This window comes from Odocoileus virginianus, chromosome 9 (assembly GCF_023699985.2).
Source record: "Odocoileus virginianus isolate 20LAN1187 ecotype Illinois chromosome 9, Ovbor_1.2, whole genome shotgun sequence".
Taxonomy (NCBI): Eukaryota; Metazoa; Chordata; class Mammalia; order Artiodactyla; family Cervidae; genus Odocoileus; species Odocoileus virginianus.
The window spans coordinates 61,904,061-61,965,008 of NC_069682.1; the positions used below are offsets into that span (position 1 = coordinate 61,904,061).

Here is a 60,948-nt window from a genome sequence, read left to right on the forward strand (position 1 = left end):
AAATGTTAGGGTCCTGAAGACTCGATATTGTGAAGATGTCAATTTTCTCCAAATTAATGTACAAATTCAATGCCTTCCTAATCAAAATCCCACCAGGGTTTTCTAATGGAAACTTAATAAGCTGATTCGAAAGGTCGTAAGGGAGAGGAGATGGGCAAGAATAGCCAAGATAATTTTGAGAAAGAAAAACAAGTGGTGGGAACACAGTAGGAGGGAAAGGATTGAATTTGCCCTACTAGGTAGCATAGACTAAAGCAGCAGTGATTAAACAATGTGGCCAGGAACAGACACACTGATCTATAGAACTGAAGAGTTAGTTCCTACCATATACTAGGATGGGCATTTCAAATGATGGTCACTGGTCGCCAGGAGCACAAAGCTCTGCATTTCTCGGCTCTTTGAAAGGGGCCAACCCAAGCAGCCTCCCCGACATTAGACCATTTTCCTTCCTTTTCTGATCATCCCTACTTCCTACCTTCAAAACTTGCCTGATGCAGGTACCATTCTCTTAAGACCTGACCTTTTACGTGATGTCTGTTTTCTTTCTTTTTCTTGTTTTCCTATTATAAAAGTAATAAAAGATCTTAGAGGGTGATTACATTGCATACCGTGTTCATCACACTATTCTTGTTCTCATCTGTATTTTTGAAATCTATTATCATAAAAATAGTGATACCTGGTCATTGCAGAAAATGTGCACAAGGACTAAAGCATGGAGAACAGAAACATCTTGAAGCTCAGCACCCACAGTTGTGTTCTGGGAAAATGCATCTGAAAAGCACATCTTTTCTTAGTCTTTTTTATGCATTTGTTTTCAATAAATAGCTTTATTATATATATATATATATATATATATATATATGTAATTTGCACCATCCTCTTACACTGATTATATGCTAAGCATTTCTCTGTGTTAGTAAACATTCTTTGTAATTATTATGTTTAATGGCTGCCTGATAATCTATCTAATGAATGAAACATAATTTGGTTAACCATTCCCCTGGGGTGGGAGATTTTGATAACTTCCTTGTTTTTCTTCCCTTTCCCTTTTATAAATAAAGCCACAGTGCACATCTTTCTACACCCATCTTTCATTCTTTTAGATCGTTTTCCTGGGATGAGCTTCCTGTAAATCAAATTCCTGAGCCAAACAGTATGAAGCTTTGGAGGCTCTTCACACATCTTAAGCAAATTGCCTTCTAGAAAGGTTTTGCCACTTCACAGTCCTGCCAGCTGTGCACAAGAGGTCCCACGCCACCAGGATGGAGCCAGCGCTGCCAGCCTCTCATTTTGTAGTGCTCCTTCGATGGGCCCAAAGTGGTAACTCTCCATCCTAATTTACATTTATTTTATTATGACTAAGTTCAACATTTTCAACTGAGTTTGCCTTTTGAACTTCATTTTTCATAAAAGGACTCTTACTGCCTTTTATTGCCCCAACATTTCATTATGAAAATTCTTACTGCTCTGTGAATGTTTTATTTATGAGAACTTTCAGCACTCAAAACCTAACATGTCCTATAGTCAATTATATTTGTATTTTCCATTATAATTCTTTCCATGGCTGTGAAGTCTACAATGGCCTTCCTCAATCACAGTTGAGATAATGAATCATTTCTACTTCTTTTTCTAGTTAGTAGTATTTTTCTTTTCTTTTCTTTTCTTTTTTTTGCATTGAACTCTTTAAATAAATCACCTGGCATTGATTTTGATCATTAAGATAAAGGGAAGGGGAGGTAAAAATTGCTTTTGGTTTCCCAAATGGATAAATATCACTTGCCATCCCCCCTTAGTGAACAGTCCTTCCATTCTCTATTCATTTGTAATGTTTCTGTTCTTCTCAGAAACTACACTGATAATCTGGGGTTTTCATATGGGTTTTCTGTTCTATTCCATTGAGATGTCTTCCTATGTTTGAAAAAAATTATTTCATTTTATGTTATACTGTAATATCTGTTAGGGTTAGAACTCTTGAAGTCTCTATTTCTTTTTTTTTCTTCTTTGTTTAGAACTTACTAATGGGAGTATATTGTATGTGTGAACAGTGTCAGAGACAGAACAAAAAGATACAAACCTCTAGTTGGTGTGGCAGACATTGAAATTATAGAGTGGTGTTTTTTTTTTTTTTCTAATTAAGTTACAAGCAAGTAGTTAAACTCCATAACTAGATTCTGCACTGCATAGCCCAGAACACTGAGTTCACCCACTTACCTGGAGTAACCATACTAGATTAAAGAAATACAATTCTGTCCTCATAAAGACAATTTCCAGAAAGAGCCACCTATCCCAATGAGGTACTTGACACTAGGGTTAGCAGAGCTAATCACTATATCATTTTTTAGAAGACTGACTTTTCTCTGTTTCTTTCTCTTTGGTACTATATAAGAGGTCCACCAACTTGTTATGAACAAACATTAAATCTCTATTTCTTATCAGATTGGTTACCCAAGCATCCAACCTCCATGTCCAACTTCCTGTCTCATCTTGGGTTTCCCACAACACCATTTGTCCACACATGTACACATTTTTCAAGCTATTTCTTCTCTGTGGAAATAAAATCGCTATGCTGGGATCCATAGGGGCAGCCCAGGGGTGGGTACGACCCTGAAATCTGGAGGCAGGGTCAGGAGATCTGGATTTAGCGCTGCCGCAACCAGTCAGGCACTGTGTCTCTGGACATCTCAGTTCCCTTTTCTGTAAAATGGGGTTACTGTAACCAAATGAGTAGAGAGCATCAACACAGCTTCATTCTCCACTCAACAACTGTGTGTGAGGAGCAGGAATGCCAGAGTGGGCAAGGAAGGAATGATCTGAAGAAATGGCCATCAGGAAACTTTTAGGAGAAAAAGTAAGAATTAGGGCTCGTTCAGTGGAGCCTCGTGATTCAGACAGTAAAGAATCTGCCTACAATGCAGAAGAGCTGGGTTCGATCCCTGATTGGGAAGCTCCCTTGGAGAAGGGAATGGCAACCCACTCCAGTATTCTTGCCTGGAGAATTCCACAGACAGAGGAGTCTGGCAGGCTACAGTCCATGGGGTCACAAAGAGTTGGACATGACTGAGAGACTAACACTCTTCAAAACAGAGGGAAAAGGCAACTGCCAAAGAAATGACGACAAGGGCCATGAGGGAAGTGAATGGAATGTTGAGGAAAGAAGGGGGCAGGGGCCCTGCTCTGGAAATTTGAGAGGAGGAGGTGTGGGGAGAGCTTTCCTGGGATGAGGGACTAAGACAGGAACTGAGGGAATTCGCCGTGGGCTCAGGACAGAGAGCTGAACATCCAAGGGGATTGAAGAGATGAATGGGCAGAGCCGGTGAGCCCTGTTGGCTTTGAGAGACACAGCCTGGATTTTGTTCTAAGAGCGATGGGAAGTCACTGAGAGATGGTGTTAGGGAGAAAAATGATATGATCTTATTTACGTATTAAGGATCTGCTTTTACTGCTGTGTGATAAAGAGATAGGTGAGGAGGAGGAAGGACGGCTGTGAGGCTCCTGTGGCAAGGAGATGGGGGGTGGGGGGAGTGAAGCAGGTGGTAGTGGAGGGGGAAGGGTCAGACTGGGGAGGATTCTGGAGATGGAAATGGCAGGAATTCCTGGGATTCAATGGGAGGCGGGGAGGGCAGGGTAGACTCCAGGCTGACTCAAAGGGCTGGGTTTGGAAAACCGGATTGAAGGCTGGGCCTTTTGCAGAGAAGTGAAAGTGAAGTCGCTCAGCCATGTTTGATTCTTTGTGACCCCATGGACTGTAGCCTACCAGGCTCCTCTGTCCATGGGATTTTCCAGGCAAGAGTACTGGAGTGGGTTGCCATTTCCTTCTCCAGGAGATCTTCCCAACCCAGGGATCGAACCCAGGTCTCCCACATTGTAGGCCGATGCTTTACCATCTGAGCCACCAGGGAAGTCCAGGGCAAGGCAAGTTTGGGGAGAGGAAGTTAGCATCGTGATTGCTGTGGTAAGCTGGATGAAGGACATCCGTGTAGAGCTGTCAGCTGGGTAGCCCGGGCAGGCCAATCTTGAGAGGGTAGGGCTAGGGGACTGCAACAGGAGTCATGAATTCTACCGAGGGTGAGAACATAGAGGAAGATAGAAGAGCCCAGACTCTTCCAAGTGTTGAGGGAAATCAACACTTCGATGGTGGGTGGAGAAGACAGTGAGGGGGGAGGTTTTTTTTTGTTGTTGTTGTTGTTTTTAATTTTTGGCTGTACCCCACAGCATGTAGGACCTTAGTTCTGTGACCAGGAATCAAACCCATACCCCTGCAATGGAAGGCTGAGTCTTAACCAGTGGACTGCCAGGGAAGTCCCTAGTGGGGAGGTTAACTGGGAGCTCTTGGTGTCATGGAGGCCAAGGAAAGGTGTTTTCAGGAGGAAATGTCAGCTGGGTCAGAAGCTGCCACAAGCCTGAGTGAGGGAAGGAGGGAAAAGCTGGATGGGCCAATGGGAATTGAAAAGAACAGGTGGGGATGATGCCCGGCCAGTGGGCAGTGTCATCACCTGTGAGGAGCTGGGTTCATGTTGGGAGGAGAAGTTCCAGTCCTTCCTCCTGGGTACATCCTCTGAGCACATCTCCCGGGTCCCAGCCCCCAACCCTTCCATCCCCACCAACCCTCAGAGCTTCCTTTTGCCTCTAGTCTCACTCCCTTAGAAGTTCTCATAATGTCTTTTTGGTAAAAAGAAAAAAATTCTGAACCTCCATTTCAGACATTCGATTTCAAGCAGAAAATAATTATCCTGTCTCTACCTAGAGCTCGCTGCCTGTTGCTAGGTACCGAGAGGTACAAAAAAAAAAGAAAGAAAAAAACGAATAAAGACATGGCCCCAGACATGAGGCGGGATGAAACCACTGCTAATTAGAGCTGCAGTCACTATGCAGAGGGCGAGAAAAAGCCTCCAGAAAAACATGGAGATCAGGTTCCTTGGTAACAGGTACATGATTTAATTTGCCCCTTTCTGCAAACACAACTAATCCCTTCACCTATACACTTAATCCCACCATCTCTTTTACCTGTCCCTGCTTTTCAAACTCAGGCTCACACAGCCATCCTCTCCAAATGGCAGTCTGAAAGAAATAGCACCTTCTAGAAACTTCTGTCCCCTCCAACTCCCCTTTGCCCTCCTTTCTCAGTCCGTCTCTAGTTCATCCTCCATCCAGTTGGACTTTTCCCCCTTCCCCAAAGTTGCAGGGGCAGGGGTCCCCACAGTCCAGGTCCAGGGCATGACCTCATCTCCCCCAGTGTCTGTGGCTCTGACCCATCAGTGGCCACTCTGTCCTGGAAACTCCTCTTCCTGGGCTTTCGAGGCCTGTCTTTCCTTATCTTCTCTTTCTCGCACTCGACTTTCATGTCTACACTGGTCCCATCCAAGGTCAGTGTCATCCAGGGCTCGGTCTGCTCTTTCACTGAGTACCTTTCCTCTCAATTTCACACATCCCTAATGCTTTGCAGACCCCCTGGAGCTAATTCTCCAAACTGACTGTCCAGTCCAAGCCTCCTCTGAGCTCTAGACCAACACATTATTCCTTCTCTTTAACTATCACCCTCCCACATGCAGTCCAGAGCTCCAGAACCTAAAAGCCAATCACGCCTCAACACTGTGACCAAAATGAAACTTCTGGTCTTTTTAAAAAATTTTATTTATTTGGCTCTCTTAGCTACAGCACTCAGGATCTTTGCAGCGTGGAGGATATTCATTTGCAGCTTGCAAACTCTTAGTTGGGCCATGTGGGATCTAGTTCCCTGACCAGGGATCGAATCCAGCCCCCCTGCATTGGAAGCATGGAGTCCTAGCCACTGGACCACCAGGGAAGTCCTCCTGGTCTGTTTTTAATCACTTGGTTATCTTTTTTTTTTTTCATTCAAATTCCTAATCATTCTTCTCCCCAAGCCATCCTCATCTGGGGTTTCCTATATTGGGGAATGATGCTCCTGCTATGGTAGGAGACGCTTAGCAGCCACCTAGAATCTCCTTTGACCTCACCTGCAACATCCCATCATGAAGCTGTGGATCTTACCTCCTAACCCCTTCCATCATCACCACTAGCTTCGTCCATGCCATCATCTCTTGCTTGGTCCAGTGCAGTTATCTGTTAATTTGTCTCCTCAAATCCACCCTTGCTTTCAATGATCCAATTTTCACAGAGCAGCCAGAGTAGTCATTTAAGAGTACACATCTTGGGCTTCCCTGATGGTCTAGTGGTTGGGAATTCACCTGCTAGTGTTGGGGACACAGGTTCGATCCTTGGTTCGAGAAGATCTCACATGCCAGGAAGCAATGAGGCCTGTGAGACACAAATACTGAGTCAGTGCTCTAAAGCCCAGGAATCACAACTGCTGGAGCCCATGCACCTAGAGCCCATGGTCTGCAAGGAGCAAGGCTGGTGCACCAAACCTGGGAAGTGGCCTCTGCTCGCCACAACTAGAGAGAGTCTGTGTGTGGCAAGAAAGACCCAGTTAAGCCAAAAAAAAAAGTTAAAAAAAAAAAAAAGAATACATATCTTTTTCATGCCCACCTCCTGCTTCAAAGTGTTCAATGGTTTGAACGATTTCAAAGCAAGATGGACTTCGATTTCTCCAGTCTCATCATATACCATGGTTTCCTGGTCTCTGACGTGATTCCCACTTGATAGGCATTTCTCTTTGGCTGTTGCTAACAGAAACCACTCCTCATGACACAGCCTGATCGCTGAGAGTCACAAAGGGCAGGACTATTTCTCTCATCAGTGACTGGCTTCTGAGTAGGTATTTGGTGCAAATCTGATCAATGAGAGTTGGTGGTGGTAGAGTCTTCTGGGAAGGGTTTCTTAGTCCTCAAAAAGAAGTATAAGGAAGAACCACTTTTTTTCATCCATCTCTGGATGTTGGTATGGTGGATATAATGCCTGGAGTGGTTGTAGCCATACTGTGACCATGGGGACAGAAGCCCATACTCAGGGGCTGGGCGAATTGAAATATGTACAAAAACTGGGTCCGTGATGATATTAGAGCTCCTCCCTTGCAACTCCTCAATATGCATGGTAATAAATCTCTTACTGTTTAACAATTTTTGAATTGGGTTTTTGGTCTCTTGTGTCAAAATCATTCTTACTGTTAAGTGCTGTAGCCATGGTGGCCTTCTGGTTTCTGGAATATATCATACACTCAGCACAGAGTTTTGCACATGCCATATCCTTATGTGCAAAGCTCTTCTCATTTCTAGTTGATGTCTACTCCCCTGATCAAATGTTACTTCTCTGACCTAGGAAGATGTATCCATGGCACAATCAGAGTTTAAAATTAGGAATTTCTTTATTGTGTTGATTAATATCTGGCTCCCTTGCTGGACTGGCAGTTCTAGGTGGGGAAAGATGAGGTCTGTCTTTATTCAGTGTTGTGTACCTTCAGACACAACCGTCCCAGTGTTTAGATGAACCAAGTTCACTGATGGTCAGGATCCTACTAAGGTGGTGCAACCAAAATAATTTAACAGAAATTACTTTAATGAAAGGATAACTCCCAGAGTGTGGCAGGGATAAAGGTTCCAGCGATGACAAATGACCCAGGGACAAACAACAGTTGGAAACCATCAGTACCTCTTGTTAGTCACTTAGTTGTGTCCAACTCTTTGCAGCCCCATGGGCTATAGCCCTCCAGGCTCCTCTGTCCATGGGATTCTCCAGGCAAGAATACTGGAGTGGGTTGCCATTTCCTCCTCCAGGGATCTTCCCAACCCAGGGATTGAACCTGGGTCTCCTGCATTGCAGTCAGGATTCTTTACCATCTGAGCCACCAGGGAAGCCCTCTAGGCCTAAAGAGATGAGAGGAGGCTCTGGGTTTTCAGAACCTGGAGAGAAAATTGTGGCTTTAAGAGAGGGATCCCACCTGTGGCCATGAGATTGGTGGTCACTGCAAACCCACAGCCTGCAGGCAGGTGACCAGGGGAGACTCACTCCCCTTTCCCCTCGACTCTCACACTGGTTCTTCCATTGGTTAGAATCAACTAGAAGCCAGAGGGCAGGGAGCACGGGAGGTGGTACATGTTGGCCATCTAGGGCATGGGACAGGATGCAGAAAGATAGAGAATGGCTCTGGAAGGACTAGTGAAGAATATCCAGAACAATCACCCAATGACCCGCCAGCTATTTCCCCTTTCTTGTCAGTCTTCACCACCCTGCAGAATCAGACAACCTGGCCTACAGGTTTTCAGGATCAGAGAGGGCATCACAGGGAGTCTTCTCCATGGCTCGCTCTCCTCCCCTGAGACATCTCCAATCATACCCACTTGTTTCCTTTCAGCCGGGTTTGGAAGATGGATCCCAGTACACAAATCATTCCTCTTTTCAGCTCCTCCCTCTCTGCGGGTGCCCTTGTTTTGAGAGGAGGAAATTCTAGGGCCTCTCATTAAAAAAAATTCCCCCATTGATCACTAGCATTTTTCTTGCTGCCTCCCACCTCCTTCCCCAGTCTCCTAACCTTTACGTCGGAGAGGTCTGTATCTCCTCACCCATTCACTCCAGCGCCCCCTGTAAACTAGCTGTTGCCCCTTCACTCCCTGAAACAGTCCTTGTTAAGTAAGGTTCATAATAGCCCACTGATTGCTAAATTCAAAGGACTTGGCTTCTCATTTTTCTGAGATTTGGGCCATGTCAGAGTGTTGATTACTTTCTCCTTGAAACTCTTCACTACCTTGGTTGCCTTGGCAACCCCCTCTCCTAGTTGTTTGTCTCATCCCTCAAGTCCTTCCTTCTCCCTCTCCTTTGTCGACCACCTACCTTCAGTCAGCCCCTCACACGTCACAGTAACTCACGATGCTGCCCTGGGTCCTCCCCCTCCCCTCTTTCTCTGGGGACCTTACTCATTCTTGGGTAAGAATTATCCATTAACCTCTATCCCAGGGTCGGCCCCTCCAGTCAAAACTCTTCCTGGTCTAGGATCCAGCTGGGCTCCACTGGGCTGTACCCCCCAGCCCCAAACAGCTCTACCTGAGACTGAGCCCATCTTTATACCCCTCAAACTGGCCGCCATACTGTTTCCCCTCCCAAGTATCCCTTCCCCCCACTATCCACGAAGGGTCCCACCCAAGACACATGTGCATCACCCTCAGCTCTACCCTCACTTTTATCCTGACAGCTAACAATCACCGTGCATTTCTTTCTTTTCTAAAAGTTTCCAGGTTCTGTCCATTCTTCCTGCCCTTGGTCCAGGTCAGGTCTCATCCTACCTTGCCTGGACCATGACCAGAATCTCTGAATTGATCTCCTTACCTGGAGACTGTCACTTTTCCAAATCAAGCCTTCACAGGGCTTCCACAGTGATTTTCCCATGCCACAAATCTGAACACATCACCAATGTGAAAATAGCACCCACTGGCTGCAGGATGGTGTCCAAACTCCTTGATAAGGAGGGCATCCACGGCCCTGAGGGGTCTGATCTCTCTCCACATCTTCAGTCCACTCCTCACATCTCACTTTCTTCTCTTGTATTCCAGGAACCAAATGCCCTCAAGCTCACTCTAGTTACTCCTCACTCCTGGGGCTTTGCTTTGCTGCTTCCTTTGCTTGGAATGTCCTTCCGATCCCTTGTAGCTTGCTCATTCATCCTCATCTTTAAGAAATCAGGCCAGTGGTCACTTGCTCTGGAAAGTTCTGTACATATCTGTGTTCCATGATTGCACTTACCATGCCGTATCATGATGGTCCACTTACACGATGTGTTGCTGGACACTATTCTATATGCTACTCAATGTGTTCCCCCCCACACTTCCTTACCTGTCACTCTTCGGGTGCGTAACAAACAGGCCCAAACTTTAGCGACTTAAAGGCAAAATTTATTATTTCTCATGGTTCTAGGGATTGACAGGGCTCAGCTGGGTGGTTCTTGCTTAAAGTCACTCATGCAGTTGCAGGCAGAAGGCAGCTGGAGCTCAAGTCATCAAAGGCTCAACAGGGCTTACTGAGCAAGATTCACACAGCTGGCAACTAAGGCTGTGGATCAGAATGCTCGCATGTGGATTCACCAGATGGGTTGGACTTTTCACAACATGGCAGCTGGGTTGCAAGAGGGAATGTCCTGAGACCAAGTGTTTCAAGAAGCCTGTGAGGAAGCTACAAGGCTCCTAATGACCTAGTTTCACAAGTTCCAGAATGTCTTTTCTGCCACTGGCCTAATGTCCTGTTGGCCAAGTAAACACTAAGGGCAGCCCAGATTCACAGGGAGAGAAATTAGACCCTACATCTTGATGTGAGTAGTATGTGCATACAAGGAGGCAGGGATTGTTGGCAGCCACGTTGGAAACTAGCTTCCATGGTCACCCTCTCTGCATTCAGTCACAGCTTGGGGGGAAGATTTGGGTTGTTACAGCATGAAGGCAATGAGAAAGAAAGTCGATGGTTTCACGTAGTCTCTTTAAACTAACAACAGAGATAGGGTGTTTGGTTGTGGTCAGTGGTTTGTAAACAGAAAAGAACTCAGGGGACTCAGAACTGGAAACTGATGCCATGAACATGAAACAGGGATAATGCAGAAGTGGTCCTTCTGCCTGGAAGGAATAAAATCCTGACTATCTAGAGGGAGGAGGGGAATCACATGGAGACAGTTGGACTAACAGTAGACACTACATCTCCTGAAAGAAATTTGGGAGTATCCCAGAGTAGAAGGGAATATCGCCTGGTTTCTCATGGTGTTTTCCAGGAGACCAACACCTCCCAGCAAAGGCTGGAGAGCTTGAGATCCCTGATGGGAGGAGGTGTTTGACAGATGGGCCTGGGGTGTCCTCCATGGTCCCGTGAGTCCCTGTGGCAAGGTAGGGGTGATGAGGGCATAGTATAGCTGGTGAGTATAGCTGGTGGATTTAGAAATGCTTTGTGGTCAGGACAAGGATTCAGGGGCGACATGCTGGTTCAGAGGATGGCAGTTGATACAGCCCGTGATCTAGGATCAGATGCATGCCCTGGGACCAGGTCAAGACAGGAGAGTCCAGAACATGATGCATCCTCAGGAGAAGGGAAGCAGTGGAAAGCAGAGAAGCTGGAAGTGGACCAAGAATCTACTTAAGAGAGATTTAGGAAACATCCAGATGTAACTGCATTTACCTTAAAGTGAAAAGATTTTGTGCTTCTGAACAGAAAGGGGTAGGGGTGCAGGTAAGAGTGACCTTGATCACAGAGAAATAAAGAAGCTGTTTTGGCAAGGCTCTGTTTGTGGCAGTTTCTGGGCCAGCAAACCAGGGCCATCAACTTTTCATTCTCTCTCATCTTGTGTTTTGTCAGACTCAGGCCTCCTATTTCTACCTCTAATGTTGCTCTTTAAACCATCTCACTTTAAAAAAATATATATTTATTTTTGGCTGCACTGGGTCTTCGTTGCCGCGAGGACTTTCTCTAGTTGCTCAGAGTGGGGACTACTCTCTAGTTGCGGTGAGTGGGCTTCTCATTGCGGTAGCTTCTCTTGTTGCAGAGCATGGGCTCTAGGTGCACAGGCTTCAATAGCTGTGGCTTGTGGGCTGAGCTGCCCAGCAGCATGCAGGATCTTCCTGGGCCAGGAACAGAACCGGTGTCTCTTATATTGCAAGGTGGATTCTTAACCACTGGACCACCAGAGAAGCCCCTCTGCCTCTGTATCTTGAATCCACCTCTTCCCCACCTGCCCTGTGGCTCAGCTCAGCCCTGCATCTCTTCTCACCTGGACAGCTGTGGCAGTCTTCGGATAAAAGCCCAAACTCCTCAGCCTGACACATGAGTCAGTGCTCTCCCTCCAGATGCATTCATGCCCCAAACCTATGTGCCCCACCCATGCTGGACTCATTTCTGTCCTTGGTGTATCCCACGGGGCTGCTGGCCTTACAGGGACCCGGTAAGAGATGAGAGCCACCCCCGTTCTGCCTGCTCCACTGCACTCCCCCCAATCTTCCAGCTCTTTTGAATCCAACTCTTTATCTAGGATTTTACCCAGGAAGTTTCTTTTAAGCTCTGGGCCCTTCCTTTTCCCATATTAAAATTTCTCTCTCTCAAGTGTCATCTCCTAAGAATTTGGGTCTTTGCATTTCTCTAATTGCAAAAGTAATTTGTGGACATCTTAGAAAATTGCTAAGTACCCAAAGTACCCAGAGGCAAACACTGTCCACATATTAACAAGAAGATAGAAGAGCAGCCTTCTCCCCATCCCCAAACTCTCACCTCAGAGTATGTGATCTGCTCCTTGGGGTCACCTCCCAGCTCTAAGCTCTTAGATCCCTTGTATTAGGAAGGCTGCTTTCACCAGCAGCTAACAAAACACCCAAGAGTGATTTAAACAGTAAGAACATTTTATTTATTTCAAAGCAAGTCCAGAAGTCAGTGGTGCCAGGTGTTCAAGCTGGAGTCAGCACAGAGTTGCATCTCCTGGCCTTCCCCTCCTGGTCACAAGATGGCTGCCAGAGCTCCAAGCATCATGTTTTCACCCAACAGCACCTAAGCGGAAAGGAAGGGGCAGGGCCAATAAAGCCTTCCAGATGCATCTCTTTAATCAGGGAAGAAAGTGCTTCCTTGAAGCTGCCTGACAATGTCCCCAAACAAAATCCTAGTCAAAAGTGGGTCATGAGAGTTCTCAGACCAGCATTTACGACACCCGATTTCTAGTAGATAAGACCCACTGATGTCCCATGTGGCAGATGAGGCTTTGGGTCACTTGGAAGCTGCTCCCCTCCCTCCTTGATTCTCCCACCAGAGCTGTCAAATACCTCTGCTGGTTGTCTTTTTATTTTTATTTTTTTGGAGGATAATTGCTTTACAATGTTGTGCAGTTTCTGCTGTACAATGAAGTGAATTAGTTATATGTACAAATCCCATCCCATGCATCTTGGTCTCCACAGTGCCCTGAGCTAAGCTCCCCGTGCTATCCGGCGGTTTCCACTGGCTATCTATTGTATAGCTGGTAGTCACTGTACATTACGTATGGCAATCCTATTCTCCCAATCCACTCTACCCTCCCCTTCCCCACCTGTGTCCACATGTCCGTTCTCTACATCTGTTTCTCTTTCTGCCCTGTAAACAGGTTTATCAGTACCATTTTCTAGATTCTACATTTATGTGTTAATATACTGACTCAACAGACGTGAGTTTGGGCAAATTCCAAGGGAGTGAAGGACAGGGAAGTCTGGCGGGCTGCAGTCTGTGGGGTTGCAGAGTCAGACACGACTTAGAGACTGAACAAGATCAAATATGATATTTGTTTTTCTCTGACTTACTTCACTCTATGATGGACTCTAGGTCCATCCATGTCTCTACAAATGATCCAATTTCATTGCTTTTTGTGGCTAAGTAATATCCATTGTTTATCCATTCTTCTGTTGATGGACATCTGTTGATGTCCATGTCCTGGCTATTGTAAACAGTGGTGCAATGAACACTGGGGTGCACGTATCTTTCTGAATTATGGTCTAATTTTAAGACATCTACTTCCCCTTCACTCCTGACTCCACTGTGTGTCCACAGATGCTCTTGTGCCTCCCCCTGCGTCCCTGTCAGTCCTCTGACCAGCCCGCTTCCCTTCACTGCTGTCTCCCAGCTTCCATGTCTTTACTTTCACATTGTGATGGATAATACTGACATTCCATTTGGTAACCATAATATCAATAAAATCCAGGTCAATACAAAAACTGACTCTCAATGAAAAGTTAAAAGGAAAAGATAAAATTCTCATTATTTGAGTCAACAATACCATACAACTCCCCATGGGTACCTATTATGTATTTACAAGTTTTTAGAAAGTCTAGAGAAGTGAACATTGGGCCCATCACAGTGGCAGCCTCTGGGGAAGAAGAAGGAAATGGGATGGCAGTGGGTGGCCAAAGGGGACTTGAGCTTCATCTGCAATGTTCTATTTCTTAAAAAGGAGAATGTATTCATGTTGCGCTTGTGTCATTAAACTTTAATTTGGAAAAATTCCCATTCATTTTCAGCCAATTATGTCAGCTCTGTGTGTTTGGCAGTGCTTGCATGTTTGTGTCCAGGGAGGAAGAACGTTTACTTTGTGTGTGTCTATGAATGAAATACAGTGATTAGTAGATTTTTAAAAATGTAGCAAGCAAGAAAAAAAACAAAGCGGGCGGAGTGGAGAGAACTCATTGACAACAATAATGAAAAGTGCAGGAATAAACACATTAGGAAATGGGTAGGTTCTTTACAGAGAAAACCACAAAATGGGACTGAAGGGCAGAGAAGATGATCAGAATAATTGTAGAGCTCTCCTGTGTTCATGGATTGAAAGTCTTAGTATTGTATTAATGTCAATTTCCCCCAAATCCATCTTTAAATTCACAGAACTTGACAAGCAGGTTTTAAAATTCATGAAGAGGAGTTAATGTGCAGTAATAGTTAGCAGAGATAATTGAAAAGGAAGCACAATGAAATGAAGCATTTCACTTAACAGGTACCAAAAGGTGGTCTAAAGCTACAGTGGATGAAAGAGTCTGATGTAGACAGAAAGACACAGAAGAAGGGCCTCAGACCTACCTAGACATGGCGATTCAGTGTGTGAGGGAGTTTCATCTCAGTTCAGTGGAGAGAATGAACTAGTCAGTCCGTCATGTTGTAATAATCAGCTGTACATTTGGAGAAAGGTTAGATCGTATCTCATTTCAATCATAAACATACATTCCAGCTATACTAAAGACACACATAAAAACAAAATTACTAGAAAGGAACGCAGAATATATTTAAACCTTAGGAATATGAAAGGCCTAAACACGACCTATAAATAAAAGGAATAAAGGGAAAAAATAATAAATTTGATTATGTCAAAATTGATAACTTCTAACAAAACTCCTAAAAAAATCTGAAGGCAACAGACAAGCTGGAAGTAAATAACTGCCCACACACATACACACACAAGATTAAGAGATTATATTAGGAAACTCATACAATCAGTAAGATAAAGACAAACAACCTAATTTTTTAAATGAGAAACAATAGATCATTCAGAAAATAGAAAATACAAATGTCTAATATACATCTGAAAATCTCACTAGCAATCAAGTATGTATAAACTTTAAAAAATGATTCAATTTCACCCATCAAATTGGCAAATATTTAAAACAACTACTAATGGTGTGGGGATTGGAATCCTCTCATACCCTCTGGCTAGAAGTGTAAATGGTACAGAGATTATGGAGGACACTTTGGTAATATCTAAAGCTAAAAACGTGGGAATCTTGAGAAGCAAAATTCCACTTCTCAACTACTACCTTAGAGAAACATTACAGAAGAGGCAAGTGTGAGGCTGTTTTCAGTGGCACTGCTTATGAAGGAGGAAAGAAAAGATAAAACTAAATGTACACAGATCTTAGGAAAGGAAATATGTGGCCCATTCATGGGAATGAATATAACACAGCTACTAAAAGGAACCAGCAAGGGCTATTTGTATCAATATGAGTATATCTTAGAAATATATGGTGGAGGGAAAATGAAGCTTACAGTAAAATCTCTATAAAGTGGGATGACTCATTCAAAATACCTCCATCAATACTCTACATTTATATGGAAGGAGATACATAAAACTGTGAGGAAGGCAGGGGAACTAGGACTTCGGAGGGTAGCCTAAGGAAATTTTAGTTACATTCATATTGTTCTACTTTTAAACAGAAAATGTATTCATGCTTCACTTCTTTAATTAAAGTATAATCAGAAAAGATTTTAATTTGTTTTCAGCCAATTACACCAGCTCTGTGTTTGGCTGTGCTCACAGGTTTGTGCCCAGGAGGAAGAACATTCATTTTGCGTGTGTGTCTGCAAGTCAAGCCCACTGATTAGTAAACAGGTTGAAATGAAATATGGAAAAACAATGGCAAAACAAATAAGAGAACAGGAAATCCTATTCACAGTTGACAACAAAATCTGTAATAAACCCAGGAATAAATTTATCAAGAGATATGTAGGACTTTAACTAGAGAAAACCATAAAACTTGCCTGAAAGACATAGACGATGACTGGAATTGAGGGATATAGCAGTGAGCATTGGGGGGAAGGCTCAAATATGATAAAGGTGTCAATTTTCTTCAAACTTATCCAAAATTCAATGTGATCCCAATTAAAAAACTAGCAAAACTGTTCCTGAAACTTGACAGTCTATTTAAAAATTCATGTGGTGGGCCAAATATGCAAGGATGACCAAGGCAATTTTATAAAAACAACAAAGAGGGTGGGATTTGTCCCGCCACTTAGCAAAGCATTTTATCAAGCTCAGGAGTAGGTAAATAGATCAGCGGACCAGAAAGAGCTCTGACATAAAGCCACATTGGAATTTAGTGTCAGGTAGAAGCAGCAATTTTAAATTACTGAAGAAATGACAGGTTATCCAATAAATGGTACTGAAAAAATTGGTTATCAACTTTGACATTTTAAAAAATTAAGCACTGATATCACACTTAAAATTAGCTTCATATTCAGTAAAGACTTAAATGCGAAAATAAAATATATACGCAAGAAGGAAAATTACAAAAACTTTAGGAAAAACACAGGAAAATGGTTGTGATCTTAGTATAGGGAGGGCCTTCTTAAGGCAAGATGAGATTCTAAATTTGACATAGAAAAGAAAAGTCCTATGATGGAAGATACAATACAGTTAAAATGACAAGCGTCACAATGGTAGAGAATTATGTGCAATGCATAGAGTAGACAAGGAATTAATATAAAAAGTTAAGAAATCCTGTAAGTCAGGAAGAAAAGAACAACACAGAAGAAAGATGGACAAAGGAGATGCACAGATGACCCCAATGGGAGGAAATAAGAACGGCCAGGAGATCTGGAGGAGACCATGGTGTGACCAGGAAAACAAAGGAAACCAAGAAGAAACCACTTTTTATCACCCATCAGATCCATAAGCTCTAAAAGCTGTCAATAGTCTAAAAAAAGGAGACTGACATTTACTTGTGGAAGGATCTTAAACTGGCACAGCAACTCTCGAAGTTGACCTGGGCTGTGTCTATGAAAACTGAAACAGTGGACACCATAGAGGTTAGAGTTCTACTCTCAGATCCTACCCTATAGAAACAATTCAGGAGCTGGCAGGTGCCAAGGTGTTCCTGGCAATATTCTTCATTATAGTGGGCAGAGAGGAGGAACCCCCCAGTCTATGGATATCAGAGAAGGGGAAACATAGTACAGTTGTGAGAAAGAGTACTATACTAAGTAGACAGCTGTCAAAAAGCAGGAACAAGAGCTGCTGTATCACTAACACGGGGAACTCCCCCCAAATATAAGATTAAGTGAAAAATGCAGGATACAGTATAAGAGCTAAAACTCGGTATAATTTATTCAAAATACCTCCATCAACACTATCTACATATTTACTGTGGAAGGCAAAACATAAAACTCTGAACAGTGGTCACCTCTGTGGAAGGGGGAAGGGACCAGGATCTCAGGTGACCAAAGGAGACGTTAATTACATTCATATTGTTCTACTTTTAAACGGAAAATGTATTCATGGCTTACTTCTTTAATTAAAGTCTAATCTGAAAAGATTTAATTTATTTTCAGCCAATTATGCCAGCTCTGCAAGTTTGGTTGTGCTTGCATGTTTGTGCCCAAGGAGGAAGAATGCTCACTTTGTGTGTGTGCTTCAAGTCAAGCCCACTGATTAGTAAACAGGTTGAAATGAAATATGGAAAAACAAGGGCCAAACAAGGAGAGAGGAGATCCTATTCAAAGTTGCCAACAAAACCTGTAATAAACCTAGGAAGAAATTTATCAAGAAATATGCAAAATTTTAACTAGAGAAAGCCTCCAGTTGAAATAAATAAATAAAACTTCCCTGAAAGACATTAAAGATGAGCAGAACTGAGAGACAGAGCAATGAGCACTGGGGAAAAGATTCAAATATGAAAAAGGTGTCAATTTTCTTCAAAGATATCCAAAACTCAATGTGATCCCAATTAAAATACTAGCAAAATTGTTCCTGAAACTTGACGGGCTATTTAAAAATTCATGTGGTAGGCCAAATATGCAAGGATGACCAAGGTAATTTTACAAAAACAACAAAGAGGGTGGGACTTGTCCCGCCACTTAGCAAAGCATTTTATCAAGCTCAGGAGTAGACAAATAGATCAGTGGACAAGAACGAGCTCTCACATAGACCCGCATTGGAATTTAGTATCAGGTAGAGGCAGCAATTTTAAATCAGTGGAGAAATGATACATTACTCCATAAATGGTGTTGGGACGATTACCTATCCTTTTGGGAGGAATGGGAAGGGATTAAAGTTAGACCCTAAGATTCGTTCATAAGGAATTTATTTTTTGGACATAGTATAAGAGCTTAAATATGTATGTATGTAGAAACTATAAATTTTTGAGAAGGAAATACAGGAAATATTTATGACCTTGACATAGGAAAGGCTTTCTTAAATAAGGCTGCAAAAATGGCATACCATTAAGATTGACAAATTTGATTGTATCAAAATTTAAATTTCTCTAAGACAAAAAGGTACTATACAATTAAATGACACACATCACAATGTAGAAAACATCTGTAATATACATGACAAAGTATTAATATTCAAATACATAAAGAATTCTTAAAAATCAATAGCAAAAAGACAAAAAATGGACAGTAAACGCATGAAGACTTCAGCCTTGTAGGTAATTCAGAAAAATACCACCTAAAACAAGATACTATTTTTCACTGGTTAAAAACGGAAAACCTGGACATAGTCTGGGAAAATGGACACACAAACTATGAGCAGGAGAAAGGAGCAAATGGGGAACATTTTTAGAAATCTCTATTAGAATTTAAGATACGCATTCCCTACAACCCATCAGTTCCATTTCCAAGTATCTATCCCAGAGAAATACTTGTACATGTGCAAAATGAGCAATCCTAAGAGGCTCTTACAGGTGTGTCTTAATGGAATGACACTGGAAACGCTTTAATAGTCAATCAACAGGAAATAGGAAATCAAACACAGTGTAATTGGCTAGGGCCGCCAGTTGCCAGTGGCAAGAACACTGTGGCACAGTATGTCAGCTACACCAGGAGCCTCACAGGGTGTGCTAAGCTGAGGAACACCATCAGCTTGGACACAGTGTGTGAGCTAAACCAGGAGTGTGTCAGCTATACCAGGAGTGTGTCAGCCATACCAGGAGCCTCACAGGGTGTGCTAAGCTGAGGAACACCATCAGCTTGTACACAGTGTGTGAGCAATACCAGGAGTGTGTCAGCTATACCAGGAGTGTGTCAGCCATACCAGGAGTGTGTCAGCTATACCAGGAGCCTCACAGGGCGTGCTAAGCTGAGGAACACCATCAGCTTGGACACAGTGTGTGAGCTAAACCAGGAGTGTGTCAGCTATACCAGGAGTGTGTCAGCCATACCAGGAGCCTCACAGGGTGTGCTAAGCTGAGGAACACCGCCAGCTTGTACGGAGTGTGTGAGCTATACCAGGAGTGTGTCAGCCATACCAGGAGCCTCACAGGGAGTGCTAAGCTGAGGAACACCATCAGCTTGGACACAGTGTGTGAGCAATACCAGGAGTGTGTCAGCCATACCAGGAGTGTGTCAGCCATACCAGGAGCCTCACAGGGTGTGCTAAGCTGAGGAACACCATCAGCTTGGACACAGTGTGTGAGCAATACCAGGAGTGTGTCAGCCATACCAGGAGTGTGTCAGCCATACCAGGAGCCTCACAGGGCATGCTAAGCTGAGGAACACCATCAGCTTGGACACAGTGTGTGAGCTAAACCAGGAGTGTGTCAGCTATACCAGGAGTGTGTCAGCCATACCAGGAGCCTCACAGGGTGTGCTAAGCTGAGGAACACCGCCAGCTTGTACGGAGTCTGTGAGCTATACCAGGAGTGTGTCAGCCATACCAGGAGCCTAACAGGATGTGCTAAGCTGAAGAACACCATCAGCTTGGACACAGTGTGTGAGCTAAACCAGGAGTGTGTGAGCCATACCAGGAGTGTGTCAGCCATACCAGGAGCCTCATAGGGCGTGCTAAGCTGAGGAACACCATAGCTTGGACACAGTGTATGAGCTAAACCAGGAGTGTGTGAGCTATACCAGGAGTGTGTCAGCCATACCAGGAGCCTCACAGGGTGTGCTAAGCTGAGGAACACCATCAGCTTGGACACAGTGTTTGAGCTATACCAGGAGTGTGTCAGCTATACCAGGAGTGTGTCAGCCATACCAGGAGTGTGTCAGCTATACCAGGAGCCTCACAGGGCATGCTAAGCTGAGGAACACCATCAGCTTGGACACAGTGTGTGAGCTAAACCAGGAGTGTGTCAGCTATACCAGGAGTGTGTCAGCCATACCAGGAGCCTCACAGGGCGTGCTAAGCTGAGGAACACCATCAGCTTGGACACAGTGTGTGAGCTAAACCAGGAGTGTGTCAGCTATACCAGGAGTGTGTCAGCCATACCAGGAGCCTCACAGGGCGTGCTAAGCTGAGGAACACCATCAGCTTGGACACAGTGTGTGAGCTAAACCAGGAGTGTGTCAGCTATACCAGGAGTGTGTCAGCCATACCAGGAGTGTGTCAGCTATACCAGGAGCCTCACAGGGCATGCTAAGCTGAGGAACACCGCCAGCTTGTACACACCATGTCTGTGTAAACAAACACACAACAAGAGCACAGAAGATATGCTTCAGTGGGCTTTGGAGAACATTTTGGATAAGTAGCAAAAACCCAAGAACAGTTACCTCAGCAGGGGGAGAGGGGTCTTGGTAGAGGCTGGGGGGGTGGGGGGTGGTGTTCAGTAGAGACTTCTTTATCTGTAATACTCTAATTTTACTGAAAGAAAAATGTATTCATGTATTACTTGTATAATTAAATTTTAATTCAAAACTTCTAATTCATTTCCAGTCAATTAGTTCTACTTTATATGTGTGCTGTGTTCTCATTTGTGTACCCAGGGACAAAGCACATTTACTCCGAGAGTGTGTCAGTGAATGAAGCATCGTGATTAGTAAACTGATTAAAATTTGGAAAGCAAAAAGGAAAAAAGAAAAGCCTTTTACACTCACAAAAGGAACACAACTGATAAGGTACTCAGGAATAAACCTAATAAGAAATGTGAAAAACCTTTATGACAAAATCGACCAACCTTTATTAAAAGGCATTAAAAATCAAACCAAACAAATAAGACTGATTAAATGGAGACAGATACCATGTTCACAGATGGGAAGAACTGATATCCTAAAGATGTCATTTCTCCCTTCAGTGAAATCCCTCTCAAAATTCCCACAGGATTTTCATGGAACTTCGACAAGCTGATTCCCAAGTGTGTGTGTGAAAAAGTAAATGTGCAATACAACCAACATACTTTTAAAAAAAGAATAAAGGGCCAAGAAGGGAGGGGCACTTACCTGATCGGGAAGGAAGATAAAGCTTTTGCTTATTAAAATCTGCTGTTGGCCCAGAAGTAGACAAACAGATCAACAGACCTGAACAGAGTGTAGACATAGGGAACTGGAGAAAAGACAGTGCTGGGACAATAAATGGTGCTTAGCCAACTGATCACCCATGTGGAAAAAGATCACATTAGATCTCTGTGTCACACTAAACGTGAAAATACACTTCAGATGGGTTAAAGACAAACATTGAAAAAAAATACAGAAGTCTTTAGTGTAAATATAGAATGTGTATATCATTCACAAGGTAGGGAGGCTTCTTAAGACAGATGAGCTACCTGCTCTGGTGCTAGCATTGCAGATGTTATCACTGAAGTTTAATATGATGCTTTAATATCCGGTCTCCTGTCGGAGTGTGTCTCCAATGTTCCGCACGTGTCCAAGTGGAGCATCTCCACCTGAACCTCACAGACTCCTCTTCCTTTCTCTCAGCTCAACCTGATCCTGGAAAGGACTGTGATCCTCGATGGACTGAGGTTGAATCCAGCTCCTGTTATTTGTGCTTGATGTCAGCAAGGCACTTCCTTCTCTGTTTTTTTTTTTTTGGTGGGGGGGGCACTATGCTAGGTCTTCATTGCGGTGTGTAAGCTTAGTTGCCCCGAGGCATGTGGGATCTTAGTTCCCCTACCAGGTATTGAGCCCACATCCCCTGCATTGGGAGGTAGATTCTTGACCACTGGACCATTAGAGGAAGTTCCCCTTCTCTGGTTTCTGTTCCCTCCTCTATGATGGGAGATGATGCTCTCCTTCCTACAGGGGAAGGTGAAGTTCATATGAGATGATGTGAAATGCATAAATGGGACAGAACGTATAAAGATGAAGAGAGCTCACTCTTGTACTTTCTCTCCACCCCCCACTACCCCAAACTCCTGCCACCAGGACTTTATACCAATTCTTTCCCACATTGTACTTCTGGAGAATTAGCACAGGTTCTTTTTGGTCAAAAAGTTTGAATGTTGACTTCAGATTTTTCATTCCAAGGCAGATAATATTGATTCGGCACCCAAAGACCTTACTGCCTATTGCTAGGTGCTGAGAAACACAAAAAATAATAAGACATGATTCCAGCCCTGAGACAGGATAAAAATTGTGCTAATTAGAGCTGTATTTGGTACACAGGTCAGATAAAAGCTCCCAAAAGAACATGGAGATCAAGTTACTCTCTAAAAGGTAAATAATTAAATTTTGCCCCATCTAGTCAAATATACATTATTGCCCCAAACTAATTTATACACCACCACACACTTGAACCCAACCCGTGGGAACTCATCTCACTAATTGTCTCCATCCTTAATCACTCCATTACTCAGGCTCCCTTCCCTCAGAATATCTGTATGCGAGCACTGCTCTTTCCTTGAAGACTAAAATTTAATTTAAAGGCCTTAGACTTTGCTCCCTCACTTCTTTCCTTAATCATCCCCTACACAAGCTGCCTCTGCTACAGTTACTTGAGGTCTCCCATGGGCCCTGGGGGGTACCAATCGGCAGGGACACTACACTGCCCAATTCCAGGGATGCCATGGCTATTGGGCAGTTGCACCTCAGAAGAGCTCCTGGATTTGCCCTTGACCTCTGACCTTTCTGCACATAGCCACTGCTGACCACTCCATCTTTCTGTTGAAAGACCTCTCTTGTCCTTTCTTTTCTGTGCCCCAGAAGGATCTTTCTTTCTTTTTTTCTTTTTACAGGCCCCAAATGTTGGTGCTTGGCCTCTTCTTCCTCAGCCTCCCTCATCCTCTCAGCATGCTCCAGAAACCTGATACCACTTCAGTTCAGTTTCACTCAGGATCCCACAGGAGTACTGAAACGGTCTCTGTGATTTCTCTCTGGGTTCCAGGTCCATGCACTCAACAACCTCCTCCCCAGCTCCCGGCTTGCATGTCTCAGCCGTCTAGCACCAGACTTGGGGGTCTGCCTCACAACCTCGTTTCTTTGTAGGGCTCCCCAGTTCTGAGAAAAGCACTGCCACACCTCCAGTAAGGCAAGCCCTAAACTCAGGGGTCATCTGGAACACCTCCTCCTCTCCTTACCCCTCTTCATCCCATCCAGCACCAAGACTGACTGGAATGTGTTGTCCAAATCCTGTCCACCATGGCAACAGAAATTTCCTAACTGGTCTCCCTAAGTCCACCTGTGCTTCCTCTAATGACTTCTCCAGGGACCAGCCAGTCTCAGATCGCAGGAGATATTCAGGCAGGTCTCAAGCACGCTTCCCTCACTCTCAGGATGTACACAGGAGCTCAGTCCTGGCCTCCAGAGCTCTACCCGCCCGGCCCTGCCTGCCTCTCTGGTCTCAGAGTACCTCCCTTTGCAAAGGCGGGCGGTTCCCTCTGGCCAGAAGGCTCTTCTCGAATTTGCTCTGTTCCATGAATTCTGTCCCTTTAACAACTTGGTTCAAGTGTCACCGCCGCAGGGAAGCCTCTGGAGTTGGCCTGGGGCAGGGGCCCTTGTTGTACATCCTCCAGCACTTGCTACCTTTCTTTCAGTGTGTGCTGTCAATGTTGGAAGTTACACATTCGTGTGTGTGATTACATGATTCACATCTTTCTCCCCTACTATCATATAAGTGCCACGAGAACAGAAATCTGCCTATTTCAATTCATTCACCACAGAATTCACAATGCTGGGCACACTGCCAGGCACAAACAGGTGGTAAACCAGAATATGTGGAATGAATCAGCTTTGTCACTAAACAACACTTATCGCAGTTGGGAGTGGGTATCAGCCTATGAACTTGCCTCTGTCTTCCCTATGCTCAACCTCCCCACTCTTGTCCTTCACATCTCCAAATCTTCCTTCCGGACTCCTCAAAGGACTCTCAGTGATGAATTCACCTCCCCCTCACATCTCAACATTATTCAAGTTTTGCCCCATCACTCCCCCAAAATACTCTTACTGAGGTCATCCAAAGCTTATTAATCATCAGATCCAAAGTGGGGGGGGGGGGGCAGGGCAGGAATCTGTCTTTATCTTATTGGAATTCTCTGCTGCCTTTGACAGTGTTGATTACTTTCTCCTTGAAACCCTTCACTACCTTGGTTTCCATGGCAACCCACTCTCCTGGTTGTTTGTCGCATGTCTCAAGCCTTTCCTTCTCTTTCTCCTTTGTCACCTACCCACACCTTGACTGGTACTTCAAATGTCACTGTAACTTAGGATTTTGCCCTGGGCCCTGTCCCGTTCTTTTTCTCTGGTGATCTTACTCATTCTCAGGGTTCCTGTTACTTGAGTGGCCATGGCCCTAGGCCAGTACTCCCAGCAGAATCTTTTTCTGAGCCCCTGACCCTTGACTCAAGTGCCTGCTGGGCTCCACCTGGCTATGATCCTGGCCCCTTGGCTGTATCAGAGACCACTGTCTTGCCCCTCAAACTCACTCCCCATCTTCCCAGAGGCTTCCCCACTGTCTACCCAAGACACACAGGAGTCTATGTCTTCACTCTATCTCTCCTCATAAAAGCTAATCACCATTTCTGGTTTTTAATCTCCTCTAAATTCTGGATCTATTCCATCTCCACTGGTTGAGTACAGACTTCCACTCTTATCTGGACAATGGCCTCCTAAACAGGTCTGCCTGCCTCTGTCTGGTTACTTCTTTTGTAGATGTCTGGGGGTGAGAGTGGAGGTGTCAGGCTTTCCAGCATTCCTTATTGCCCCTTAACAGCCCTTGTTACATTCAAGGAGATCTCCTGTTCTCCACTTTACACGACTGTGGTGTGACATGGGATGCTCTCTCACACAGACCCCACAGAGGCCCCTCCTTCAGGCCCTGCCTCTTACCACCCAGCTCTTATCAGGGGATGGCATGAGGCCCAAGCTCAACCAGTTAGACCAAGGCTCCTTCTTGACTTTGGAAGAAATAGTTAGAATTACTAAATGTCTAGGAGATACTGGGCTTCCCAGGTGGCACAGTGGTAAAGAATCCACCTGCTATTGCAGGAGACATGGGTTCAATCCCTGGGTCAGGAAGCTCCCTTGGAGAAGGGCATGGTAACCTACACCAGTATTCTTGTCTGGGAAATCCCTGGACAGAGGAGCCTGGTGGGCTACAGTCCACGGGGTCACAGAGTCAGATATGACTTAGCGCCTGAGCACACATGTTAGATTACACTAGGCAGTGGTGTGAAGACCCTGAACGCAGCATTCAAGACCTATCCCCACCGACTTCATTGCTCATGATTCTTTCTTTCTATCCTGCCGCTCTGGGTCTCAGTTTCCTCATCTGTGAAATGGGGCTAGCGGTCTCTGTCTGCCTCACTAGGGACAGGAGGGTGGATTTGCAATGACCAGATGAGACAACAATCACAACCTCACCATTAAAAACTATGAAGAGCAGTACCCACACCAGAACGCAGAGTGCACCTCCTGAAACCCAGACAGCCTCACATACAGACAGCTTCAACTTTGACTTTCATTTCCCTGTTTGTTGATTCCTTGGGAATGGTCACAGAATCTTTGTGGTTTAAAAAAAAAAATTCTGAACCTCCATTTCAGACATTTGATTTCAAGCAGGAAATAATTATTCTGTCTTTACCTAGCTTGCTGCCTGTTGCTAGGTACCGAAAGGTACAAAAATGAATAAGACACAGCCCCAGACACGAGGCAGGATGAAACTACTGCTAATTAGAGCTGTAGTCAGTACTCAGAGGGCAGAAAAACAACCTTCAGAAAAACACAGAGATCAGGTTACTTGGTAAAATGTACATGATTTAATTTTGCCCCTTTCCACCAACACAACTAATCCCTTCACCTATACACTTAATCCCACTGCTCCGCAGGCCCCTTTCATTACCTGTCCCTGCTCTTGTGTCCTCGCATAGCCCTCCTCCCTCTAAATGTCACTGTGTAAGAGACAGTGCCTTCTAAAAACTTCTCTCTCCTCGGGTCTCCCTTTCTCTTCCCCTCCTGCTTTCTCAGCCAGTCTCTAGATCACCCCCACCCAGTTGGGTTTTGCCCCCTACCCCAAAGCTGCTATGGCCGGGGTCTCCAAAGACCAGAGACACTCTCACCTCCTCTGACTTCTGTGTCTTTGGCACATTAATGGTCACGCTGACCTCGGGAAGCTCTCTCCTCCCTGGACTTCTAGGGGCCCCAATTTTTCAGCCCTTTCTTTCGTCACACACCGCCCCCCCCTCAACCTCCCTCCCCCGCCCCCGGCTTGGCCTCCTCAGGAGCATCCCTGCATCCATCCCTGAAATGTCGGTCACAGCTCAGTGTCTGGCTCTGCTCCATGAACTCTGCACTTCTCTGAGTTCTCCATCTACCCCCTGGGGAGAGGCCCACACCTCCTTTGTGAGCTCCAGACTGGCAGACAGACTTTCTTGGAAACAGCTCTAGTCAAGGTCACTCGTGGCCATTTTTCCTCTTTGCCATCCATGCCCTTTGATCTTGCCTCTGATTTACACAGACAAGAAGACTTTAGGTGACAGCCCTTTCAGCCTCTCTTCCATCACGTCGACCCTGCCTTCCTCTCAGCCCAGACCAGAAATTCTCTCTGACCTAAGTCATAACCCTGGCAGCTTCTCCCTCATATTCCAAGTTCCTCAGGACAGGTGCCATGCTGCCTGCTGTATGCCCCCCTTTCACTTTCCTCTGCCCACCTTGGGGGGACTTCAGGCCCCTCTCACAGGAATTGCTCCTGTGGGGCTCGAGGGGCTCCTAACTGCTCCATGTGGTGGGCCCTCCATCCCTATCTAACTGGCTTTTCTCTTCTGTTGACTGATTATTCTCTCTTGGAAACGCTCCACATCCCTGGGTTTCCATGCCAACACAGGCTCCAGGTGCTTTTTCCATCTCTTTTTGCTGTCTCTTTTGCCTTTGTGGGCCTTTCTTTCTCTCTGTCCATGCTTAAACAGGGGAAGGATTCTCAGCCCTAGACCCTCCCTTTCTCTTCTCAGCTGCCACCTTCTCCAAGGGCAGCTCAGCAAAGCCCGTGGCTACAGTTGCCATCAGTCACAACCGGAATCTTTCATTCAAATCCCTACTGGGGTCCAAGCTCTCTCCTAGATCTTCACAGGCCATTTCTACCTGGATGCCCATCTTTCATTCAACTTGTGCAAAATTGGGCTTAATGATCCTCTTCTCACCACTAAGCCTGCTCTTTCTCTCGAGTACTCCATACACCCAAGACACAAACAGAGAAGGCATCCTAGAGTCTATGACCCAGCAACCAGTCGGTCAGCAGCTTCTCCTAATTTTACCTTCTGTTTATCTTTTTGGCCCCCAGCCTAATTCAGGCCTTGCCTTCTCTACCAAGACCAAAACAATCATCTCTTCACTGGTTCTCGCACCTCTAAGTGTCTCCAAGCAACCAGAGACAGGAAGCACAGACCTCCCTGGATACTCCCATGAAGCTTCATACTTGCCCCACCCATCTTGGCTACTCCATGCTTTGCCCATGTCCCAAGCATATCTCTGGCCTTCTTACCATGTATCAATTTAGAATCTGTGTGTTTTCCTATCTCTTTGACCATATGCCCAAGAGCAGACAGTGTATCATATTTATCTTCACATTCTAACACCCAGTCACTCAAGTTTTGTTCAGTTCTTTGCCACCCCGTGGACTGCAGCCACCAGGCTCCTCTGTCCATGGGATTTTCCAACAGCAATACTGGAGTGGGTCGCTGTTTCCTTCTCCAGGGGGTCTTTCCAACTCAGGGATCAAACCCAGGTCCTCCTGCCTCGCAGGCAGGTTTCAAAGTAGACACTCAAATGTTGTATTAATATATAGGTCATTGGAAACCTTGCTTGAAACTTTCATCTCTCTCCTTCTCTTTGACTATCATATTACTTTCCAAAAAGTTTATACCAATTCACAGTTCTCTGTACTTACTGCCTGTTTGACTGTATCTCATCAGCATTGTGTATTCTTAAACTTTCCCCCCCAAATTTGTTGGTGAAAACTAGTGCTTCTTTATTGTTTTTATTGTTGATCTCCTGTTATTATGGAAATTGAATTATTTTCTCAAAAATTTTCTAGTCAAGTCTATTTTCTCTTCTGTATACTGTTGAGGTGAATGACATACCTATCTGTTGGGTAAGAGTTAGGGTTATTTTTACTGTTAAGGATTTGTGTGTCATCTTTTTACACATTATAGATCTGCAAACAGTTCACCCGCTCTGCTTTTTGGTTCTGTTTGTGACACTGTTTGACTTTGGAAATACTTAACTTTGATGTGGTCAAGTTGGTTGGTCTTTGCCTTCTTGTACTTTGTCGTTTTTTAGCTTAGAGGGGCTTCCGCTTTCAGATACATTAAATATACAATTCCTTTTCTCTCTGGTTTTTAATGGATTTATGTCTCCTTTCTGATCAAATGTTTTTGAATTTGCGTATGTGCTCTCAGGGAGGCTGAAAATGGATTATTACGCTTCTTTCAGTAGTCAGAGCTCCAACTTTGGACAAGTCTTCCCCTCGTGGCTCTGACACTAAGCTAAGTTATTCCTGGCTGATGATGGCACCAGGACCATAACATCCTCAGAGAACATGCCACCTAGACAGGGAACCAAAAGGCTATGGGAAGGTATGACTTCAGACACAGTGGCAATGAAATGCAGGAAAGCATTTAAGGGGTAGCAGCAAAAAACCTTTCTGGAAGCCTGGCCAGGAGTGTGTGGAAAGATGGTTCACCCACTTTGCCAATACGAGTGGCTGAATCTAGTTGGCACCCAACGAACAGTCTTGGATAGCTTCTGACTCTGCAAAGAAACATTACTCAGGGACCACAAGGGCGGGAGAGTCCAAGCCCTCCCCTCACCTGCATCAACCTACCTGCACAGACTGCCAGGACATTTCACCATCAGCAGAAAAACCTCTCAGCCAGTTCCTGCCTGGCTCATCTTCTGGGGGCTGCAGCCATCGCCACGATTCCACCATGCTCCAAGATGTGGACTTGACCCAGATCCTGGAGTCACCATGACCCCTGTCCAATGACTGCTCTAGAAACCAGGGCATCTGAGGGTGATGCCAGAGCTAGAAAGGAACTCAAGGGTTATCTAGCCCAAATGCCTCATTTGACAAATAGGGAAACTGAGGTCCAGTGAGGGGAGGTGACTCACAGCCACCTGTTGCTGAAGGAAGGATACCAGGCTATCAAGCCTTTCAGGAGGTTCTTCTCACCTATCTTTTGTGACATGTTAGTGTCTGTGATATCTGTGTGTAAAATATTAGTCTGGAGGCTGGAAAATATTGTCACTTCAGAGTTGCCAAGAGTAGACTTGGGAGGTAAACTGAATTCCTTCACTTCTAAGAAAGACCGGCGCACTTCATTCCTTAGGGAGTCTAGAGAGCGACTGATTGAGCCATCCACCCGCTGGCAAGCCAACGAGCAGTCTATGCCAGGCTTGGTCAGGCAAGTATTGTGCCTGGTTAGGGGACAAAGTTCAAGCACCCACCCTCAAGGGTTGTGCAGAGCTTTTTTTTTGTGCAGAGCTTTGATGGCCAAGCTTAGGCGTCAGGACCACAACCAACAGGGAACCACTAAAGGGCTGTGTCTGTCTTCCTCCCTCAGAGACCCTTCCAAGTCTGCTTTGACTTTAAGACACTTGACACTTACTTCTGCTCCCAAGAGATGTAAAGTTTATTCTTTAATGCAAAAAATTCTTTGATTAAATGCTTTTTTTAACACTTTCTCTCAATCAAGATCTCTCAGACTGAAATAATAAGGATAAAGTTCACTGATATATCATAGAAGGCGGCTTTGGAAATGTGGAAGGCTTCCTCGGTCAGTCCATCTTTGGTGAACAGATGGGGAAATGGGCCTGGAGGAGAGGAGGCAGAGGAGAGCAAGGTCACACTGGAAGAGCGTTGAAATGGGGCCCATGGCCTCAGCTTCCTGCCACTAGCAGTGTGCGGCAGGGAGGGACAGAGTTCAGGTTTGGAAAAAGTGGTGAGGCCTCCTTGTGTAGACATTCCACAAGTTGCCAGGAAGAGAGGTGAGAGGCCAGAACTGCTCAAATGGCCAGCCTGTGGAGAAGGTTCATGTTCACCCGTATCTGACACTGCACTCTCGAACATCCGGGCCCCTCATGAGGAGAAGGCCGTACAGGCAGGGATTTCTCTCCAAGAGGCAAAAATCCCTGGACGGTCCTGGGCAAGCTCGTGGCCAAGCAGGACTCTGGCCTCTCAGGAAAGAGCACTGTCTAGGTGTTCCTCTCCCTTTTAGGATACTGTCATTTCGGGGCTTGTAAAAAATCATTCCGGGGATTCCTGTGGAGGTGCTGACACATGGCCTCCCAGGTGAGGTCTCTCCTTAACTCCATCAGCCCTGATGACCTGGCACTGTAATCATGCGCCTACAGGACTACCTGGTGCCCTTCCTCCTGCTGAGTTCCTCAAGCAGCGCACAGTCTTCTCGGGTTCTGGGTTTGGCACAGGGCCTGGCAAATACTCCCGGTAGGAGAGCTGGATGATCAGATCGCATCCCTAAGAAGCTAGGGTCGGTGGAGGGCAGTGGGGGCACAGGAGAGAGGAGAGAACAGGTGTGAAGACTCAGCCTTGAGCCAAGCTCCAGCGGGTGCTCTGATCCGTTTTACTGGTGAGGAAACAGGCTCAGGGACATATGGGCACAGAGGCGGGGGCAGAAGGTCCAGGCTCCCCAAAACCTCGTCTCTCACATTTGTCAGCCCTAAGTCGTTCCCCAAGTTTACCCCACCAAGACCTGACAGCCGAGAGGGAGGCCCAGGGCTTCTGTCTGAAACCTTCAGCTGTTGCTCAGCCAGCTACTCCCTTTTACCTTAAGAACACTCTATACCCCAAGTTTTCCTCAGGATATGGACTTCTCTCCCTGAACCTGGCAGACCAAACTCTGCCCCTCTTCTGGCTTTAGTCAGGATCACCTTCCCTTGCTTGCCAAGGGTAGCACTGCTTAGTTCTTCCTTCTCTCCAGAGCACTCACCCTTTCTCTCATTGGGGGTGGGATGGGGGAGGGGATTGGGAATGAGGCTGAGCTTCGCACTAGATGCCAGGAGCCTGGGTCCTGGCTTGGCCAGCTGACCGAACACAAGAATGACCCCTCCCCGATGGTTTCCTGTGGCTACTCAATGGGATTCTCTCATCTTTCTCTGTCTTCCCTCCCCAGCCTGCTTTTCACCCTGCCTTGTCTTCCTTGTTCACCATGGCTCCTTGGACCCACTTCTCCACATTTGTGATGATCTAGAAAGAGCAGGGGCCTTCCTGCCAGTTCTGCTGCTTTCACTGCTAAAATGCTATCATGTTCCCCACTGAAAAAAATCCCATCGTAAGTTAAATGCTGCTGTGATTGGGTCACCCCGTATCCCCAGCAGACCCTTATCTGTGATGGTTCCATCAGCTGGGAACTGAAGGCTTCTCACTCAGGACTGAATTTGTGGGCCTGCCACCAACATGTCAACCTTAGACCCTCTCAGTGTCTCCTAACATTGCCCTCCAGGGCAGCCAGATCCTGATGGTCCTTCCTGTTATTTTCAGCCCAGTCTCTTTAGTTATAAGCCAGAGTTGCTTTGATTAGACAGTGAGAAATAACATCTCCTTTATTATTTCATGGCTGCAACATTCACATTTGTCTTCAGATCTCAGCCTGAACCTCTATTCTCCCCAGCCTACACCAGGTCCTCTCCTCTTGGGGCACTTGTTATATCTTATCTGTGGGATTATCCGCCCAATGTCATTCTCTTTAGCTCAGATGACTCCCTGATGACAGAGACGATCCACCTTGTCCACTGTGTGGCCACAAGGCCTAGTCCTGTATAGGATTCCATATGGCTTAAGTACCTTGGTTTAAATAACAACGCAAGCCCCTGGGAGGTGGGGGAAACCCAGTCATTGAGGAAGTCTGCATGAACATTAGCACTCAACAGAGGGCTGAGTGAAGTCACCTGGGCAAGTGGATCTCTAGGGAGAGGGAAGAAGTCTAGGAAGGCCTCCTGACAGAGGCCTCCTGGGCTAGCGTGGTACAATGGTTAAATCATAAAGCACATGCAGGCTGCCCTGCAATGGCAATACCACCTCCTCAGAGCTCAGTCACCTTCCTCAAGTGCATCCAGGAGGACACGAAGATCCTAGGAGAAAGGATTCCCTGTTATGTTAGGGGTAGGAAGACTGTGTTTGCTCCAAAAACCACATTTTACTTATAAGGAAAAGGGACCAGACGAGGGCATGGACCAGCTCCTACAAAAGCCCAGACAAAGGCCTCATGGGATCTTGTGGTTACCAGGTACCAGCCATTTCACACTAGGAGCCACAGAGACCACCAGAATTGCTGGGTGTGGTTTTCGAAGACCTTGTACCTTGCTCTTTTGCAGGAGAGGCATCTCCTTCTCATTTTCCTGAAAGGCATTTCAGGAGGAGGGGCTGGGTGCTGCCACAGTAAGATGGAGAGCAAGGCTGGACAGACAGAACGCTGATCTGGCAGTCACCCTGGGGAGGGGCGGCCTGCAGGCTCCCTGATGGAAAGGGCCACAAATCTTTCGGAGGGAGGCCTGTTTGTGACTCTTTAGTGAGCCTGACCTACAACAGAAAGCTGCTTTCTAGAGGAGAGCAAAATAAGCAATAATCTTGGCTTCATTTATCATCCAGGTGTCTCCATGGGAGAGCATGGCCACAAAAGCCTTTTTTGCTTGTTTGTTTTGTTTTTGGAATTTGCAGTTGTCTATTTTCTTAAGTCTTCCCACTAGGCTAGAGTCATGAGCTCCTGGAGAGTCAGGCCCGGGTCTTGGCCCTGAAATCCCCAGCAAGCCCAGGACAGGGGCTCAATGTTTGCTGAACAAACCATCCCTTCCATGTGTAGGACTCCTCAGCTTGACAAGACTTTGCTGAACCACAAAGTACATCCAGAAACCCAGAAGAAAAAAAAAAAGAATGCAGAGAGAAAAAACAGAAGCATCAGAAAGGAAAACACCCAGCAGATATAATCAATAAGTTTGGTTCTCTGAAAATACCTTTAAAATGAACAAATCTTTGGCAAGCTTTGACCAAGAAAAGAGAAAGCGCTGATAGGCAACAGTAGGAATGAAAAAGAGATAAACGGACAATGAGGAGATTGAAAAGGGCAGGAGAAAACTACACAGTACTTCATAGCAATAAATTAGCAATCTGGGTAAAATGACCCAAGTTCTTTCACAACAATAAACTCTCACAATAGTCCTGTGCCTTGGACAGGCAGTGCTCCTGTTATGTTTTCTAGGAGACAAGATGGAGCGGTGGACACCCAGCCCATGGGGACCCAGCCAATGGAGACACCCACCCCATGGCCCTGACAAGGCACCTGGCTTTGTCTTAAAGGTCACGGCCACAGGAGCACGTGCACATCGACAGCACAGAACCGCGCTTCCAGCCATCGCCCAGAGACCCCTGCGTGGCCGGCTAGCCTTATTTATTTTTCCACTTGAAATGCCGTAAGGGGTTTCACTTTATTTTTACTTCAAAAGCAGCACCATAAAAATCCTTGATGATTAGAGCTCCAGCTGTCTTAAGTTGTTTGTCAAGGGATCGGTTACTCCAATCTCCTACGGAGGGAAACAGTTTCAGGCGAGAAGCCATGGGAGCTGAGAAGCGCACATGTCTCCTCTCTGAAAACTTTCAGGCTCCCTCCTGTTCACCGCCTGGCCTGCCCTCTGCTCCCCCACCCCCAATCCCACCATCTGCTCTCCAGAGAGCAGATCGAATTTTCAGGCTAAGGTACTCTGGCGCCAAGGACTCTGCCCCTCCATGCTACCCCCTGCCCCCCACCAACTTAGAAATCCAATACCACAACCCAAATGGACTGCAGCCACATAAAACCACAGAGTAAAGTTTATAAAGCTTTATTAAACATTTCAAACAGCTGTGCAACGAACACACCAGAAATAAAAGCTCCAGAACAACAGTCCAAATGTCCCACAAGTGTGGCCTTGAGGTCCCATTCCCTAGATGGACTGCCTCCAGTTCTGTCCTCAGCCTGGCCCACCTCCCTCCCGCTTCAGGCAAGAGAAAGATGGATGCTTTAGACTGGAGGGACAACCATGCTGATCCCCAGTGGGCAGGGGCCAGGAGACAGTCTCGTTTGCCGACACTTTTACTGAAGCGCAGAAAAAAGAAAAGAGCAAGTGACAGTCACAAAGTCTTCCTGTGTATTCTTCGTAAGGTACAGTCTATACACGCGCAGGACCGGAGAAACTCCTGGACGAGGGCGATGGCCACTGCTCGCCTCTGTCTCGTCTGAACCACCTTGGAGTCCAGTGTGCTGGTCACTCTGCAATCCCCATGCTAAATACACACTGTAGCGGCACCTACGAGCTAGCTATTGTGACACCTCAAAATCAGAACACGTTCGATAAAGCGTCTTTAAAAGGGATTTACAACATGTACTTGTACAGGTACATAAACACACACGCAGCACGCACAGCACACCACACCAAAAAATATCCAAACACCTATCGAGGGGATCCTGGCTGTCATGAATCACACAAGTACGCTCCCATTCACTCAGCTGGGGACTGCTAGATCTACATAAACACACTGCACATCAATCCTGCAGCGCATGCATGGGAGACACAATGAGGCCCCCCTCCTCACGACAGTTGAGAGGCAGGAGGAAGGGCAAAGGAAGCGAAGCTGGGTGGCTGAGCAGGAGCCCAGACTCCTGGATGAAACAGCAACATGTTATCTGTTACTTCTTCCTTCAAAATGAAGTGGGGAAAACACTGAAGATCTGTGGCCAGCAGGTGAGACATAGTGCTGTCTAGCCTGTCGGCCGGGAAAGAAAGATGAAAAAGCGAGGCTCTCGGGCGTCAGCAATCTCTTTATATTCGAGATAAGTGCAAAAATGAGCCCTGTCTTGAACAGGTGCTCCCCCAAAAAGGAAAGGGGTAAAGAGAACTTACAGGAAGCCAAGAGAGGGACGGAGGAGTCAGTAATACTCAGAAGGGAGGACAGAGGTGACAACGAGACTGGCATTTTATCTGCCCCGGTCATGCTGGGGCAGTTGACCAGGATGGGTGCAGATGCCTTGCGGGAATGCGGCGAGGGGGGTGGCCATCCTGCCAGCCGGGGGCCAAGATGGGGACAGAACACACACAACCACAAGACCACCCACGACTACAGGACTCTACGATAAAAGCACCGGTCAGTGCCCATTATTCACATTATAAGGATAAAACATCACAGGCCAAAAAGGCGCCGTCAGGAATGTGGCACCCGCGGGACTGCGGGATTTGAAACTCCAATGCTTTATGACCTATGTCAATGCCTCCCCTCCCGTCTTCTGCTTCCTTGGAAAGCTAACTGGGCTGGCTGTTAGGTGCCCACGACGCCGGGGTCGTGCGCCGATTCTGGAAGCGGGGAATCGGAGCAGTGGTACAGGAAACAGTTTCCCCAGCAGCTATAGCAGATGAGGAACAAGGCTGCCAGGAAAACCAAGGCACAAATTGTGCAAGGCTTCCGCTCCAAGAGGAAGCTGAGCAGGTAGAAGCCCATGAACATGGAGTGGCTGAACCACAGGGCGGGGTTGAGGGGCTTGGGGATGAGGAGGACGGGCAGCAGCCACTGGAGGCAATACATGATCTCTGCCGGACAGGGCCTTCGCCAAGGCCACCGGGCACCGCTGCAGGAACCGACCTAATAGGAGCTAGCGGGCGCGGGCGGCTGCCCTCTGCTTTCTTCAACCCTCGCTCTCCAGGAGCTGAGCCGCTGTGCTCTCTGGCTGTCAGCCCGGGATCACCAAGGCAGCAGGGATCCTGAAGAGAAAAGTCAACACAATAGACAAACAGACACAAAACAGACAGACAGACAAAAAAAAAAAAAAAAAAACAGGAACAGAATGTATACTTATTTGGAAAAATGGATCATGGTTAACAACAGCAAATGTGAATGCCCTTTCCTCCCTGCCCTCCCATGGAAGTCTACTCCTCTCCAAGCCACCCTTTGAAGAAGCGTCCTGGGTGTCTCCCCTTCTGGGGGGTGGGGGGCTCGGCCAGAGGGCTCTAGGCAGGTCCGGCACAGTGGACTGGCTTTGCCTGGGTCCTGCCCAGCAGAGATCATGTATCGCCTCCTGGGGCTGCGGCCCGTCCTCAAGGGGCCCAGACCTCACAATACCGCCCTGCGGTTGCCACCGGACGGCCATGGGCTCCGTGCTGTGCCCCCGCGGAATAAGAAAAGGATTCTGCATATGGTCTCTTTCACAGCAGGTGCTTGGTGTAAAGTAGCGGCGCACCGCCGGCGGCAGATCGCAGGCAATAGTTCCTCTCAAGCTCCGTGAAGCCACTGCAGCCATCTCCGAATATTTTGGTTTAAGATGGCAGCTCAGAATGAGCTTGGCTTTTTCAAATAATCCAGTGTCAAAATCTGCCAACTTCTTCGAAAGTCAAAATAGTAAAAAAAAAAAAAAAGAAAAGAAAAGAAAAGAAAAAGAAAAAAAAAATCACCCTTCTACTTCATCCAACATGACCACTTGTCCAAGTACACTTGCGATCTCCATCTGCCGCCGGCACTGTATAGAACTTGCCCTCCATGCGATTTTAATCAAAATTAATTTTCTGTCCATATTGGGGCAAGTGCCAGTTGGCGCCTGTGCCAGACAGTCGCTGGAGAGAAGTGCGCTTGAGCGGCGGGCCACTGGTACGCCAGGGCCCCGCTCGCAGACCGCGATCCGGTCTTCCTGCCGCGCCTGCTATCTGAACCGCAGCAGCCACTACTCTCCCACGGCTGTAGCAAAACCCCGCTCCAAACTCCAGGCGTCCAGCTTAACGGGTACAAAGAACCTCGCGGGCTGAGGAAGACCTACCAGGGCCTGGGGGTAGGGGAGCAGAGGTTGAAGTAACCCGCTCAGCAGAAAACTATCCCAGAGCACCTTCAGATTACTACTTTGGAGAGCTCATCCCATCCATTCCGCGCACACAAAGGCGCTATCCCGCCCACTTCCCATCCCACAAGGTAGACACCTGGTGACTATCGCCTTTCTACCTAGGGCTCAGCGTCCTGGCTCGGCTCCCAACAACTGCCTCGGCTGCAGATCTAGCAACCGTAAGAAGCGGGATGTGAGGAATCCCCAAAAGGTTCCGTGCGCAGGGACTTTTGCAAAGCTGAGGACGTGGGCTTCTAACACATTGAGTATTAGAAAAAGAATACTGAGCAAGGGACCTGTGAAGCCAAGGCTTCTAGAAGGGGCACCTGTTTTTGCTCCGCGGGGGAGACGATCCCTAACTTAGGTCCCCCTGATTTTCCACCCAAGCCCAAGGAGCGATATGGCGCAGGATCGGACACTGGGCTCGAATCTGCAGGCTTCGGGTCAGAAAGAGGGGTTCCGCTAACAAGAGGTGCGTGCCTCTACTTTCACCCTATGCGCTAACTCGGAGTTACATTTCCCCTCCATTTTAAATTAAAATTCAAAGAGCGGGCAGCGCGGAATCTTCTGGAAAGGGGCAAAGATGAACTCAGGAGGCGGGGGTCGATGTGGAAAGAGCAGATGGATTATTTTTTTTTCCTCTTCTGACGAATGAGAAGCGCCCCCAGCTACCCCACCTCACGGACCCCCGCCCAAGCGCGCATGCGCACTTGGGCAGCGGGCAGATATTTAAGGCGCAGCCACCTCGGTTGCAGCAGTGCGCCCAACAGCGGACTCCGAGAGGCCAGCGGACCTCGGAACCGGCAGCACTCGCTCTCAACCACCTACCCACCAGTCTCGGAACCATGGCGGCAGTGGCGGCAGCGTCGGCTGAATTGCTCATCATCGGCTGGTACATTTTCCGCGTGCTGCTGCAGGTAAGCCTGCTCGGGTTCTGAGTGGGAGAGGGTCCCGATGCGCGCCCCCAGAACCGTCAAGCCCGCGTTGCAGTTGCCGCATCCCAACCCTTCCTGCCCCAATTGCCGCGATCCCTGCCCGCCCAAGTGCCGCGGCGGCACTGCACGCCCCCGCCCGTTCCCTGCACCCTCCTCCTTGCGTAGACCCTTCCCAGTGCGCCCGCTCGGGAACAAAGAGTTGGGGCGCGGCGGGCGCCTGCGGCTGATGATCGCCGAGACTCTTAGCGACCAACGTGGTAAGAAAATCCCGCTACACCAGATTCGACCCCAGGAGGGAGGCGGGGCACTTCTGTTCTGCGAAGAGAGACGTTACCGCTCACATAGTGAAATTTTTCTGCCTTAAAAAAATTGCGCATTGCGGAAAAATTTTCCTTTAGAAAATACAGCACTTGCGGGGGTGGGACAAAAAATAAGTTAGAAAAAGGCACTTCTCGGGGAAAAAACCCAGTACTTTGCAAAAGGCAGGAATACAACAAATCAGAAAAATTCGCGGGAAAAAATGAATTAGAGAAATCGCGCTTTGCAGGAAGAATCAGACAAAAGCACTTGGCAGAAAAAAATGCATTAGATAAAAAACGCACTGCAGAAAAAAATTAGACAAAGGAGCTAACAGAAATTATGAATCAATAAAAGCGCTTTGAAGAAAGCAATTAGAGGAAAAGGTTCTTTGCAGGAAAAATAGGGAAAAGGCGCTTCCGAAAAAGGACAGTTTGCTTTATTTAAAAATAATGAAATTGCTTTGTGTAAAAAGAAAGAAATCAGAAGAAAGCGCTTTGTCCATAAAATCATCTACCCTAAAAGCACCCCTTGGAGGAAGAATTCCCTGTTAAAGGAATCCTTTGCCAAAGGAATCGCATATTTCCTTCAAGGTGTTCCTGGAATGCTGCATTTACTGGGTAGGATTCGCTTTTCGAAATCCTCCAGGGACACAGCCCATTGCGAGAAGTGAGGTATACCTAAGTTGTGGGTCCAATCAGCTTGCGGCCATGCAGCCTTCAGCACAGTTGGAAAAGCTCCAGCTGCCCTGACTCGTGGACAAGCTGCGCCCGCACCCGCCTCTCCTCATTGGACAGGCGGGCGGGGCAGGGGGCGGGGCGGGGGCGGGCCCGGCAGCGCTGCAGACACGCTGCGGGTGCCCGCCTCTAAGGGCAGGTCCTGGGTCTCTCCCTCGCCACAGGTGTTCAGGTACTCCCTGCAGAAGCTGGCATACACGGTGTCGAGAACCGGACGGCACGTGCTGGGAGAGCGCCGCCAGCGGGCCCCCAACTGAGGCCCCAGCCCCCGCCCCTGGGCGGCCGTGTCCCCAGGTGCCCCTGTGCCATCCCACCCGCACGGGAGCCAGCGCCGCGCAGGAATGGGGCGTCCCCTGTGCCCTCTCGCCAGAGGAGCACTTGCCAAGGTCAGTGAGGGGCTGGTAGGCCCCCGGAGAAGCAGCACCATCAATGACGACAACACGAGGTCCCTTCCCCACCCCTTTGCATCCCTCCCACTGTGGGTGGCATAGAGGGAGGAGGGGGGCACAGGGGGAGCAGACTCCTGAGATCTGGGCACAGGCAACGCATTCAGATCTGGACCAAGTCGGGACAGCGCCATCCCAGCCCCGCAGCCATGGCCATGCCAGCAGGCCGCACCACAGAGATCCAGACCACCACACCAGCCAGCAGAATGGACATTCCAACATCACCAGCTGAAGCCCTGAATCTCGGTGCAGCAGACAAGCGACAACTACGTGCCTCTGTGGCAGGACTGGAGGGCAGAGGGTGAGGGAGGAGGGTTAAGAGACAGAGCAGGGCCCTCACTGTCCTTTGCCTACGGCACGTGCATTCCAGCCTTGCTGCCTTTGCTCCCTCGATTCCCCTTTCTTCCTCACTGCCACCCCAAAGAAATGTGTCACTCAATTTGGACCTACTGAACAAGAAAAAGAATCCCATCTTTACAAAAACACCTTCTCCAAGCCCCCAGCCCCTCACTGATCTTGGTCCCCCAGGTCTCATGCAATTGTGCTCAATATTGTGGTAATTGCTAATTGTAATGATTGTATAATTGTGCATTAGTTGTGTCTCCCCGGCTAGATTGTAAGCTCCTGGAGGACAGGGACCGCCTCTACAAAAAATAAAAAAGTACCTCCCCCGTCTCGCAGTGTCCCAGGACCCTGCGGGGCGGTGGAGGCGCACCAAAAAGTTTGTCTCCTGTCACTTCTTGCGGCTTCAACACATACTTCTAAGACTGGTCTGGGTGGGTACACTACTTGGGGTGGGGGGAGGCAACAAAATGGGAATAATCACACACCCAGTTTCATCTCAACACTGTCCTAAGAAAAAGGACCACACCCCCTACCACCCACAGGAAAAGGTGGAACCATCTTCACTTGTGGTCTCGAAATAAGGGATCACTTATCCCTCACCAAAGGGGTGGGCTTCACTCATCCTGGGATAGGGGCCTTGGCAAAAATGAAGGGGGAAAAGATGGGAGAGGGGGAAAGGTGGGAGGGGGGAAACAGGGGAGGAGGGGAAAGGTAGGAGGAGGGGGAAAGATGGGAGGAAGGGAAAGATGCAGGGGAAAATGGGAGGAGGGGGGAAGAAAGTGGGAGGAGGGAAAGGAGGAGTGGAAAGGTGGGAGGAGCCCTACGTCCCTAAGGGTACTAGGGGCCAAGAGGGTAATCAAGAATTCAGAACACAAAGTCTTGGGGACCCATCCAGGATCCCCAAGGAAATAAGCACGGGGTACACAGGTTTGGACACTGCCGGTGTTGTCGCTCAGTCAGGTCTGACTGAGACTCCGTGGACTGCAGCACGCCATGCTTCCCTGGGATAAAAGGTGTGGCGTGGCCCTCCCCTGCCCAGCTCACCCCTCCAGGCCCTATAACCTCTACCAGGACGACACGGGCATCCTGCCAGGCCGGCCTAGTCTCCCAGGGCCTCCTCAACCCTCAGGAACCTCTCTCCAGTTCACTCTCTCCATCACTGGGTTCTCTGCTTCTCCCACCCTTAGCCTCCATATTTTTAAGGGTGCTTACCAGGTCCCCAACCCTGGGCTCTCCCCTGCCATCATGCCAGGGTGGGTAGGTGGGCTGGCTGCTCAGCTCCTGACTTCTCTCTCCCACTCCTCAGTGAGTCAGGGCTTCTTTTATGTGGGGTCAGCTGACTGCTCCACCAAGTGGCCCTGCCGCCTGTTCAGCCTTGTCTGTGGCTTTATGTGTTCCTGTCACCACACACCTGTTCCCGGGTCAACATCCAGGGAGTGAGTTGGAGGGCCATAAATCTTTCTGCCACTTTGTTAAATCCCTTAGTCACAGCTGTCACAAACACTTCTGGAGCACAAAGGACCTCAATCCCTTGAGCCTCATGTTGCCCGCCCCTAATGCAGCCCCTAGCATTTCTCAGGCCAACCACCAGCACCTTCAGAGGCACTTATAACTTCAGTTCAAGGTCAGAGAATTAAGGGGCTGGAGGGTGCAGACCTCAGTTCAGGTAGTGGCCTTGCCATTGGTCAGCCCAGGGAACCTGGTCAGGTCACTCCTAGCCCTACCTTTAGTTCCCCTTTGTGAAAGGACTGCTGAGATCCCAGGGAACCCCAACCTGCTAGGAACATTCTGCCAAAGCAGGACTCAACGGGACCAGGGTGGGGATGTGCGATCCAAGGCTCGGGGTGGGGATGTGCGATCCGAGGCTCAGGCTGGGCGGTTCCAGTCCCTGCCACAGCCTGAAGGTGGGGCAGGTCTCCTCACGCCCCAGGGTGACTCAGCAGCAGGCAATGTCCGCGCCTCCCTTCTGAAGCCCATATCTTGGCAAGCCTCAAGACTGGGAGTATTTGTGGTTTTCCACACTAAACCGGGAGAACCGTGAACGTATTCCAACATGTGTTCAGAGCCTTCAAGGGGTGTGCCTCATGGCCCCACTGCCCCAGATGCTCTAGTCTTGGCCCAGGTATAAGGCAGCTGGGCTTAGGGAGACGAGATGAGGCAGCATGGAAGTGTCTGGATGCTCTTGACACAGTAGGCCCCCCTTTAAAAAAGCAGGAGGCTGGTGGCAGCCCTAGGGCTTCCCAGATGATCCTGGCAAAGCCCCCTGCAGGGCTTGCTCCATCCATCCATCGGCAGGACTCTGAGTGCGGCATGATGAAAAGACAGACTTCCAGGCCAGGGCTGCCCTGGTGGGCTGCGCTCACACAGGTGGCTTAAATATGCAATGTGCCCTCCCCCCGCCCTGCATCAAGCCCTCAAGTTATAGAGGAAGCACAGTCCACTGGAGAAGACGGAAGGAATGTGTTCCCTTTCTACTCCTATGTGGTGCTTACAAGTCTGATCCAAACCTAGCTTGTTTAAAAATTTTTTTTTCCAGAAGCAATACCATTAAAACATTTTATTCTGATAGAGAACAATGGGAGGAGTTAAAAATGACTACAATTTTGTTGCATAGCCCTTAGTCCACAGCACCCCCTTTCCTTACATTTTCTCTACCACCCCCGCTTTGCCCCCAGGAGACCAAGGATAGAGCAGATGAGTTATGAGGGAACTGGAATGGCTGAGTGGGACTCCAGCAGCAGGCAAGGCTCTTGGGACCAATGCCCCCAGAGGATGTTAGTCTCTTAGCCTAACCAGCTTCAGTTAAACCCCAGAGGGGTTTAGGTACCCTGACTGTTAGAGGTGTGGGGTGCTATGTGACACCGTTACCTCTCCCTGTGGAATATTTGGATTTCGATGGAAGGACAGGTTTCTTGAGCTTCAGCTGCAGGACAGCAACAGCTTATTACGCGTGGGCTGGAGGAGGGAGCAGGTGTGCTGTAAGCCATTTGCTAGACATCTATTTTCAAACTTGTATCTACTCAGGAGCCAGCACCCTAAAGTGAGATTCTAAATTTGCAGTTAGTTTCACCCCCAGAGATTTACACGTGCACACACATACAAAACATTAGTCTCACAACAGTCTTTTCTTCCCTGGTGACCTCTGATTTCCTCTATAAGCCCCAGAGACATGTCACCATCTTCTCTGATTATGGTCCTGCTCAACCTCCCCTCTCCCTTTCTCCCTCCCACGGGGCCCATTCCCCAGGAAGATCCAGATTCCAGAGCATTCCCAGAACAGGAAATCAGAGAGGCAGGCAACACATGGTCCTTGGTATATCACACAGTGACAGGCTTGAAATGGAATGCATATGTTTCGAAGATAAGAGAACAACAACAGAAAAACACAACCAAATCCAGACTTCAAGTTTCCTCTTTGAAACAACAGATTACAGACAAAAGGTTAAACTGTTATTGGCAGCAATTCTAACAAGACCTGTTTTAGTTATGGAAGTGATCTGGTCACTGAAAACCCACCAGGGCTCCGCAATCTTTGAACAGCTTTGCGTGACATTAATTAGTCTCTGATTTCAAACAAATAAACAAACAAGATCTAACACTTGGCATTAGCACTAAGCTGGAACTTTTGGGGGGGAGGGGGTTCTGGCTTTGGTGTTGCCGTCCAGAAGGCTGAGGGGATGGTGGTACCATGTCAGGCAGGGCAAAGAGACGCCATCCCCAAGACACCAGTTCCCTGTAAGGGATAAAACACGATCCATACCTATAAACAGAAAGACCATTTCTTTCCTAGGATAGACCCCAGTCTGTCCCAACATTTAGCGTTGAAAAGGGACATGCAGGCCTGGAAGGAAATTAAAGAAGCTGTGGAAGAGGGAAGGAAAAATCAACTGTTCCCCATCCCCCATTCTTTCCAGGCCATTAGTGTGCCAGGCATTCCATTCCTTCAGCTGCCCTTGAGGGCCACTCCCCATATATATTGTAGGAAAGGGAACGGGTGTCCAGACTTGGTGTAAAATTGAGAGAGAGGAAGAACCACCCAAGCCCCAAAGCAGAGCGTCAACCTATCACCCCAGACAGCATGGCGGGGACCCGGGGAGGGAGACCCTTTTCTTCCCCCTCTTCCCCACGCCCCTTCTGATTTAAAAAAAAAGAAGAAACAACAACTGAAGTGGTGGGGACAGAGTAACAGATCTCTCACAAGCTGGGTCCCCTGCCACGGGTCCCCGGGGGCTGAAGACACGGTGGTCGCACCCCCAGCCCCGCGCTCCCCGGTTCTGCCTGCCCCTTTCCGGGAGCTGACAGGCGACCGCTGACCTTGGAGGCCAGAACGAGAACCCAGGAGGCCGGGGACCCGCCCTCGGGCCGGGAAGGTAGTACCCCCCCCCCGCCCCCCACAAGGCCCGGCCCGGAGGCCAAACAGCGCGATCACGTGACACCGGACAGGGGCGGCCCCCAGGGTGCGCGGAAGGAAAACCCCAGAGAGAGACCGGACGACGCCTTAAGGTGACCCCGAAGGGACAACATGGCGGCGCGGTCGCATGAAGGCCTCTCATCCCGCCCCCCGGAGGCCGACGCCACGGTACCTGCGAGCCCCGCCATGGCGCCGCCGCCACCGCTGTCGCCTTCGCTGCCGCGACCTGCTTCCACCTCAGCTCGCCACCGACGCCGCAGGAAGCCGGGGAACCGCCCCCTTCGTCTTCTAGTCGAGCCGGTCGAGGACCCCTTCTGGAATCGGGCTGCCTACAGCAGACGCCTGATCAAGCGACCTAAACTCGGGGGGCTCGCCCTCGCCTCATACGCTCCTAACATTTGCACAGATGACCATTTGAAGATTTTTATTAGTGTGTGCCGAAATCTGCGGACTCTGGACTCTTCAAATCCGAAGAGTTTTTGATCAGGCGCGTCCTGAACAGCCCCGAATCACAGCTCCCTTGGTCCCCTCATGCATATGCAGTAGATTGTGATCTCTACACTGGGGAGCGCAGGGGGCGTACCCTCGTCTCCGTAGGTGAGCACTTCGACTCTAGGGGGTGACCCGCGTCTTGCGGGGAAACCCTTAAGTCGGCCTCCTCCCCGACCCCTTTACCAAGGCCAGAGGTCAGGAGCGGAAATAGTCCGGCTCAGAATTTACGATTTGACTTGGGTCAAGACCTAACTCTTTCCCTTGTGCTGTACTTTGCTACTTGCTTTGAATCTTAGCTTCCCCAAGTCTGATTGGATGCCTACATAACAGGGTTGTTCTAGGAAGTAAATGACTCAATGTATCCATTTATTAGCTAATTAAACACATTCCTTGAGCACTGAACTATGTGTAAGTGCAGTGCTAAAGTCAAGAGGATAGAATGGAGGATGACATAGGCGCTGTTTAACTCAAAACGCTGCCCCACTAGTGGGGGGAAGTGGGGGAGGGTGGGAAAACGGTCATCAAATTACTTACATGTGGAATCTAAACTATGACACAAATGAACAAATCTAGAAAGCCGACTCACATAGAGAACAGATTTGTGGTTGGGGGGAGGAGGATGGATTTGGAATCTGGGATTAGCAGATGCAACCTATTATATATAGAATGGATAAATAAGATCCTACTGTATAGCACAGGGAACTGTATTCAGTATTCTTTGATAAACCATAGTGAAAAGGAATGTGAAAAGAAATGTATATATATGTGTATAACGGAGTCACTTTGTTGTACAGCATAAATTACCACAACATTGTAAATCAACTATATGTCAATAAAATAAAAATTTTAAACATCAAGATGATCACTGTTAATTTTAATCAAATCAATATATGATTATGCATGATGGGAAGTGCTGAGGGGGGATGAAGAGTGTTATGAAAAATTAATGGAGACTTATTGTAGGGTGAGGGCTTCTCAGGTGGCTCAGTGGTAAAGAATCTTCCTGCCGATGCAGAAGATGCAAGAGATTCAATCCCTGGGTCAGGAAGATCCCTTGGAGGAGGAAATGGCAACCAGCTTAGGTATTCTTGCCTGGGAAATCCCATGGACAGAGGAGCCTGGTGGGCTGCAGTCCATAGGGTTGTGATTGGACACGAAGTAGCAACTAAGCAACATCAACAAATGTAGGGTGAAGAGTGCCGGTGGGCTCTCCTTGGGAAGCTGGCATTTAGGCTAAAAACCCAAGGATAGTTAAGAGTTGTTCAGGGCAAGACTGAGAGGGGCAATGTTCTAGGCAGAAAGAACCACTTGTCCCAGATGTTGTGGAGGAGGGAAGGAGCCAGTGAGGGTGAGGAATGAGCAAATAGAACAGATAGTGCTACCTAATGAATTTGGATTTTATCTTGAGAGTAAGGAGAGCCATTTGCATCATGGGAATCATACCAGGTCTGGGTTTCTGAAAGGCCACCCTGACTTCATGGCTCAGAAAACACTTTCCAGGGGTTGTGGGGAGACCAGTTAGAAGGCTGCTGAAGGTTTCCTGATGCAAACCTGTGACCCTGGCAAGGTCGTGGCTTGGGGAGGTAGAGATGCAAAGAATCTCAGATGGGATGTGGGTGGTTGTTGAGGCATCAGCAATGACACCTCCATCTTTGCCTCGGGTATGCAGGAATGAAAGAGTCCTTGACTAAGCTGGTAAAGCATGCAGAAGTCTCAGATTGAGAGGAAAGATCAGGTTTGGCTAAGAAGGCAAGTTTGAAAAGCCTGGGCAATGGTTGGATTGAGAGGGTCAATAGGCCATTGTATATGAGGGCTCCGAAGAGAGGTCTGAGCTGGAGACACATATTTTGGTAGCATCGACACACAGCACACACGTCATGGTTTTGGATGAGAGCCTAGAAAACAAAGGTAAATTTAAAAGTAGGCAGAGGAAGAGGAGACAAGAAAGGAGGCTGAGAAGCAGTGACCCATGGGGTATGAGGAGGACCAGGTGAGCATGGGATCCCAGAGAGAAGGTTTAAGGGTGGAGGGAGTGTTTAGTGGCGCTGACTGCTGTGGAGGAGGGAAATGGCACCATTCGGTTTGGTTACCAGGGGGACTTGGGGACTGTATCCTTTATGATTCTAGTTCCAAAAACAAGACGCTAATTCACTTGGCTTAAAAAATAAGTACCCTGCCACTCAGTGGCAGATTAATTGAATGGTTTGGCCATGTCCTCACGGATATTCCATCTCTCAGGTCCATTCCAGGTCTGCCCTGCTGTCCTCACGTTGGTTTCATACTCACGGTCATAAAATGGCCACCCCCGTTTCTGGAGTCCCATCCACATCACGGAGATGACCATTCCCCCTGGAGGTCAGACTCACACTAGATGTGACTTCTGTCTTGCTGTCTCTGGACTGAGGGATCTATCATGCCAGGCGCACCCAATATCCAACACCGGAGGAAAAGAGGAGTCTCATGGTGGAAACTCTTGTTTAGAAAAGAGAAAGGCTGAGTGTTGGCAAGGGTGTGGAGCGATCGAAATTCTTGCACACTGCCTGTGAGAGAGGAAATTGTACAATCACGTCAGAATACTGGCAGTTTCTGCTGAATGTAAGCAGACACCTATGCTCTGACCTAGAATTTCCACTCCTTGCTTTTCATTCCAAGACAAATGAGTGCTTATTACAGAGACTTGTGCAAGGATTTAGAAAAATATATATTTGGTTGTGTCACATCTTAGTTGCAGCACGTGGAATCTTTTTGCATCACTCAGGACCTTTCCTTGCGGTGCAGAAACTCTAGTGGTACTTGGGCTTCAGTAGTTGCTCTGTGACACGTGGGAATCTTAATTCCACTACCAGGGATGGAGCCCAAATCACCTGCATTGCAAGGCAGATTCTTAACTGCTGTGCTGCCAGGAAAGTCCCTTGTGCAAGGGTTTTCATAGCAGATTTATTCATAGCTCAAAGTGGACATAACCCAGTGTTCATCAGCAGAAGAATGGAAAAACAAATTATGGCATGTCCATCCAATGGAATACTATGTTTTATATAAAAAAGTACAAATTGTTGGGAGTCCCCTGGTGCCCTAGTGATTAGGAATCTGGGCTTTTACTGCTGTGGCCTGGGTTCAATCCCTGGTGGGAGAACTGAAATCCCACAAACTGAGTGGCATGGCATAAGAAAAAAAAAAAAAAGTATGAATTGCTGACTCGTGACAATATATATTATAGGCACATAGAGTATGTGGATTGAAAGAATCCAGACAATGTAGATTATAGTCACATAGAGTATGTGGATTGAAAGAGTCCAGACAATATAGATTATAGTCACATAGAGTATGTGAATTGAAAGAATCCAGTTCAAGGGCAGGCAAAACTAATCTATGGTTCTAAAAATCAGAATAGTAGTCACCTGGGTTGGAGGAGGAGGGTATAGAGATAGGAGAGGAGCAGGAGGGAATTTTCTGGGGTGCTGGCAAAGGTCCATATCTCAGTCTGGTTGGTGATGACGTGGGCAAAAATTCAGCAAGCTATATCTTAAGATAGAGGATTTTATGTACCTTATGTATGTTATATCCCAAGAAAAATAAAAGATATTCAGAGAGAGGAGGAGGTCCTGCCATCCATGGTGTGTGATGTGTGCAGCTGAGCAAGAATCAGAACGTGCATTTTTGGAGGAACTTTACCCTCCAGTGACACTCTGGGCATTGACAAGGTCTCAGGGGCAAACCTTCTCCCCCTCAGGGCCCAGAAAACAGGTGAAGGTGAGGCAGGGCCTCTTATTTGTAAGGAACTGACTTCTCTTCCCTTTTCCCACAGGACAGCTCCACCCATCCCCCTCCCACCCAGCACAGTTCCAGGTAGTAGAAATGACACCAGAGCTGACTTGAGGGACCTGGAAGGTCTTTCTGCCCTCAAATTTTGCTCAAAAGACCTGAGCTTCCTGCCGAGGCATCCCCAACCTACCCCCTCCCCCAGATACCCAGACTCACCCTTGACTCCCGCCCTCTCCTGCTTCACGCCTCCCACATCTTGTCCATTCCTTCAAAATCTCCGCTCAGGCCTTTCCTGTCCTCACTACCAAAGCCTTGGTCCAGATCACAGTCCTCTCTTCCCTCGGCACTGTATTGGTTTCCCTCCCCAGGTCTCCCTGGGCAGGTCTCCCTCCCCCCCACCCCCGACTCCCCATCTCACCCAGAATCACCATTCCCCCACAGCAGCCAGGGATCCTTCTGAAATGGCCTTGTCACTCGTCCTCTTGAGGGAGTGGTCCCCTCTACCTGCCACCACATCTTCACCTGTCAGTAGCCTCTCCAGTGTCGAAGCCCCAGGTCAGACGCTGCTTCCTCCACGCAGCCTTTGCATTCATTCAGCTAACATTTATTGAGCACCTAAAATGTGGCCCAGTACTGTGCTGGGCATGGAAGAGAGAGAAATGGGGAAGACAAACGCCCTGTGTACACAGTCCGGGGAGGGAGATGGGTAGTTACGCAACGCCCATCTGTGCGCACTTCCTGCATCTGTTAACTCTCACTTGGCTACAGCTGCTTGAGGGCAGGGCTCATTTTGAGGTCACTTCTTGGCCTCAAAGCCCAGGATAGGGCCTGGCAGGAAGGAGGAGACAGTAACTGGTGAATGGATGGATGGATGGATGGACGGATGGATGGATGGATGGATGGATGAAAAGCCAGGACAATCTCTGCCCTTTCTCATTTTCCTCCAAGCCTCTGATTTAACTGGTAACCAGGTCCATGGAAGTTAGTTGGAACTGGATGGCAAATCTGGAGCTAAATGATAACGAACCAGCAAAAGGTTGTTATTTATAGCACAACATTTGGGGAAACGATAAGACCTACTTTCCTATATCATCATTCCACTTGACAATTATGTTTTTTTGCAGATCAACATTATTTCCTTATCAAGACAGGAAAGTCAGGAAATTTAACTGGAAGAGAATAATAGTTATTTGCTAAATCACCAAAGAAGCTATGCCATATCAAAAGATTTAAAATGTAATAAGAAACAAATATATATCAAAACAGAAACAGACTCACAGATGTTGAGAACAAACTCGTGGTTATCGGTAGGGAGAGGGAAGAAAGGAGGGGCAAGATAATGATAGGAGATTATGAGACACAAACTACTGTGTATAATAATAAGCAACAAGAGTACATTGTACAGCATGGAGAAATACAGCCATTATTGTGCAATAACCTTAAATGGAATATAACCTATAAAAATGTTGACTCACTATGCTGCCCACCTGAAACTAATATTGTGAGTCAACTATACTCTAATTTTAAAAATGTAATAAGAAACATTATTACCAAGCAGTGAGCTCTACGGTAGCACAGATTGCAGCCAGAATGCCAGGGTTTTAATCCCACTCTGCATTCACTGGCTGTATGACTGAACAAGTGACTTAACCTCTCTGGGCCTCGTGTTTCCCATGTGTATAATGAGGAAAACTTGAGGCTCCATCCCATGTGTTTGTTCCTGAGAATTCAAGAAGTTCATGCTTAGAATAGCACTTTTTCTGTTGAGTGAAGTATGTGAAGTGAAATTTGCTCAGTCATGTCCGACTCTGCGACACCATCGACTATACAGTCTATGGAATTCTCCAGGCCAGAATACTGGAGTGGGTGGCCTTTCCCTTCTCCAGGGGATCTTCCCAACCCAGGGATCAAATTCACATATCTTGCATTGCAGGTAGATTCTTCACCAGCTGAGCCACAGGGAAGCCCCTTTTTCTGTTAACAATGTCACAAAGTTAGCACTCAGAGCTACCTGTTAGTAGAAATGGAGTCCCTTGGACTGCAAGGAGATCAAACCACTCAATCCTAAAGGAAAACAACCCTGAATACTCATTGGAAGGACTGTTGCTGAAGTTCCAATACTTTGGCCACCTGATGCAGAGAATCAACTCACTGGAAAAGACCCTGATGTTGGGAAAGACTGAAGGCAGGAGGAGAAAGGGGAGGCGGACGATGAGATAGATAGCATCACTGACTCAGTGGACGTGAATTTGAGCAAACTCTGGGAGATAGCGAAGGACAGGGGAGCCTGGTGTTCTGCAGTCCATGGGGATTAAAACAGTTGGACACGACTTAGTGACAACAACAGCAACAAACAGACCCAGCAGGCTATCCTTGGGGCTGGATATGCTGTGAAACCCTGGTGGGGAGGGTGCCTCCCAACCATGGCCCTTAAATTTGCCATCCTTAAGGATGCAGGACAAGGGCAGTCAAGTCCCAGACCTGCTATCATGACCTCAAGAAGTTCTGTGCCAAGCTGCCTTCAGTCTCTCCAAGGTCCTTTGGACTGCAGGGCTTCTACATTTGGAATTTATGGCTGTTTTAGCCTAGTCTGTGGCGACATCTAGTGGTAATATGGGGAAATGCCCGACATTCCTAATAAATTGTCCTCAACCTATTACTAACTGTATGAATAATACAGTTAACAATGTTAACTATATGAACAATACCTGTTACATTCTTCACCAATAGTGGTTAAGTACTCCCTATGCTAGGCACTGAGTGTTACATGAGTTGTATTAGTTAATCTTCAATGTAATTCTGTAAGAAGAAGATTGTTATTACCTTTATTTTACAGAAGAGGAAAACAAGATTCAGGAAGATGAAGTCAGGAAGTTGCCTAAGGGTACACAGCTGTAGGTGACAAAACTGGATTTGAATCCAGGCCATGTGGACCCAAAGTTTGCATTTTTAACTCCTCTATGTCAGGCCTCTGCATGAATACTGAGAAAACATGAAAAATCATATTTCTGCCTCATGCAGAACGTAGCTATAATTTATAGCTGTTTTAGGGACAATAAATGAAGCTTAGACTTTCATGCTTGAATAAGCTGTAAAATGTCTCTCTAATATTCTTGGAGAATTTAGGACCGAGTGGGCTTTTCCTTTCCAGGTGACCAAGTCAATCCCAGAAGATAATGGGATCCTGACAAAAACTCGCTGTAAAGCCCAGATTGCAGAATCCCAGTTGTCATTCATTCATTCAACCCTATAGCAAACACTTACTGAGTTTCTAGTGTAAGCCAGGCATCACGCTAGGCTGTAGGGATACGGGGGGGGGGGGGGGGGAGGGTGAACAGGAAAGAGAAAGTGTCTGACTTCACTGAGCTCACAGTCTGATGATGGAGGAGCCAGACATGGAGATTACAAGCATGTCATTGTGTGAAGGATAAGAATCATAAACAAGCGGACCTAAGGTCCCTTAGTGTGGGGGAGGCCAAGGAAGGCTTCCTGAAGGTGGTGGCATCTAACTTGATCTCTGAGGATGAGAAAGGATTATGAATATAGGTGACAGTATTATAGGAAAAGAGAATAGAATTTGAGACAGCCCTGAGGTGAGAAATCAGGACTGGTCTAGAGAACACAGACAGGTCAGTGTGGCTGGATCTATGAGGGTGAAAGGAGATTGACCTGGTCATGGTCATATCATACAAGGTCTTAAGGAGTTTGGATTTTATCCTAAGACAATGGAGAGCCTTTGAAAGGCTTTAAGCAGAATACCTGTATCTTTAAAAGATCACTCTAGGTGAAGTGAATAGATTGGAGAACAAGAGAGATTGTGGGGAGGTGGTGGGGAGGCTGGAGCAGATGTCTAGGTGGTGATGGTGGCTTCGTGGAGAGTGGAGGCAATGGTGATGCAGGGAAGTGGACTGGTTTGTTTCTTTGGAGGCAAGGCTGTTAGAATTTGCTGATGGCTTAAAATGTGAAGGGATAAAGGAATTGAGGATGATTCTTGGGATTTGTGCTTGAAAATGGATGGATTTACTGAAATGGGTAAGACTGAAGGAATAGCAGGCTTAAGGAGACTATGTTGAGTTCAGGTATACCCCAGAGGGTAGAGATTTGTTATTGTTGTTTGTCTGTCTCAGGTTATGCTGCGTGATTGCCCCAGACACAGGGATGGGAGGAGGTAATAGGTGCCAGAAGTGCTGCTGAGAGAGACCATGTTAGGTCTTCATGTTCAGGATCATGCCATCGACTCCCTCTGAAGAGTCAACATAAGGAGAAAAGGAAATCAGAAGCCTTTCAATACTTAGTTGCACACAAGAATACTCTTTTGACTTTCCTTGGAGAAGCCAGTTGGACCCATATGTCCATTAACACAGAAACTTCTTTCTGGCCAGCGAGTCCATCGAGGTGAGGATTTGAGGCTCAGGTTGATGTGACTCTGAGAAAAGGGTGCAGACTGTAGCCAACAATTCCTGCCTAAAATTTGAAGTTTATACTCCTTTGGTGGAAAGCAGTGGAATTTCAGCTAATTTAAGTACAAAGGAAATGCATCAGCAAAACCTTGGGGCTCGTGGAATTGAGAGGCAACTGAAGAAGAAAGTTTCAAAATTTTCCTTCCTGCCCCAGGGCCTTTGCATGTGTCACACCCCCTATCATTCTCCTGGAATATTGTCCCTCCCCTTCTTCATCTGGCTGAGTCAAACTCATTCTTAGGTCTTAGTTTTATTGTTGCTTCCTCAAATGTTCTCTCTGGTTTTCCAGATGAATTCAGGTGCCCTTGATAGATGCTCTTCCCAGTAGCAAGTGCTTTTCCTTTGTATAATATTAATAGCCCTGAGAGACTAAGAACCCTTCTCCCATCACTTTGCAGACATCTGTAAATAATTTGACACACTCCATGAAAGGACTGATCCTAGAGAGTGCCTCACATGGTTTTCAGAAACAAAAGTTTGATATGCAAATCCACATGTTGATAAGGAATTAATTCTCAGTGTCTGACACTGACAGAGAAGGGGGTTAGTACCACTCTCCTGAACTGTCTACTAGACACCATTGCTTGCACGTCTAGCAGGCATTTCAAACTCAGTGTCCAAAACAGAAATCCTGATCCTTCCCCTACTCCAAATCTGCTCTGCCTGCAGTGTTCTCTGTCCCAGCTGATGGCAAGGCCACCCTTCCCTCTTCTCCATTGAGTTATCCTTGACACTTTTCTTACATCTGGTCAATCCCTGTGACTCCAGCTTTGAAATAACTCCAGAATCCAACCACTTCTCACTATTTCTGCCACTAATATTCTAATACAAGGTACCATCATCTCGTATTACCTGGGTTATTGCAAATGCCTTTTTACTGGCCTCCTCGTTCCAGCCTTGCTCTGCTGTGGTCAAGAGTCAGCAGCCATGGTGATTTCATTAAAATAAATCTGATCATGTCAATACTCTCCTGGGAATCCCCAATGTCCCTTTATTTCTCCTAGAGTTAAATCCTAAATCCTAGCAGATTCTCCCTGCTCCCCCTCTGACATCACCTCTGCAGCCCTCCAGTCTCATGTTTGTTCCTTGCAGATCCCAGACAGCTTCCTGTAAATCTATGTTCAAGTACCACCCATTCAACAAGGAGGACCTCACCATCCTATCTCAAACTGCAACCTATCCCACATTCAGATCTTTCACACTCAACCCTATTTTTTTCCTGTAGCACTTACCACCTTCTAACATATTATGTAATTTATTCATTCAGTATGTTTACTGTTTATTATCTGTCTTCTCCCTCTATGATGTAAATTTCATGGGGGCAGGGATGTTTGCCTATTTCATTTCCTGATGTAAGCCTCCTTTCTAGCAGACCGCCTGATAAAATAGTCCATATTTGTTGAATGAAAAAATCCATGGACATTCTGGGTACATATATCTGAAGAGGGATTCTCACTGCTGGATTTTTAAAAACTCTGAAAATGAGAATCATTTGACAGTGAGAATCATTATTGCCTAGAAGTTTATCTTAATCCCAAATGAAGTAATATTGAAATAAAGGGCTTGTTCTGATTGATCATAAATCTTCCCTTCTCTTTACTGAGGAGTGTATGTACTAACATGCTACCCCATTTTAAAAAATTCTTCTCTTTCTTTTTTATTTTTTAAATTATAAAAACATAACACATTAACAGGAGACTTGGAAAATATAGAACAAAGTTACATATAGTTCCACTATACATAACAATTATCCTTTAAGTAGCTAAATTAAGATTTTTTTGTTGGAGTTTCAGTATCAAACTCTCAAAAATTAATAGAATGAATATACAGAGAAGTAGAAGGAAGTAGTAGACCTGGAAAGCACTGTGAACCAATTCAACATAACTAAGATTTGTACAATTTTCATACAACAGTAGGATACAAATTCTATTCAAGTTTGCATAGACTATAAACTAGGAAACACTGGAACATATCCAGGGAGTAAGACCAGGTGCAAAGTTTCATAGTCTAAAGGTATTGAAAACATACAGAGTCTGTTCTCTCATTACTGTGGAATTATGTTAGAGATCAATATCAAAAGATATTTGAAAATAGCTCACACATTTTCAAGTGCAATGTGACATTTACCAAGACAGATCTTTGACTTAGCCATTGAAAGCCTCAATAAAGTTAGAAGACTTAACACAGAGAGTGATTGCAGAGAAGAAAGCATTTAAGTGAGAAATTAACATCAAAATGAGAAATTAATATCAAAGATACTTTTAAAATCCCATGTATTTGGACATCAAATGCCCACTTTTAAATGATGGGTGAGAAAATATTTGTAACAGAATAAAAATGAAAAGCGAATTTACCAGAATTCATTGCATGCAACTGATGCTGCTCAATGCAACTAAATACAATGTGGAATTTTGAATAAGGTATGAAAACAAATAATGGCACTAGCAAAAAATCTTGTGAGATTTGAACAAAATCTGTATTTTCGCTAATAATACTGTATCACATGTTAATTTCCTGTTTTTTTAACAACATAGTATTTCTTTATATTCTCAGAATTTGATTAGAAGTTTCAAGCGTCATAAAAAAGAAATTTTTTAAAATCACTAATAAATTTTCTAGACTTTTAGCAGTAATATTAGATGCCAAAATACATGGAACTTTATCAAAGTTTTGAGTGAATATAAATTAGAAATCTAGCATTCTATTCATGCTAAGTCAAAAAAGTAGAATCAAAATGTTATAAATTTTTTAGCTAGGCAAAAGTTTCTAAGTTTTCTAAAATATATATATTATATTATCCATACTATATATATATACACATGCAAAAAAACTTTTCTACGATGCTTGATAAAGACTTGAGAAAGAATATATAAAAAAGAGATGGAGAAATAAACTAAATGAAATGGGAGCACTAAATATGAAATAGAAAAGTGAAACAAACTAGATAAAAGTAAAATAATAATAACATAGTCCAGTTGTTTTTAAACATGGCTGCTCATTAGCAACACATCTGGAGCTTTGGAGAAAAAAAGCAATAACTGGACATTTGTATTTTTCAAAAATTTCCAAGATAATTCTGATATGCATCTGGATTTTAAAAAGTAATCACAGGTTTTTCTATTAAGTGGTAGTTATAGTGATATAGAATTCTATTTTTTTCTGTTGACCAGTCATGATACAATGATATTAAGCCTATAATAGTTACATAATCACAATAGTCACTCACACAATCACAATAGTAAAAGATGTTTTTCCGTTTTCACAATCAATAGCCAGACAAAAAATAAAAGATAGTTACAATCGCAAGCCATAATGGGAACATGAGTAAGCTAACAAGATAATATAAAATACTTATATACAGTTTTAGGGGTTAAGTAGAGTGATGTGGTAAGTGGAAATGCATACATGCACGTTTTAATCCACCCAGCCAGTCTATGTCTTTTGGCTGGTGCATTTAATTCATTTACATTTAAGGTAATTATTGATATGTATCATCGTATTACCATTTTCTTACTTGTTTTGGGTTTATTTTGTTTAGCTTTTTCCCTTCTCTTGTGTTTCCTGCCTAGAGAAGTTCCTTCAGCATTTGTTGTAAAGTTGGTTTGGTGGTGCTGAATTCTCTTAACTTTTGTTTGTCCGGAAAGTTTTTGATTTCTCCATCAAATCTGAACAAAAGCCTTGCTGGGTAGTTTCCTTGGTTGTAGATTCTTCCCTTTCATCACTTCGAATGTATTGTGTTAGTCCATCCTGGCTTGTGGAGTTTCTGTTGAGAAATCAGCTGATAATCTTATGAGAGTTCCCTTCTATGTTATTTGTTGTTTTTCCCTTGCTGCTTTTAACATTGTATCTTTGTCTTTAATTGTCATTATTTTGATTACTATGTGTCTTGGTGTGTTCCTCCTTGGGTTTATTCTGCCTGAGGCTTTCTGTGCTTCCTGGACTTGGTTGACTATTTCCTTTCCCAGATGAGGGTAGTTTTTAGCTAATAATTCTACAAATATTTTTTCAGGTTCTTTCTCTCTCTCTTCTCCTTCTGGGACTCCTATAATGTAAACAGTGCTGCAGTGAACATTGGGGTGCATGTATCCTTTTGAATTATGTTTTTCAGATATATTGAATTATGTTTTTCAGGCATATGTAGAAGAATGGGTTTGCTGAATCATATGATAACTCTATTTTTAGTTTTTAAAGTGAACCTCCATATAGTTCTCCATTGTGGTTGTACCAGTTTACAGTCCCACCAATAGCGAAGGAAGCTTAGCCTTTCTCCAAAAGCTTACCTCTCCAGCATTTATTGTTTGTAGACTTTGATGATAGCCATTATGATTGTGAGGTGATACCTTATGGCAGTTTTGGTTTTTGCATTTCTCTAATAATTAATGATGCTGAGCATCTTTTCAAGTGCTTTTTAACCATCTATATATTTTCTTTGGAGAAAAGTCTATTTAGATCTTCTGCCTATTTTTTGATTGGGTTGTTGTCATTATTTTGATATTGAGCTGTATATTTGGAGAGATTAATTCCTTGTCAGTCATTCATTTGCAAATATTTTCTCCCATTCTGAGTGTTGTCTTTTCATTTTGTTTACGGTTTCCTTTACTCTACAAAAACTTTTGTTTGATTAGGTCCAATGTGTTTATTTTTGTTTTTATTTTCATTACTCTATCAGGTGGATCCATAAAAACATTTCTTCAGCAGCATATTAAAATGATTATACACCATGGCAAAATGAAATTTATCCCTGCAAGGCAAGGATGGTTCTACATACAAAAATCGATCAATGTAATACACCACATTAACACAATGAAGGGGGAAAGAACCCACATGACCATCTCAACTGATACAGAAAAGTCCTTGAAAAAAATGCCATGGCCTTTCATGAGAAAGACATTCAACAAACTAGTAATAAGGAAGCTACTTTGACATAATAAAAGCCATACATAAAAATCCATAGCGCATATCATACTCAATGGTAAAAGACTGAAAGCTCTTTCTCTAATATCAGGAAAAATGCAAGGATGTTTGCTTTCACCAGTTTTATCCAACACAGTACTGTTAGTACACAACACAGTACCAGGTTAAGCAATCAAAAGAAATAAAAGTCATCCAAATTGGAAAGCAAACAATAAAGTGATCTCTCTTCATAGATGATATGATCCTATATGTAAAACCTTCAAGATTTCACCCAAAGACCTGTTAGAACTAATAAATGAATCCAGCAAATTAGCAGGAGACAAAGTCAACACACAAAAGTCAGCAGCATCTCTGTTCACAAACAATGAATAATCTGAAAAGGAAACTAAGGAAACAATTTCCTTGACAATAGCTCCAAAAAGGATAAAATACTTATGTGTCTTTTTGCCACAATAAAAGCTTTTAAGTAAGCTGTGTAGTAACTAAAGTGAGTAGAAAGATTGGCTGAGAGGGTGTTAGAAACACCCCGAGACCCACCACCTTTCACAGGCACACCAAAATTACAACTGCTGATAGCATAAGCATTGATGAAAAAGACTGGAACCTACTAGAAAAGATCTTCTACAACAAAAGTTACAAAGAAGGAGGCACAACAAGATAGGAAGGTTCTCTCCAAGGAGTGAGGGGCCTGGGACCCACATCAGGTTCCCCAGCCCTGGGGGTTTAGGCCAGGAAGATGAGTCCCCAGAATGTCTGGCTTTGAAGGGAAGCAGGGCTTCCTTTCAAGAGTCCCATAGGACTGTAGGAAATACAGACACCACTCTTAAAAGGCACTCACAAAATCACACAAGCTCCAGGACCCAGGGCAGAAGCAGTAATTTGAAAGGAGCCTGCCTCAGACCTACCTGCTGATCTTGGTGAGTCTCCCAGAGAGGCAGGAGTCAACTGGGGCTCGCCCTGGGGACACAGACACTCCCTCCCATCTTTGCAAGCTCCTTCTGAAACAGATTAGACCCTATGGTCCTTGCCTCGCCCCACCGCCCCACCATGTCCTCTGCCTGCCTTTTGTCTGTGGAAAACTTTAGTCAAAGAGTAATTTTAATCAGAGAAGTGAGAAATGCGAAAACAAAGGAAAACAGTCAAAGAAGACAAAATAATAATTATGCAGTCATGAAGCATAGTCAAGGACCTTTAGTTCTTTCTCAAGAGCTATAGATAATATTCTGAGCCATATCCTGTGAACTCTCTTATAGATACTAAAACACCAGGTGGAGAAGTTAACTACCTGACAACTGACTATACCCAGGACATGAGCTGCTGCAGTTTCGAGATTTGGCTGCAAAGAAATGGGAACAAATGGACCCTGGAACTGAAGAGTAACAACCTAAAACAGCCAAGATGATGCTGGTCAGGACCAATCTGAAGATGACTGTTAGAGAAGTTAGAAGATCTGCTGTTTCTGCAGGTAGCTGCCCCCCACTTCTGCCTATAAAAGCTCTTGGTCCCTTGCTTGTTGGGAGTTGGGGGCGGGGGGTTGGCCTTTGGACAGATAGCCCACCACCCCACAGTTGCCAGTATCTGAAATAAAGCAAAGTTTCCTTTCCACCAACCTGGCCTGTGTATTGGCTTTTTGAGCCGAATCCACACACACACTTCTTTCGGTAACAATTCTACCATGTAGACACTGGTGCTGGCAAGTGCCATTATGGAATCCTCCCTCTAGCTTACCAGCCTCAGGAGCCAGCCATGCCCCAGCCCAACAGCCTGTCGGTACCAGGCTGGAACACTTCAAGCCAAGCAACTAACTGGGCGAGGACACAGCCCCACCCACCAGCAGACAGGCTGCCTTAAGAACCCCTAGTCCACACTTACTCCTAGACTCAGCCCAGCACCCAGACCCACACACCAGTGCACAGGCATTAGACCTGGACCCCCAGCGCCTTGTAGCCTTCGTCTCTGGGACCCAGCTCCACCCGCCCAGCAGTGCCAGCCCCAGGACAATGACAGCCTCCCAGACTGCTGAAAACTCTTCAGCCTCCGCCTGTCACTCCTAGAGAGTTTCAATGTTAACTCCTCACTGTGACCCTTCCGGCAATATGTCTTAGCTCAGGTTCCTCTCAAACAAACCTTGAGATAAGGATTTGGGTGCAAGAACTTGAAACGGGAGGTGATCACAGGAAGCGTGTGTGGGGAGTTGGGAAGCGAGATGAGCGGGAAGGCCGACAGGGGGCGCTGTGACGGTGTGTTACTGCTGTGGACCGCGGGCTCAGTCCCACAGCGGACACTCGGAGGGACTATGTGGAGATGAAGGTATCTGAATCCGAAGGGCCTCATGGATGGGCGAGGAATCGGGAGCCGGGAGTAGGGTGAGGCAGGCGAAGTACCTAGGGTGCCAAAGCCAAGGAGAAACCGCGAGGTACCACTTCACACCCCACTACCCCACCACATCGCTCCAACCCGAAAGACAGACAAGAACAAGTGCTGGCGAGGGTGTGGAGAAATTGGGGCCCTCACATGCTGTTGCTGGGCTGGTAAAATGGTACAGCTAGTGTAGAAAACTATTCCTTAAACGGTTCAACACAGAGTTAACATATAACCCGGGAATTCACCCAAGAGGAATGAAAACACACTACCTCACAGAACTATATATGAATCTTCATAGCAACATTTGTTATAATAACCCCAAAGTAGAAACAACTCAAATGTCCATGAGCTGAGGAATGCATAAACAAGATGTGGTTTATCCAGACAATGGAATGTTATTCAGCCATAAAAAAGGAACGAAGTATTGACACATCCATGGTATGTTGGATGAACTTTGAAAACATTACGCTAAGTGAAAGAGGACAAGATAGTTTGAGAGCATCACTGACCTAGTGGACATGAATTTGAGCAAACTCTGGGAGACAGTGGAGGACGGAGGAATCTGGTGGGCTACAGTCCATGGGGTTGCAGAGTCGGACACGATTTAGCGACTGAACAACAGCAAGTGAGAGAAGCC

At 46.2% G+C, this 60,948-nt stretch overlaps 2 protein-coding genes and 2 long non-coding RNA genes across 7 annotated transcripts; 2 read left to right on the forward strand and 2 right to left on the reverse strand.

The window, feature by feature from the left end:
* Nucleotides 1-12,257: 12,257 nt before the first annotated feature.
* LOC139036763 (uncharacterized) lies at nucleotides 12,258-26,461 on the reverse strand. The gene is made up of 3 exons (XR_011489618.1): nucleotides 20,647-26,461; nucleotides 14,464-14,552; nucleotides 12,258-12,420 (listed from the first exon to the last, which is right to left on the reverse strand). It is a non-coding gene; the product is annotated as an uncharacterized lncRNA (long non-coding RNA).
* Nucleotides 26,462-34,115: 7,654 nt separating this feature from the next.
* Nucleotides 34,116-49,275, reverse strand: BLCAP (BLCAP apoptosis inducing factor). Of its 3 annotated transcripts, none has more exons than XR_011489617.1 (4): nucleotides 48,992-49,275; nucleotides 47,178-47,351; nucleotides 44,492-46,706; nucleotides 35,866-36,042 (listed from the first exon to the last, which is right to left on the reverse strand). XR_011489617.1 is itself a non-coding variant. In XM_020892116.2 (2 exons), exon 2 carries the CDS (start codon nucleotides 35,864-35,866, stop codon nucleotides 35,603-35,605), a length of 264 nt encoding a protein of 87 aa, XP_020747775.1. In that variant the 5' UTR covers nucleotides 35,867-36,042; nucleotides 44,492-44,580; the 3' UTR covers nucleotides 34,116-35,602. The 3 variants fall into 3 exon arrangements, 1 of the variants encoding a protein (XP_020747775.1); XR_002313644.2 differs by having other exon boundaries at nucleotides 47,098-47,351; XM_020892116.2 differs by lacking the exons at nucleotides 47,178-47,351; nucleotides 48,992-49,275 and having other exon boundaries at nucleotides 34,116-36,042; nucleotides 44,492-44,580.
* On the forward strand, nucleotides 37,866-39,398 carry NNAT (neuronatin). Of its 2 annotated transcripts, XM_020892113.2 has the most exons (3): nucleotides 37,866-38,065; nucleotides 38,974-39,054; nucleotides 39,282-39,398. In XM_020892113.2, the coding sequence occupies exons 1-3, from the start codon at nucleotides 37,994-37,996 to the stop codon at nucleotides 39,372-39,374; spliced, it is 246 nt and encodes an 81-aa protein (XP_020747772.2). In that variant the 5' UTR covers nucleotides 37,866-37,993; the 3' UTR covers nucleotides 39,375-39,398. The 2 variants fall into 2 exon arrangements, with proteins under 2 accessions (XP_020747772.2, XP_020747773.2); XM_020892114.2 differs by lacking the exon at nucleotides 38,974-39,054 and having other exon boundaries at nucleotides 37,873-38,065.
* LOC139036764 (uncharacterized) lies at nucleotides 44,832-59,556 on the forward strand. Its single transcript, XR_011489619.1, has 2 exons — nucleotides 44,832-44,916; nucleotides 59,201-59,556. It is a non-coding gene; the product is annotated as an uncharacterized lncRNA (long non-coding RNA).
* Nucleotides 59,557-60,948: the final 1,392 nt, after the last annotated feature.

Coding starts and splice junctions, on each gene's coding strand:
- BLCAP (XM_020892116.2), bottom strand. CDS start 35,866: ATGTATTGCCTCCAGTGGCTGCTGCCCGTCCTCCTCATCCCCAAGCCC.
- NNAT (XM_020892113.2), top strand. CDS start 37,994: ATGGCGGCAGTGGCGGCAGCGTCGGCTGAATTGCTCATCATCGGCTGG. Junction 38,066..38,973: donor TTTTCCGCGTGCTGCTGCAG/GTAAGCCTGCTC, acceptor ATTTCCTTCAAG/GTGTTCCTGGAATGCTGCAT. Junction 39,055..39,281: donor AGCCCATTGCGAGAAGTGAG/GTATACCTAAGT, acceptor CCCTCGCCACAG/GTGTTCAGGTACTCCCTGCA.